This window comes from Orcinus orca, chromosome 7, assembly GCF_937001465.1.
Source record: "Orcinus orca chromosome 7, mOrcOrc1.1, whole genome shotgun sequence".
Lineage (NCBI taxonomy): Eukaryota > Metazoa > Chordata > Mammalia > Artiodactyla > Delphinidae > Orcinus > Orcinus orca.
This window is the reverse complement of record NC_064565.1, coordinates 10,655,971-10,725,895: the sequence shown is the minus strand read 5'-3', so window position 1 is coordinate 10,725,895 and position 69,925 is coordinate 10,655,971. Positions and strand designations below refer to the sequence as shown.

The 69,925-nt window shown below is 58.0% G+C and overlaps 1 protein-coding gene across 6 annotated transcripts; it reads right to left on the bottom strand.

Moving 5' to 3' along the window:
- Window positions 1-13,921: 13,921 nt before the first annotated feature.
- On the bottom strand, window positions 13,922-56,952 carry HS6ST1 (heparan sulfate 6-O-sulfotransferase 1). Of its 6 annotated transcripts, XR_004475221.2 has the most exons (4): window positions 56,109-56,952; window positions 16,554-17,281; window positions 14,841-14,924; window positions 13,922-14,514 (listed from the first exon to the last, which is right to left on the bottom strand). XR_004475221.2 is itself a non-coding variant. In XM_033400188.2 (3 exons), the coding sequence occupies exons 1-2, from the start codon at window positions 56,633-56,635 to the stop codon at window positions 16,573-16,575; spliced, it is 1,236 nt and encodes a 411-aa protein (XP_033256079.1). In that variant the 5' UTR covers window positions 56,636-56,952; the 3' UTR covers window positions 13,922-14,924; window positions 16,554-16,572. The 6 variants fall into 6 exon arrangements, 2 of the variants coding, with proteins under 2 accessions (XP_033256079.1, XP_004276922.1); XR_004475218.2 differs by having other exon boundaries at window positions 13,922-14,209; window positions 14,358-17,281; XR_004475219.2 differs by having other exon boundaries at window positions 13,922-13,963; window positions 14,358-17,281.
- Window positions 56,953-69,925: the final 12,973 nt, after the last annotated feature.

The window sequence follows — 69,925 nt, the reverse complement described above, 5'->3', positions numbered from 1 at the left end:
CAAGCAAAGAAGAAAAAGAAAAAGGATTAAAATAAAGGAAACCGGGCTTCCCTGGTGGCGCAGTGGTTGAGAGTCCGCCTGCCGATGCAGGGGACGCGGGTTCGTGCCCCGGTCTGGGAGGATCCCACATGCCGTGGAGCGGCTGGGCCCGTGAGCCATGGCCGCTGAGCCTGCGCGTCCGGAGCCTGTGCTCCGCAACGGGAGAGGCCACAGCAGTGAGAGGCCCCCGTACCGCAAAAAAAAGAAAAATAAAATAAAATAAAAGAAAGGAAACCCATTCTCACGCATTTGTATAAAGTGTTACACACACATAAATATATGTACACACATACACATACAGACAGACATTTTTATGTAATTAAAGGTGCTTACCATACGAACACGGCGGGATGGCAGAATGGGCCTATCAGCAGACCTGATGCAAGTGGTGTGAAACAACTGCATATAGTGCTCATAGAATCTGTGGGTCAGGCGCTTGGGAAAGGCTCAGCTGGGCAGTTTCCACTTGGTGTCAGAAGTCATAGGTCAGCGGGGGCCACAGTCATCTACAGGCTCACTGGGCTGGAGGATCCCCATCCCACGTGGTGTCCTCATATGGCTGGCAGCGCAGGCCTGGACGCTGGCTGGGGTCCTTGGTCTTTCTAAGTGGGCTGCTCCACGGGGCTACTTGGGTGTCTTCATGGCAACATCTAGGGCGGTTCCAGATGAGCCCTTGCAGCAGGAAAGCAGCCATAGATAATAGTGAATGAGTGTGAGTGATTGTGTTCCAATACACTGTATTTACTAATAGGCTGTGGGCCAGATTTGGCCTGTGGGCTATAGTTTGCTGACCCCTGACATGCGGCCTTGTAGGCCGTGCTTAATACTTGGGCTTTTCCCCAGAGGGAGCCACTAGAGGATCTTGAGCGGGGAAGTAAACGGGTATGGCTCAGTTTGCAGCTGTGTGGAGGACACGTGGAGGGTCCAGAGGGAAGCCAGTAGCCCAGGGAGGAGGTTCTTGCGGTGATCAAGGGGACCGGGGTGGTGGTGACGGGGATGAGAAGGGATTAGATATGCTTTGAGGGTAGACACAACTCGGTTGATTGACTAATCCACTTAGAAAAAAACACAAATCAAGAGCCCTCATTAGCACTTGGCCCTGTGTGGCCATCCTGAGCTCGGGGCTGCTGGCCAGGAAGCTTGTGGGCCAAGGTTGAGTTGGCCTCTCTGGGGTGTGACAGGGCAGCTGTGGCTGGAGATGCAGTGCGTCCCTCCTTCAGAAGTGGAGACATCTCTGCCCAAGAGGGAGGCCAAGTGTGCGTGTGGGGAGGGGCCCCAGGACACTTGAGTGCCGAGCACTGGCCTCCCAGGAAGCTGTCTGGCTGCCAGTTGAATGTATGGAAATACATAGAGCCCAGGAAGCTGGGTGGCCACTCCTGCAGGGACTGGCTCTCTGTGGCCCCCGGAGCACAGTGGCAGGGCTGTTCACAGCTGGCTGATTCCTAACCCTCGGGCACTGTGCTGTGAAAAGGAATATGTAAACACATAAATAAAAATGAAGTTGTGGGTTTTTTGATTCAAGCTAGTGATTCATGTTCTACAATTGTTGGTCAGTGTTATGCTGGGTTTTTTTTGTTTTTGTTTTTTTGCGGTACGCGGGCCTCTCACTGTTGTGGCCTCTCCCGTTGCGGAGCACAGGCTCCGGACGCGCAGGCTCAGCAGCCATGGCTCACGGGCCCAGCCCCTCCGCGGCATGTGGGATCTTCCCGGACCGGGGCACGAACCCGTGTCCCCTGCATCGGCAGGTGGACTCTCAACCACTGCGCCACCAGGGAAGCCCCTGTGTTATGTTTAAACAAAGCTGCTGATCCAACATTTTTTCCCAGCTTCTTCTTCCAAAAATGTTCTAACATGTATAAAAGTTGAGAAAATAATTAGATGAACACCCATACACCTACTGCCTAGATTCAACACTTAGCTTTTGCTCCACTCAGGGCACACCTGACTTGTCATTTTTTCCATAATAAATCTTTCTCACTCCTCCGTCTGCCTTTGAGTCTTTACGAAAACGCACCTGATGGTGACTAATTCCTCTGCTACCTCTGAATAAAGGAACTTCACCTGTTCTCATTTGAATGGTCTCTGTTTACCTCCACAATGGGATTATAATTTCTTTCTGGGTGAAATTTATTAGGTAAATCTACCTTTTAAAACCAGAGAAGAAATGGTTTTAAAAATTGGACCCAGGGGCCTGGAAGATGTACAGATATTGTGGTGGGAGGCTTGATTTGGGGCTGGCGGTGCTGGTGGGGCCCCACTGTGTCAGGCCAGCAGGCAGGAGGGGCAGCCCCACCGGGAGAAGCGTGAACGAGGCTGTGCCCTGGGGACACCTCACTCACCGACAGGCCAGCCACCACAGCTGTCCAGAGCTCAGGCTGCACAGGCACTGTCTCAGTCTGCTAGGGCTGCTAACAAAAATGCCACAGACTGGGCGTGGCTTAAGCAGCAGAAATTTCTTTCTCACAGTTCTGGAGGCTGGAAGTCCAAGATCAAGGGGTCTGGAGGTTTGGTTTCTCCTGAGGCCTCTCCCCTTGGCTTACAGACGGCCACCTTCTTGCTGTGTCCTCACTTGGCCTTTTCTCTGTGGGTGCACATCCCTGGCGTCTCTTCCTCTTCCTATAAGGACACGAGTCCTATTGGATTAGGCCCCTAACTGTATGACCTCATAACCTCCTTAAAGGCTGTTTTCCAAATACAGTCAGTTTGGGCGTTAGGGTTTCAACATATAAATTTGGGCAGGGTTGGGGGGGCAACACAATTTGTTCTATAACAGGTACCAAGGGTGGAGAGCTGCCTTCTGTTAGAGGTGAGGGTTGGAGACCCTTGCCCTGTTTGGAGTCTTGTCACTCACTGGTTTATTCTCTGCCACATCCTGTTAGCAGGCTATCCCACTGCCTGGAGTGCTTGCCTCCTCCCTCTGGTCCTGAGTGGAGGTGACATGCTGTACAACATGTATTCTTACTTTAAGTTCCTGGTGAGCTTCCTGGAGACAGCAAATCCCTGAGGTTTATGCACATTTTGTGTGTATGTGTGTCTGTGACTTTTGCGTTTTCCAGGGAGAAGATCAACTGCTTTCACTTGATTCCCGGGGGCTTCTGTGTCCAAAAGCTGATAAAGATTGTGGCTCCAGGCATTAGGGGGCCTGGGCCTTGATCTGGGCTCAGTGTGAAGCTCTGAGGGGCAAGGCTGTGCACGTGGTCTTCAGGACGCTGTGGGCTGCACAGAACCTCCGTGCTATGCTGCAGCAATGCCAGAAACTTGGCAGGATGTGACGGACAAGGTCCTTTGAAGTCCATGGTCTTGTTTGATTCTCACAACAATTTGGGGATCAGGCAGGTGTTATTTCTAAGAGACATATTTCTGAGGCTCTCAGAGGTTGTAACTGGTCCGGGGTCATTCCTCCAGGAGCCAAGATCCATGTCCCACACTCTATATCACTCTAAAGAACAAATCTGTTTTTCTGGCTGGCAGGTGTAGCCTAGATTTCAAGGCATGAGTTAGAACTCACGAGTGCAATTCTATTGTATCTCGTAAGTCTCTTTGCCTTGGTCCATTTCTCACCAGTGTCCAAAGCTCAGCCACCTAGACCATTATGCCCACACTTTCAAGCCAAGAAAAAAGCAACAATTCTCAACCTTGGCAGCCCTGGGGGGATTACATCGTTTTTTTTTCTTTAACATCTTTATTGGAGTATAATTGCTTTACAATGGTGTGTTAGTTTCTGCTTTATAACAAAGTGAACCAGCTATACATATACATATATCCCCATATCTCCTCCCTCTGGGATTACGTCTTATTTGAAGAACAGGGTGCTGGGGCCCAACTTAAACCCTGGGCACCCCTACTTTTATAAGGTCATTAGGTGACTCTGAAGGACAATGAGAATTAGACCTGATGATTTAGAGAAATTTTGAAACAGAATGAAAAACGTAAGGGTAATTAGTGAGTTTGCTAACTGATCTTTATATATCAGTTTGGATTCAGCCATGAAGGATGGAGGCTTATACAAGATGGAAGTTTATTTCTGTCTTATATAAAAGAAGTCTGGAAGTCGACAGTTTTAGGGCCAGTACGGTGCCCTCATGATGTTTCAGGCTCCTTCTCTCTGTGGCTTCCATTCCCAATATGACTTCATTGTCTGAGATGACTGTTAGGGCGCTGACCATCATGTCTGTGTTCTATGCACAACCCTTCTAGACGAAAGAAAGGTGAAGGGCATGCTCTGTCCTTTTGAAGGAGGCTTCCTGGAAGCCTTATATATAACATTTATTTGTCCAAAAGTCTCAAAAAAAAAAAGCAGTAACCACAAAACAAACAAAACATTAATAATTTAGACTTTATTAAAATTGAGAACTTGTCTTCATCAAAAGAGTAAAGAGTCAAGGCAAAGGCTGGAAGAAGATATCCAGGATACATACATGTGACGATGGATTCCTGTCAAGAAGACATAAATAATTTCTACAAATTAATAAGAAAGAGACAACCCAATTTTAAAAAATGAGCAAAAGAGACATTTTACAAAAGAAGATTTCCAAATGACCCATAAGCACATGAAAAGGTACACCACATCATTACTTATCTGGGTAATAAAAATTAAAATCACAGGAGATATCACTACTCAACTGCTAAAATGATGAAAATTGAAAAGATTGACATCAACAAAGGTTGGCAAGGAGGTGGAGCCTGTGGGGGAAATTAGTTCAAACACATTGAAAAACTGGAAGTTTGTTATAATGTTAAAATGCACTCTTACATGACTCAGAAATTCCACTCTTTGGTATTCACCCAAGAGAAATAAAAACATCTCCACGTAAGTAATTTAATAGCAAGTGTATTTATAAACAGTTAAAACTTAGAAACAACCCAATAACCCACAACAGGAGAATGGACAAAGGAATTACGTACATTCATCTGTCGCTGATCTAAAAGCACAGAAGTGCCTTGCCATAGGCCAGGCTCTCACCAAGCCCCGCTAGGAGCACAGGCTGCCTCTGTGGGTCTGACCTGGCATCTGGTGGCAGCACCCTGGCCGGCAGAGTTGGGAGTAAAGGGAGCTCAGAACTGGGGAGGATGCAGCCTGCAGCAGCCAGTGACCCCTCCTCCTGGGAGACTGGACTCAACTGCCAGTGTCTGTGAGGAGTTGCATGTCAACACACATGGTGTATAGTGGGTATAGCACGCAGCACACATAACGTGTCATACGCAGTGCAAAACATGCATAACAGCACATGCACATGTATGACATAACACCTAACATGCCACTACTATATATACCATAGATAATAAAGACCTACCATAAAGCAGAGGGAACTCTACTCAATACTCTGTAACCACCTACATGAGAAAAGAATCTGAAACAGAGTGGATAGATGTATATGTATAACTGAGTCATTTTGCTGTACACCTGAAACTAACATGACATTGTAAATCAACTATACTTCAATAAAAATTAAAGAAAACATAGCATGCAACATACTGTAAACATGCATAATGTGCAATACAGCTTGTGCATGTGTAGAGTACACACACGTAACATGTAACATAGGGAGTAGAACATATACCATGTAATATAGAGCATGTAACACAGTGAACAATACTACAGCATGAAACATACATAGCAATAATGTGTATATAACATGTAATATATATAACACACAATGCATAGCATATAACACATAATACAGTACCTGCTGCGCAGTACACACAGTGTATAACATGCCTAGTATGTAACAGATGCCACGCAACATACACCACACGTAGCATGCAACAAACACACCATGCACACACACTTAACATGTGATGCAGAGAGCATCTAATATGTATCTCCCATGACACATGCAGCATGTAACAATACAGCATGAAGCACACGGGGCAAGGCACCTCTCCCGGGGGTCTGGCCTTAGTGGGAATCACTTTGCTGGTGGGTAACTAGGCTCGTTTTGACCCGCCCCTCACCCTCTGCCCATTATTTCCTTCTGCCCTGGCCAGAACACTCTGGGATAAAGCAGAGGGCCTTTGTAACGTGGCTACAACCGGAGGACGCTCTTCCGTACTAGTCCCTGGAGCCACGTGAAGCGGTTACTCTCAGCAATGCCAGACCTCCAGCTGCCTTGCAGGCCCGACCCCCAGGCTGGCCCCCTTCCCTCCGTCCCCTTGTGGCTCCATGAAGGGAGAAGCAACGTGGAGAGAGACCTTCTGGTGACAGCCCTGGAAGCAGGGTCTCTGGGCTCGTGTTCCCCAGGCCTGGAGCAAGAGATCAGATGCGAGCAGCGTGGTCAGGAGGTGTTTGCAGGAAGCTCCAGTGTGTGAACGAGAATGTGGAGGGGACAGCAGATGGTGCTTATGGAGCAGGGCCCGCTGGGCAAGGTGGGTCCATCCCCGGGACGCCTGGAGACTTATCCTCTCTGTCCTGGAGCCATTTGTTGTCCAGCTGCAAACAGCATCTCACAGGGAGTTCCGGGCAGCCACTACCTACCTGCATCTCAGATCAAATCTGACCCCTCATCTTATAGTGGAAGCACATGCACGATGAGAAGCAGCGTTTTGCCCCAAAGCTGGCAAGCAGAGGATCTGGGGGTAGAAATTCCTCACTGGTTCCTAGGCTGGTGAGTTCAGGACCAGAGTGATGGTCAAGGGTGGGTATGGAAGGGAGCCTGTGAGGACTGGCTGGGGGCTGGGGGAGCACACCCACGGGGGCCCCTTCCCTCCCAACCCACTAGCATGTGAGCTGAGATGGAGCTGAGGGGTGAGCCCGTGGTGTCCACATCCTGTCTCAATGCCCCTCCTGTCACTTGACCCCCCAGGGCGAGGCCCCAGAGTGGGCCGGGGCCCACGCAGGGAAGCCAGCCGCGTGTAGCTCACACAGCCTGCCCAGGGACGGACGCCCAGCAAGATGAAAGCAGAACCAAAGAGGTGACTGCAGAGGAAAGGATGGTGCCGGTTCTGCCTCTGGCCTGGGCCCGCAGACGGGCGGAGCTGGCCTTGGGAGGGAGTCAGGTCTCTCTCGTGCTCGGGAAAGTCAGAAATACTCAGTTCGGGAGGGCCTGGGCCAAGCTTGCTGCGGGCGCCGTCCTGAGCTGGGGGCAGCGAGGACGCCGGATGGTCATTGTTCTGTCCTCACGTCCACTTTCTCAGTGACTGTGCCTGAGGTCTTTCTGTGTGGAGCCCCCCTGACGTTGACCAGAGGAAACACTGATGCCTGTTCTAAGAACAACCACACCCAAAGGCAGCTTGGTTACAACAGGAGTCCTTTAGACAGGAAGCTTCTGCTCCTGGGAACAGAGAGGAGACATGCTTTTTCCTCTTCCTCCTGCTGAGTTAAACCACCTCTCTCTCTACGTATCTATACAGGAGACTTACCTACATGGTATATATAACATATATTATCTATCTTCTATCTAGTATCTGTCATCCGTCTATCTATCTATCATCTATCTATGTATGTATCTATCACCTGTCTATCATCTATTATCTATCTATCTATCTAACATCTTTCTCTCTATCATCTATTATCTATCTATCATCTATCATTTAAATATCTAATCTATCATCCATCTATCTAATCTATCATCTATGTATCTATCATCTACCATCTACTCCATCTATCTAATCTATCATCTATCTACTCTATCATCTATCTACTATATCTATCTAATCTATGTAACTATGCATCATCTATCTATGTATCTATTATCTATCATCTATCTATAATCTATCTACTCTATCATCTATCCATCTATCATCTATCTACTCTATCATCTACCTAATCTATCATCTATCATCTATGTATCTATCCTTGTAACTATCTATCATCTATCAATCTACTCTATCATCTATCAACTTTATCTATCTACCTATCATCTATCTATCTAATCTATCATCTATCTATCTATCTATCATCTATCTATCATCTGTATCTACCTAGGCTCTAGAAGGCAAAGAAGAAACACACCAACTAGGGACTTTGAGACCAAAGGAATGACATGTTAGTAGTTCCTGAGTTTTCTTTTTGCCTCACGTATCCCAGAGATGGCGCAGAAGCAGCCCTGAACCCAGAGGCGCCAGTGGGCATAGGCAGCAGAGCCCCAGGGAAGCCTGCTGTCTTAGCCCAAAGACTAGCAAAGGGGCGGCCTAGCAGAGTGGAAAACGCTTAGGCAGTAACCACCCTGCTGCAGCCAGTCAGCACAGAAAAACCTGTGGCCCTGCTCCCGCCCCCAGTGGCAAAGGCCCAGTGGGGCTCCTAGACTATCCACGGGCCCAGTGTCCCTGCTGGGGTGCAGGTGTCAGGGAAGGCCTTTACCCCGTTGGCTGGTAATAAGGCCCCCACGAGGGTCAGTAGTGAGGAGCCCCGCTTCAGGTGATGAGAGAGGCCAGTGGGGAACCTGATTTCTACCTCCACTTGGGCTCCAGTGAAGGGGACAAACAGACGTGTGGGAAGGCTGGGTCCACACTGGGGACCGTCACGACTGCTCCATGTTCATTCAGCAAAATGACACGAAGCAAAACTCCAAGCCCCGCATCCCTCAGTCCCACGTCTCCGCCAGGAGCTCTTCTTGGGCCTGGCTGTCTCCCTGGGCCCCTCCCTGCATCAGGACCCTGAAGCCAGCCCGAGTTCCCGAGCTTCTGTGCCTGCCTTGCATGCGGGCTTTTCACAATGACGATTTTGTTTTGAGAGACAGAAAACCATACAGAAAGTACAGAAAATAACACGACAACCTCCGCCCCCGTACCCACCACCCAGAAGTGACAGTTGTTACTCTTTGATGTGCCTTGTTTTCTAACTATAGCACGTAGAGTGTTACAGATAAAGTCGAAATTCCCTTATTCCTTTAGCCAAAGTCCCAGCCGCTCCCTGCTCTGCCAACTCTGAGAAAAATCGCTGTTGTGAATTGAACATTTATCTTCCATTTCACTTTTGTTTTTATCTTCAGCCATCTATGTTTTAAAAAGGTAATTCATTCACATGTTTCAAAATTCAGAAGGTACAAAAGGGGGAATTCCCTGGTGGTCTAGTGGTTAAGACTCTGTCAGCCAGAGTTTCGTGGTGTAGCCATGTGTCGTTGTGAGGGGCTGGGAAGTGTGGTCTAGACCCTGGCTGGCTGTGCGGCCACTGATCCGTGGAGGCTCTCTTGCTAAGGAAGGAGTGGGGGACGAGTATCAGGGGACAACCGGCAGGTTCTGCTGCAATGCCAGAGGTTTAAAATCCTTTGATGGGGACAAATCACTTCCTGTGTGGAGTGCCGGCTGGAAATGGGCAGAGAGTCCGGGCCAGGTCCCGTGCAGGACCTCAATGCGCTCTGGAAGCACGAGGGCAGACTGTGCGTTAAACACCTTTCCTAGAGAACAATGTGTGAACTGTACAACACGGCCTCTGCTGCACAGGAAGCCCTCTGGCCAGAGTCCCTCAGAGCACCCTGTGTGAGGCGTCCCCCTCCTCGATGGCACTGTGAAAACACCAGGCTGACCTGTTCAGCGCACAGTATTGTCCGGAGCCCCCAGGGCCTGAATACCGGCCTTGCGGCTTCTGCGGCAGGGTGACACGGGACAGAACAGCCCGTGGAGCCCCAGCTGCAAGGCTCCAGGCGGCTCTCTTGAGTCTTGGAGAGGCTGTGTCTTGAATGCTTGGCTTTTTGTTTGCGAAAGAAGTGTTTTCCACCGTCCCTAAGCTTCCTTTTACGGAGAAATCCCAGGGTTTCGATGAGCCACAGAGTGGGGTGGGAGGATGGGGTCAGCGAGAACAGGCCCTTCAGAGGGAGAAGCTGCTGGGGGCCGGGGTTAGGGGGCCCCGCAGGCAGAGATGAAGGGGAGGTCTCAGTGCTCCTTGTCAGTGGCCTTGGCCAGGGTCAGACACTGGAAACAGCGTGGCTGGGCTGAGAGGGAAGCAGAAGGAAAGGGGACCGTGTGTGCCCTGTTTGGGGCCTTGGAGCTGTTTGTTTGCAGGACGGGTCAGCTGCAGCGGAGTGGCAGGCTAACCGAGGCAGAGAGCTGGCCTCCTATGGCTGGTGGGCTGGGGGGCACCTGTCTGGGGGGAGGTTAAGAACCTGCCGGTGTGTGGGGGGTTCCCCGTGGCGGTGAGACAGGCTGGGACCTGGGATCTGGGACCCTTTGCTGTAGTGCTTGTACCTAGACAAATGCCTCCCAGCAACAAAATACAAAGAAACTATAAGGGACTAAAAATAACTGCATGCCCTGTGCAGTTGGGGCAAATTCTGGACAATAAGATACAAAAAGACCAAAAACCTCCCAGCTGCCACTTCTAAAGAGACAGGAGCAAAAGCAGCGTACTGAGCATGCCCCCTGCACTCAACACCACCAAACGGGTGGGCAGACCACCTCAGCTACCCCTCCGGCCTGACCCCTGGACCCACCCCTACCCTCACGCCATATAAGGAACTAGCTCGCCCCTCACTCGGGGAGCAAGTGAGCAAGGGAAACTTTTGTGTGTTCTCGGGGTCCCCTGCTGCAGCAGGGGCCCCAGTAAGGCCTTGCCTGAATTTCTTGGCTGGTCTCTTAACAATTTCTATCGATTGAGGCGGCCAAGAACCCTGGTGAGTAACAGCGGGGTTGCAGGGCCAGCCCCCCGGGGAGACCTCCGTGCCTCATCCAGGCCAAGAGGACGATCCCAAGTCCCGACTGTCCTGGACACCCTGCAGTGGAGACGGTGAGGACAGAGGCTGGGAGTCCTGGCCGGGGGCCCGACGGCCTTCTTGACTAGGTGGCAGGGGGACAAGGCGGGGGGGCGGCGTGTGAGTGCCCTGCCACCCATCACTGGGGGATAGGAATGTCCCGTGTGCCCAGATGCCGCCCAGAGGGGAGGGGAATCAGAGGAGGACTCCTAACACACTGGTTCTAACCGGGAGAGACTGTTAACTTGAAGGGACATATTTTAAAAATTCAATCACACTTCAGAGGGAATGGAAATTTAAAGTCAGGATATGAGCAATTTCTCTAAAAAGGGCATGTTTGGGGGCAAGTCCGGGCAGTGCTGTGTATTCAGACCCCTCCTCTGGGCCCGCCAGGAACCGGGGTCCCACCTGAAGCCTGGGCCAGGGGAGACGCCCTGGGACCGGTGGGCTGGGCTGGGGGGTGCAGGGAAGTGGGAGGCCCAGCAGGCGTTGGGGCCAGGAGGGTCTTTAGCAGAGAGAGAGAAGGCAGCTGGGTGACCCAGCCGACTCCTAGGGGCGGGAAACCAGATGGCGCTGACCGGGGCCGGGGCGATGGACGGGGCTGGCAGGCGGGGGACCTGGAAATTTGTCACGATCCTTTGAGGGGAAGAAAGGAACAGGACAGTCCGTAGCTGTTTCCGCAGGGGAGGCTGAGGCCCACGTGGCTTGGCTCGTCGGGGGGCAGTGCGGTGGGTGAGGCTGAGCGGGTCGTGGGGAGCGTCAGGCCTCCCCAGCGATGGCTCGATGGTCGGGGCTGGAGACGAGATGAGGGCGTGGCTCGCTGTGGCCCCGCCCACACCCGGCTCCTTGTCCTCCAGAAGCAGGTGACCCCTTACAGCAGCCTTCCCGTTTCACAGAGAAGGGCCGACCCGGGACCGTGGGCCAGCTGGATTCCGAACCTGGCCTGACAACAGGCTGTACTCCCAGAGGCTCTGCCCGCTGCTGCACGTGGAGGGGAGCCCAGGCCAGCCCCCACGCCAAGGGCGAAGCCCTCCGCCCATCCCCACCCACCAGGGCAGGAGTCTGTGGGCAGGGGGCCTGGTCAGCCGGGGGTGCTGGGCCAAGGCTCCCAGGACCTGCACCCCGAATCCTCCCCAGGGCCTCCGGGGAGGAGGTCTCTGGGACGAGGTGCGTGTTCTGGAAGGAGAGTCTTGGGTTGGTGATGGCCCCCAGGGATCTCCCGTGCTCTGGGCTGGGAGCAGGCTCGTCTCTGTGTCCCTGCCAAGGGCACCTGCCTGGGTGGGTGGGCAAGTCGGGACTGCCTTCCCTAGGAGGGACCTGGTGTGGAGCACGGAGGGGTCCCCAGCTCGCCTGAAGGTTGGGGCTGAGGATCCAGGGAAAGCACACAGGTGGCAGGCCCGCCGCTTGGGGCACAGCTGGCGTGAAGAGGAAACAGCAAGGGATGCAGGCGTGGGAGGCTGGGCTGCGGGGCAGCTGGTTGGGGGAGAGGAGGTGGTGTGGCAGGGAGAGACCAAGGAGGAGCAAGGTGAGGTGGGAGGGGCAGGGGATCAGAAAGGGTGGCCGGGCTGACAGGCTGGGCCGACGCAGGGGAGGCCACAGCCAGTGCAGAAGACTCAGAAGTGACCTTCAACTTTAAACAGGAGAAGGCAGGCAAAAACCCCCATTTTGCGGGGAGGTGTTTTCAGGAATCACTCGGCCTTTGTCTTTTCACACACTGGCTCTGCGGGGCTGAATGGAGCCACTGCAGTGGGAGGACACGTTCCCCCTGGGTTTGCCGAGCGGGTAGCAGGCTGAGGCCCCACGTGTGATGTCCAGGAGGGGCTGAGGCTGGGTCTGCATGGGGCGTCCGCTCCCCGTTCCTGCACGGCTCCGCTCCGGTAAGAGAGAGGACGCCTCCTCACAGACCCGGAGGGTCAAGCACTCGCTGGGCGGGGAAGCTCTGGTGACTAGGAAGCGGCCCCCTCCGCCCCCTGGCACGGCTGTGACTGCCCTTCCTCCTTTCTGCAGGCAGGGGATGGGGACGGATGGGGAGTTGGGCTGGATGCCTGAGCCTCCAGGTCGAGACTGTGGGAAGAGGAAGAAGAGACCCTCAGACCTTAGGGTCTGAACACAGCCTTTCCAGAGTCCTGTGTGCGACAGTGCCCACTGGAGGAAGTGCAGGGGCCGGTTCCTGAGGCCCCCGGCCCTCCACTGTCCAGCAACGGCCAGCCCTACAAGCGAGCACAACGGATCGGTTTCCATGAAGAAAAAGCAGTGAGACCCGTGATCACGTCAGGACCCAGACATCAACTGGGACAGAGAACGACAATTCATCGGCGCTGGCGGGCAGAGAACCACGTCACCTGCGCAGCATTTATGCCCCGGCCTTTAACTGAATCTGACCTTGAGAAAACAGACGCACGCGGACCTTAAGAGAGGCAACCGGCCTATACTAAAATGCCAACGCTAAGACAGATGAAGGAAAGCAGTGGGTGGGGCTCTGTCTAGCTAAAGGACACAGTAGAGGCGTGACAGCTGAGCACTGCAAGGGTCACAGAAACATTCTGAGGACACTGCACGGACCACCGGAAAATCTGGATGCGGGCTGTGCATCAGCTAATATTATGTTAAAGTTTAGGAATATGATAATGGTTTTGTGTGTGTGTGTGTGATGCGTGCGCACAGAGACAGAAAACGAGTGGGAGTGCAGGATAACAAAATGTGACACGTGTTAATCCAGGGGAATCTCAGCTAAGGGTTTATGGTGTCCACGACCTACTCTTTCAACCTGTCATTGGCAATGTTTCAAGATCAAAGTTGAGGGGAAGGAGGCTCAGAAGGTAAGCACACGATGCCTGTGCTGCTCTGTCTGTCTTCCCTTGAGCGGGCCTCGTCTTTTCAAGTCTTATAATTAATGACTGATAAGTTATTCTTTCTTTGGCCACGCCGCGCGGCTTGTGGGATCTTGGTTCCCTGACCAGGGATGGATTCTGGGCCCTCGGCAGTGAAAGTGCAGAGTCCTAACCACTGGACCGCCAGGGAAGTCCCTAAGTTATTCTTTGCGGTGATGACAGTCACATTTCTTACTTTCACAAAACAAGGCTTAGTGACACAGTGTGTTAACTCCTCTCTTACTGGGCCGCCACCTGCTCCTGAGGGAAGCCCGTCTGCTCCTGTGTGATTCCTGTGAGCTCACAGATGCTCATTTCGAAAATCAAACCAGGACGGCGCCACGCCAGGCGCGTTGCTATGTGACCACAGACCACACACACCAGCGCTCCTTTTCAGGGTTTATTTCATCTGCTAACATTCATCTTGACCTAGACAAAAACAATTAGATGATTATGACTTGCGTTTCCATCATCAACTCATTTTTTTGTATGAGTCACCAAAAGGTTTCTTCTCAACACTTTTTTTTTTTTTTTAATAAGAAGCTATAAATAAATAAAGCTTTAAACGCTCCTGGGTTCAAGTTAAACTCTTCCAGTTCCCAAAACGTTCACAGACTCATTGCTTGGACAGTTCTCTCGTCCCTCACGCCTCCTCCGAGAGAGGACATCGAAGGCCTGGGGTGGTGGGAGCAGGGAGCTGCTCGCTCACTGCATGTTTGCTTCTGTCCCTCAGCCCTGGGAAGAGCCCTGGGGAGGCCATCCCTTCCCTGGAGCCCCAGCCCGTGGTGTTGGAGGAGATGCTGCAGGCACAAGAAGCCTTTACCTCAAAGCAGGCGTCCTGAGCCGGCAGTGCTGGACGGGAGACCCAAGTGGCCGAGGGGCACTGCCAGCTGGTGCTGTCACTGGCACCCCTGCCTGGATGCTGGCCGGAGCCAGGACCTCCTTCCAGATGCAGTGAAGAAACCGAGGAGACCGTGTGACTTGGGACAACGGGCCATGAGTTAAAACACTCCATTATGTACAAAACACATCCTGCACTCGGGCCACACCCTCAGGAGCGCACCTTGGGGAGGGCTGCTTGAGCCAGGCCGCTGGCCGGGTGCCCGGGGGGCTCACGCACCACAGCGCTCCTCCCGGTGGGAGGCCACAGCAAGCCCCTAGCGTCGCGGGTGCTTGTGCAGGACCCCAGAGCTCTCGTGAACGTGTCCCGCCCTCCTCCCTGGAGCGCGCCCGCCCCAGATGAGTACTGGCGCAGACCCCCATGCTGACCTTCACACCCCTTTAAAGGAGCTGCCTGAGCACTCACCTCCTCAGCATGATGTGTCCGCTCTCGGGGGCCTGTTGACTGCGCTGTCCTTGGACTGCAAGATGAAGTGGCCAGCGCAGGAAGCTGGCGGGCGGGGGGCGGGGGGGGGGGCGGCTCAGGCCAGACAGGCAAAGACTAAAGCACCCTTGCGGTGCTCACGGCTCCCTCATTCCACAGGAGGGCAGCTAGGGTGGCCAAGGGGAACCTGGGGCAGGGAACCCTGGCAGGATCTGCCCATGAGGCTGTCGGGGGCCCGGGGCCCTCACCACCCTCGAGTCTGGCCTGCAGCTGCCGGGCACGTGTGCTTCCTCTCCTGGGGAGATGGGGTGCCCATCCACCGTGGGCGTGGGGCTCACACTCAGCTCCCCAGAACCAGGTCTCGGGCCTCATGTCGTGGGGGGCGGGGCGCACGTCCAGAGGCGACGCTGGCCTGGCCTCCCCGAGCACAGGAGGGATGGGCATGGGGCAAGTGTCTACAGTGGACTGAACATGGCTTCTCCAATCTGCAGGGCTGCGGGGAACAGGCCTGACCAGCTGGTAGGGGCAAGGGCGCAGGAAAATGCGGGGAGAGCCCGGGGTCGGGGGGCTGTGTATCTGGGTATTAGGGGAGCCACCCAGAGCTGTTTCTTCCAATCCTGGAGGAGAATCTGAAAGCCCGAGTACCCTTTCCTGGCTGTCCTGAACCACCGTGGCCCCAAAGTATGGCTCGTGGGCAGTGGCTGTGGTCTGCAGAGTTCCAGCCAACGGAGGCTTGACTGAACTTTATACACGGGGCTGTGGGGGGAATGGGTCTAAGTCCCACATAAATGTCCAAGTCATGGGCTTGGGGCTGGGGGCAGCCCACTGACAAAGCCCAGAGGGTCAGAAAGGACAATGCAGGGGGAGAGCTCTTGATTTCTGTCCCCCTTCCTGTCTGAGCTGGTCTGGCTGGGAGGTCTGCCTGGACACAGGTGGAAGCATCCTCACCTATGGCCTTCCTACTCCTGGGATGCCCTCCGCCCCTGCAAGGGGGCAGTGCAGCATGGGGACCATCTCCCCACAGCGCCCCTTGCTCTGGGGACTGAGGAAAACGGGGTGGGGGACCCCAGGTGATGTGCTTTGATCTCTTGACCCGAAGCATGAAGCCACACTGTGGGTTTTGACCTTGGGCTAGAGAGGGGAGTGGGCTTCCCAGGGGCTGGACTAGAGTCTTCTTGGCTTTAGATGGGGTGGGCCCTGACCCTGAAGATGGGTGAGCTGGGAACTCCATTCCTGAGGCTACCTCAGAGGGCTGCCGTGTCTCCACGCAGGCCTTGGGGCCAGGGGTTCCCTGGAGGCTGAGCTACCTGCAGGGGGGAGTGGGGGGGGAGCGGGCGTGTGCCTGGTGGGCGTGACCACACACCTGGCCTGGCAGGTCCGCCTTCCACTGCATTGGATTTTTCTAGTCTTCAAACCTGTGGCCGTTGTGACCAGGAGGACAGGAGAACGGGGATGTACCTGCTCCCAGTCCTGCAGGCCTGGCTGGGGGGTCCTCCAAGCACCCTTCCCTCTGACCCAGTGGGTTCCCACGTTGATTTCTCAGAGCCCCAGCCTGGGAGGGTGGGAAGAACCGACCCACCAGGCCCACCCCTTCCCCTCCCTCAGCCGTCCATCCGTCTTCTGGCAAGCGGACGGGGGTCCTCTTCCCACGGAGCTCTGGGGGCCGAGTGTGTTGGTCAGTCTGCCTGGTCCCACCTGCCCCCGCCGGCCGCCACTACCACTTCTCGATGATGTGGCTCATGTAGTCCTCGGTGGGCACGCGGCCGGGCTCCTCGGCGTCCCCCCGCGGCGGCGCCTCCTTGGCCCGGTGCAGCAGGCGCTCCTCGCGGCTCCGGAGGCGCTGCTGCCGGCGCTCCAGCTGCCGCCTGTACTGGTAGCGCTGCTGGAAGAGGTCCCTGGCGTAGTCGTAGAGCTGCACGTCCAGGTCGTTGAGCTCCTCGATGCGCCGGATGGTGTCCTCGCCCACCTCCACGCCGCCCGCCCGCGTGCTGTTGTACTGCATGAAGGGACGGATGAACTTGAGGTTGAACGTCCGCTCGAACAGGTACTGCGTCTTGCGCTGGAACTCGGTCAGGCCAAAGAAGGCCATGCCCCGCAGGTTCTTCTTGGCGCTGTCCAGCAGCAGCTGGGCCCGCTTGCCCTCGGGGATGAAGGACAGGTTGTAGCAGCCCACCAGGCTCAGGTCGGCCAGCATGCGCACCTGGCGGTTGCTGGCCAGGTTGTAGGGGCAGTCCATGAACTCCTGCAGCGTGCAGCCCGACCAGTCCGTGCCCTCGTAGCAGGGCGGCAGCTCCTCGGGCGTGGGCGTGCGCCCGTCGCACATGTGCAGCGATGTCTTCCACGTGGCCCCCCGCTGCACGTGCCGCCACTCGCTCAGGTAGCGGGACACGGGGTCTCGCAGCAGGGTGATGTAGTAGAACTTCCTGCAACGAGACGGGGAGCGGGGGGGAGGTGAGGCCGGGGCGTAAGGCAGGGATGGGGCATGTAGGGACCACTGGGTGGTGAAGGAGCGGGGAGGCTGCAGCCCTGAGTCGGATGGCTCTGCTCAGCGCCTATGCTATGCGACCCCCGGGGAGTGGCTTCACCTCTGAGATTAGCCATCACATCTCAGGTCTCCAAAGGCCCACTGCTGAATGAGAAACCCAGGTGTGAGATGTGATGTAACCTGCAAAGGTCTCAGGCCACCACCACAATAACGAGCGTGACCGCTGCAGTGTCCTGCAGGGCCCAGCCCTGGTGCCCTCCTGAACCCTGGCCCAGGGTCTCCTCTGGGGCCTTCCCCCGAGCCCCAGGCGTGCCCTCCTGCCTGCTCGCACCTTGGGAGGGACAACCTGACTTTGCCCTGCAGGGCGTGGAGGAGAGTGGCCCCAGGGTCCACACTACCTGGTACCAGACGTTTAGAGAGCTGTCACAGTGGCAGGCTTGGTGCAGCCCAAGGGGTCACTGAAAAGTCACTCACAGTCCCAGGCTGCATGGCAGGTCTGGGCCAGGGCCTCCCACTGGGCCCACTCCACCCCAGGCTCCTGCAGAGCTCCAGTGGGGGAGGGGCACCAGGAGACCACCCAGCCCCCGGGGTGCGCCGTAACTCATAATTTTTATCGTCTCCCAGGAACTGTTCCAACCCCCAAGGAGTTGGGCACCGATGCCACCTCCCCACGCTGTGGGTAAGGGGCATCCGTCCGTACCATGGGAGAGCTGACTCAAGGAGGGCTGTGCCCCCTTCTCCTCGCTCCCTCGGGGTGAGAGGCAGCGGGATGATTCAGGTCCCTGCAGGGTGTGCTGTGATGATCGGCCCCAGTGCCAGGAACTGTGATGGGCCTGGTGGGTGTGGGTCGCCCCAGGGGGGGTTTGCGGCTCTTCTCGGAGCCCCACCTCCAGGGCTGGCAGAGCAGCTGCCTGTGCAGGTGGGGCAGGTCCCAGGGGGAACCAGGGCCTGGGGCGAGCAGCCTAGAGTGTCCTCGGAAGTGGGCAGCAGGGGCCCACTGGGTCCCACACACCACTCCTGGGGGGGTCCATCCCCCCTCCCCCGGCCCCTGCCTGATGGCAGCATGGAAGCTGCCCCCACACTGCCCCCTCCTCACTGAGGCCCAACAAGAGCAGCCCTCGCACTGCCCTCTGGGAAGCCACGGGGGCACAAGACACGTCGCAGGGTCTGGCAGTGCCCTGATCTGACCGCATCTCCCAGGGGGCAAGGGGGCCCTGGGGTGCGGGCATGATAACTAGCAAGGGCGAAGGTGACGGGGTACCACCGGGGGTCACCCCAGCCTTAGGGGGGCACATTCAGAAAACCACAGGAATGGCAGACAGTGGGAGAAGGCCTGGGCAGAGGGCACCCAGGGGGCTGGGGGAGGGAGTCCGCAGGGAGGAGACGGCAGGATGGGCATCCTGACTCCTGAGCCCTCCGCGAAGCCTGGGCTCTCCCGTCTGTGCCTCGGGCCCCCGTCAGCTCTCATGCGCCCCGCCCCAGCCCAGGTGCTGACAGCGCGCTCCTGGCCTCTGCAGGCGGTCATGTCCCAGCCCCTGGGGTGGGGTGGGGGTGGCTGGCAGCCCCGATGTGACCCCCTCCCCCAGCTCCTGTGGAATGTGCCCTGGTGGCTCTGGCTGCCCCTGGGAGAAGAACAAAGGCCCACCTGTGCCCTCTCAGCTCCTCTCTGACCACTGGGACCGCCCCACCCCCTGCTTGCTGGCTCCCAAGAAGACACCCCAGGGCCTTTGCACGAACTCTGTCCTCCCTCTATTTCATCAGCTGACTCTGACTCATACCCTAGACCTCAGCCAGAACCACTTCCCAGAGAAGCCTCGTCCTGCAGACACGGCTCCCTCTTGGGCTTCTGTCACAGTGGTAACTTTCCACTGACCTCTCAGCTCACCCTGCGGTAGGGAGGGGGCGGCGGGGAGCTGGTTCCTGTGTGTGCGCCGAGCAGGGCCGTGGTGCCTCTCTGGGGACAAGACTGGGATGGGCCAGATGGTCCAAGACAGAAGGTGCCTCGGGGCAGGCCCCTCACACAGCACCTTCAGCCCCCGGTGGAGGAAATCAAGCCTTGAGAGGTTAGGCAGCTACCTGGAGGCCTCCAGTGGCTTCAGCACTGGGGTAGGGCGGGAGGCCAGGCCCCTCTCTGCAGACCCTGGTTAGGTGGACTGGCACGGGTGACAGAGACCTTCAACACAGCCAGGACGAGGAGGTCAGTTCATCCCAGGGCCAGCCTTCTAGAGACCTAGTATGTGACATTTATAAATCCTGACCACGACAACTGCTTCTAAAGAGGCCACGACAGACAGGCAGACACAGAGATACACCTAGAAACGCACGTGGACAAACACAGTGCTGCGTGCAGGCTGCTGGCACACACCATGTCCACTGCTGAGCCCGGCTGGTCCCTTGTCCCGTCCTCGGCCCTCCCCACCCCGTGTGCACACGGGCAGGCCAGCGTGGTAGATTCTCCTGGACACAGAAAACCAGAGTATGACGTGTCAGCGGACAAAGATTTGTCTACGTGGCCCCACCGAAGCCACGCGGGGTTCAACCTGGTTGCAAGGTGACCTCTGATGGCAAGAACTCACGGTGCACAGCGGGGCACCAGCGCCCGCCCCAGCGTCTGTGTCCCCACAGGCCTCTGCAGTCGCGTAGGCCTGGAGCCCTGCGTCAGCACTTGTCACCGCCCACCACGAGGGCAGGCTTGGAGAAGCCCAGCTGCCCCCCAGACCCTCATGGATCTCAATGTACCCTTGAGAGGGGGACGGGGCCGCTAGCCCTCCTGCGGCGTGCTGGAGCCAGAGCCGACTGAGCCCCCTGGGCCCCTGGGCTCACGCTGGCCCCCGCGGCTCCCCTGTGCACCACATGGGTGCTGAGTGGGACGGCCTTGCTCATCGCTGCGTCCCTGGGTGCTGGCCTGGCTGGACAGGAGCAGGGGCTCGCCCGTGGTGACCGGGGCGGTGGTGTTCGGATGGGCCGTGCTGAGCCTTCTCTGTTCAGGACATTCAGGCCCTGGGCCCCCGATTCTGTCCTCCCAACACGGCCTGTGGAGACTAAGGGTCCAGGCAGACCCTAGACCCTGTGTGAGGGGCCAGCGGCCCCTGGTCACTGCCCAGCCCCAGCCCCGCTCCTGCCTGGACGGCACGGGAGCCCCTGTGGGTGTGCACCCCTGACCTTGGGCGGCCTCCTCAGGAGCGCATGCGCCTGACCCCCAGCTCCGCTTGCTGGTCCACCCCGGCCCTTGCCTGCTCCGCTGTCCTGACACAGCAGGCACCCGTGGCCACAGGCCTGTGCCCCGGCCACCCTCTGTTCAGCACGCCTGCTCCCGTCTCACTCGCTCTGCGCCCCCCTTGCCCGTTAGGCACATCAGCAGACAGGGCAGCTTTCCTGGCCACTGAAGGGGGAGCGAGGGCACTGATCGAAAGTGAGCAGATGGCAGGTGTGGTGGGGGCAGAAGACCCCCCAGACGACCGACTGTCCACGTCCAGGCAGCTCCCTGCCCAGGACGAAACCAGATGTGTGTTCTCTGGAGGCGCTCACGGCTCAGAGACACGAAGAACTGGGCAGGGGGCCAAACGACGGCCGGCACGCTCATGGGGGACCCAGCTTCTGCCCCAGCCTCACCCCAGAGGAAACTGCAGGGTTTCTGCCCCAGAGCAAAGTTCCCCCTGCACTCACATCTGGGGTCCCCCACAAACAGGGGGCCTTCTGCCTCTCACCCTCCAGCAGGATCTGCCCATCCAGGCCGTCCAACTGCTAACCAACAAGGGTTCCAGAAGGACAGAGAGGACATGGCGGAGGAGATGATGAAAGAAACAATGAGAAGTCAAGCACTTAATTCATTTCGAGCGAAATGGCTCGCCCACTGCCCAGCAAATGAACGTGGAGACCAGACCCAAGATTACAGAGATGACCCATGAAGCACGTGGACAGAAAACCAGAACACGTAACGAGTGGGACTCAACTTCTCTATGGAACACCATATGCTAAGAATCAATGGAGAGATGGCTTCAAAATGCTGACGGGAAATAGACCAACTGTATCTCATACCCAGCCAAGCTTCACACCCGTGAAGGCTTGGGAAATTTATTTTCTGTGAATCCTGCTCTAGGAAGATACTGGAGTATGTATCTCATATAGTAGATGAGAAAAAAAAAAAAAAAAAGTGTGGGACACAGAAGCTTGAACCCAGGAGAGATCCCAGATGTCCACTGGGCATCCCGCTGGGTCTGTCAGGAGAAGAGGGATGGGGCTTCCAGAAAGAGGGGCCCAGACAGATGACCTGACAAAACACATCACTGGTGGAAAAAAAAAATCGATCTTTGGAATCACCTGGAAAAAAAGGAGTCTATGAAGATGGAGGACAAAGCAAGTAAAAAGTAGGGCTGGGCTTCCCTGGTGGCGCAGTGGTTGAGAGTCCGCCTGCCGATGCAGGGGACGCGGGTTCGTGCCCCTGTCCGGGAAGATCCCACATGCCGCGGAGCGGCTGGGCCCGTGAGCCATGGCCGCTGAGCCTGCGCGTCCGGAGCCTGCGCTCCGCAACGGGAGAGGCCACAGCAGTGAGAGGTCTGCGTACCGCAAAAAACAAAAAAAGAAAAAAAAAGAAAAAAAAAAGGAGGGCAATCGTTAATTCTAGGAAAAACGAAAAGTTACATTAAAAAAAAAACGAAGTATGTTACTAGGCTCAGAAGAAAACAATGGTTTTAGAGACATCATGATATAAACAGTGGTAAGTGATTGAATAAAAACTTGAGCTTTAACTCTCCTTGGAGAATGGGTGGGGTGTGGAGAAGGATAAGGGCAAAAGAACACTTCATCTATCAAAACAGAAAGTACACAGATAACATTTAAATCAATGAAACAAGAAATATCACTATACATGACTCAGAAACATGGAAGTCAATACATGAAGACTACCAAAAAGAGGGGCAAGAGGTCCTTTGGGGAAGCTGGAAAGGAAAAGTAGATCTGTTGGTTTTTATCATAAACCGCTTGGAGCTATTTGTCTTTAAGCATGTGTGAATTCTTGTAACTAAAAACACTAAAACAATGTGGAAACAGGCTTAAAAAGAAACATATGGAGAGACGCTCCCCTTCATTAGTCATCGAGGGAACAGCACACTCCGCCACAATGTGATACCCACTGGAGCAGCAAAACAAAGTGGGGCAAGGCCAACTTCTGACAAATGCTTACCGGGACAGCTGTTGTGGAGCGACTTCACGGGTAGGCGGAGGGCGCACACACGCTCACCCCGTGACCCTCACACTCACCACGCCCCCACGAGTCCTCTCCTAGGCACACGTCATGGGGAGGCCTCGCCCATGCGCCCTGGGAGATGTGGACAAGACAGTCCACAGCGCTCTGCTGGTGAGAGCCCCAAACATCCACCGCAGAGGCATGCGTACACCAATGGGGTACATTCTTCCAACAGAACACTGCCCAGCAACAGACAGGAACAAACGACAGCGACTCACGGCAGCTCGGGTGAATGTGATGAATAAGATGTTGCAGAAAGAATGCAGATAAGAATATGTAACAGAGTGCAACGATATGGTTGATCAAGTTTCTAAAAATAAAACCCAAGAAAATGCTATTTAGTGATACGTACATACGTACTGAAAACAGTGGAAAGAAAAGGCGATGAGGGGATACGCAGGAGCCCTCCAGTCAGAGCTTAGCCTTGGTGTCTCGGGGGGCGGTGGCGGGGGAGGCAGGGAACGCGCTAGCCCGTGGTGGCGTCCGTGGCACTGATCACGCCCTCGTGCTTAAGGCAGGAGCGAGGGTGCAGGCGTGCATCCTTGGGCTTTATTCCCTATGTACATTCACGCAACTTCTTTTGTATTTCCCAAACACCGTGTGATAAGGAAAGCAGTTTTAAAACCAAGGTTTTCCAGGGCGGCCTGCGAGGCCCCTGCTGGCCTTGCAGGTGGACCAGCGTTCTTGCCAAACCTGGAGCCTCAGTTCCTCAAAGCGTCTGGTGTCCCCTCCCACCTCTGTGCCAGCCAATTCCAGGTGTCTGCAGCCCTTTCCCTACCCCTGACCCCTTCCTACATGCTAGTGTGAGTGTGAGTGGCTCCACGGGGGAGGGGAGGACCCCTTGGGGGCATCACCTCTGGGGACTGTGAGGGTGGCCAGTCTTCTGGGTCAGTCGGGGCCGCCCTGTGGCTTGTGAACTAACCACGTGATGCTAAGCCAGCTGCTCCTGCCTCCGGGAAGGAACCACAGCTCCTCCGGAGCTGGAGCTCCCAGCTGATGGCCGGCTTCCCATCCAGGAGGGCCTTGGGGTGCAAACAGTGCGTCCCACCCCCTGGGGCTCCCCTTTCCTGCTGCCAATCCAAAGGCGGGAGACCAGGGACCCTGTTTAGTGACTTGGCGGGCAAATTATGCTCTGTCAGGGTGGGAGGCTTCTGGCATCTTCTGCAAGCACAGCCCTAACCCACATCTTGGCCTAAGTGGGAGCCCACTGTACCCCAGCTTCCAGGGCAGGTCTCCGTGGAGCGGGGCTGCCTGCTACATCCCAGGACAGACCCAGGGAGCGGCGCAGAGCACGCCCCAGCCCAGACCGTCCTGCCTGTGAGTCGGGGGCAGGATTCACAGCGCTGTCACCCTAGCGGGGCACACACTGGGACCGCAGGGATGACAAGGAAGCCCTGCTCACACCTCTTCCTCTGAAGCTTCCACCACTGGCTGCTCGCCACCATCTAGCCAGCCAGCCGGCACCCCACACGGTCCACTGCTGGCGGCAGGACGTGGCATGAGGTCGTCCCTCTGCAGCTGTGTGCAAGGTCATTCGGGCCGCCACCACGCGCCATCCCTCTCCCCAGGGTCTTCACCCCACCCTCTCACCCCAATGAGGGCAAGCTCTTGGAAGGCAGGCCTATGTACTGGGGACACCGCAGTGCCCTGCTCAGCGCGGAGACAGCCCATGGCATCCAGGGCCCACTGCCCCGCGGTGGGCTGGGTGATGGCCACGGGAGTGTGTTCAGTGCCCAGGCTCGGCCGAGGGTGCACGTGCGGCCTGTGCACAGGGAGGGGGCCTCACGCTCAGTACCTCTGCCTTCAGCACCCAAGCTGCCCACGGAACCCATTGGATTGGGGGCTGTCCCCCGGGAAGTGGGCGGAGCCACAGTGGGAACAGCTGCAGCTGGGTGGGCGGAAACGGGGTGAGGAAGGAGTTGGAAGCCTGTGGCCCTGCCCTGGCACTCCATGGACGCACAGCAAAGGACATAAACCAGCAATGCCCCCAGGGCCCTGACAACGGCACCAGTGCCCACTGCCAACAGGCTTGTGACGTACCAGGCAGAGCCCGGGACCCAGGCACTGCTCCCCTTTCACAGAGGATAAGCCCAGGCTCAGAGGCGGGCAGGGCTCTTAGAGCGCTCTGGGCTGCGTGGGGCGGAACCAACAAGGGCAGCAGGAGGTGATGAATGGCACCGCTCACCAATGGGGCAGGTCAGGAAGGCTTCTCAGAGACGGTGGGGACACAGCCCTTCGTGACCTGAGAAGGGGGCAGTGCAGGCTTGAGGTGCAGGCGGGGCCGGACAGAGAAGGGTCTTGTTCATTTATAGGAAAACAAGCTCGGATGGGAAGTGGAACAGAGTGCAAATTCACGTGGATTCAAAGACAGAACATAGGACTTCAAAGAAACTTCGTGTCGTGGAACAATTCTAGCCTGCCCGGTCTACCACCACTCCCAAGAGCCCACACGAACCGACCGCGTCACGCTTCCTTGCATTTAATTACGCCCTGTTTAATGCTGTCTGCGACCTGGGCTGTTCTGACGTTTTTGTGTGCCCTGGTTCGGTGCATCCCACCATCATGTACATCCTAGTGAACAAGGAATGTGTTTTGTTCTAGGGTGCAAACACTGCTGTCAGGGAGCGGCCAGCTCTGAAGTTTTAAGAGTCTGAGTTCTCACGGGACCAGCAGCCAGGAAGCCCTGCTTTATTGATGACAAACACTCAGACGGCCTCTGGGAAGATTCTGCAAGGTGCAGCTTTGCACTCCTTCCTTGGAAGGTGACAGCTGCGAGGTGGCTGAGTGGCAGGGGCTGGGGGGCCTGCCCTGCCGCAGGGCTGGGATCAGGGAGAGGGCCCTTCTCGCTGGCCTCAGAAGCCCCTCCCCCTCCTGCCCGCTGTTGTGGGCATCGGGCAAGTCGGAGCCCACAGTCCCGACTGGGAGGCCCGCTCTGTATCCTGCATACTTTATCAATGATGAGGAAACCTGGTTCGCAGAGATGGGTGGCTGATGCAAGGCTCGGAAGCAGAAACGGCCCCTCCCCTCCCTCGGGTCACACCCATGGCTGGAGGAGCTTCCCTCTTCTGCCCCAAACCCCACTCCTGGCCCTCCTCCTGGGAGCCGGGAGAGCCGGGGTGGGTGCACAATTCTGTGGCTGGGAGAGGGGCTGGATCAGCAATTACGCTTCCAGAAGGAGTCTGCTCTAAAGAGAAGGGCTGAGATGTGGCAAGTCTGCTGCAGGATGCTGGTGGCACGCCGGCCATTACAGGAGACACGGACGCAGAAGTCAGTGGCAGACACACACAGCAGACGGTCCTGCAGCCAAGGGCGCAGGTGCTCACAAGGCTGCTGGTGCACAGAAGGGCCTGTGCCTACCTGTGCGGAGACAGAAGGCGTTATTAAGTGGCTCTCCGGAGATCGAAACCATGGATTTCCCCCAACATTTTATTATGAGAAACTCAAACTTAAAGAAAAGTTGAAAGTTCAGTGAACACTCATATGCCCAGATGGGTGACACTAACATTTTTGGGGATTTCCCGGGTGGTCCAGTGGTTAAGAATCCAACTTCCAATGCAGGGGACGTGGGTTTGATCCCTGGTCAGGGAACTAAGATCCCACATGCTGCGGGGCAACTAAGCCCATGCACCACAACCACTGAGCCCATACGCCACAACTAGGGAACCTGTGTGCCGCAACTTCTGAGCCTGTGCGCCACAACCAGAGAGCCCACATGCCGCAACTACTGAGCCCACGTGCCACAACTAGAGAAGCCTGTGCACCGCAACAAAGACCCAGTGCGGCCAAAAAAGAACACAACAGAAAAACAAAAAACTCCATTTCCTTCTTTACATACTCTATTGCCTGCAGTGAGCACACGTCATTTACGTAACTGAAATCAAGTAATAAAGGTTATAAAACATCCCTGTTGCTTGGGGTGCAAAGAGGCCATCAGAAACAGCCAGCTTTGCAAGCTCTGTGCTCACGTGTCCTCTGTGATAGGATGCCAGCTGCCCGCTCCGCTCTGGGCTGGGGGCTCCAAGGGCAGGGCTTTTGTGAACAAGGCTCTAACTCAAGGAACAAACTCAGACCCTGAAACGAAGGTGGATTTTTCTACCAGTGCTAGCAGAGCTGCAGCTCCCTAATTGCGGGTGAGGACACTGTTATTTAGCATTAGAATTACAACTTTTTTTTTTTTTTTTAAAGAAATACTGTTGTATTACTTCCAGATATACAGTCACTGAAAAAAAATTAATGCCATAGGGGGATTGGCTTCACTGCCACTTTCTCCCCCAGGACGAGCTTTGGGGTCCCAGAGCAGCAAGGGAAACTCTGTGAGGGGTACCTGAGGCCCCCTCTACCCCAACTCTGTACTGTGGTCTCCCAGGGACCAGGAGTCCCTTCATGAGGACAGAGGCCACACTGTGAAGCCAGTATCCAGACGGTTAATTTTCAAAAAAAACCATACTCTGAGAGGTCTCTGGAACTTCAGAGGGAGGACCCCGGGGAGAACTTGCCATGGGGCCTGCTCAGGGGTGCAGGAACCTCCCAAAGCTTTGCTCTGATGAGCGTCCCACCCCAGGGCCTGGGGAGCATCCCGGGGTGGGGGTGCCGGCTTGCTTTCCAAGGTCTGGGTCCCCCTCCCAGCAGGAAGATGACACCCTTCGGGAGGTCATGGCGTGTACCACCTTGGTCATTAGGTCACTGAGTTGGGCCCTCATCAGCACTGCGTGCTGCTCACCTAGGCCAGGTGCCCCCCAGAGCCCACGGCTGAGTGAGCAGCGTGGGCCCATGTGAGAGGGGTCCGCTGGGAGGAGAGGCGGGCCCTGCTCTGAGCGGCATGGCTGGGGAGCTGGACCATCCCCGGCAGCACAAGAGTGAACCAGCTGATGGAACGGACAGTCTCTACTGGCTCTGGCCAGCACTCACCTCCCTGCACCAAAGCACGGCGCCCCTCCCGGGTACCTGCAGGAGAAACCCAGCTCAGCAAGCGCTGAGCTGGCAGTGTGGGCTGGGGAGCCCCTCTCCAGATGCAGGTAGGAGACGCTGGCCTCAGGCCTTTCTTCCTGGGCAACGTGTCCGCAGAGCGGCTATGAACTCATAGCTGTTATTTTTGTCGATTAACTGACTCTGTTTCCCAAAATACCTGGCTTGGGAGAGCAGCCCCGCGGCATCAGTGGTCAGGTGCTGTGCGCACACAGGCGGGCCAGTCCTCCCAGAGCCCCTGCGCCCCAGACAGGCAGAGCCTAAAGCGGACACGGTCCTTGGCAGGACCAGAATGGAAGCTCTGGGGCTGGCGCAGGCCCCTCGCTGGTCATCCCAGCTGGACGGGTGGCGAGGAGAATGCCGGCCCAAGGCCACCTGGGCACGGGAGCCCTGTCGTCCTTCCCCAGCAGGCTGGGGCCCAGCTGGCCTCACAGCTCTGCTCCCTGCCCTGCCCACCTCCAACAAGGTGGGAAGGCCCTCCTTGGCTCACCCAGGGAGCTGAATTCTTACGGACAGCGGGGAGAGAGTCCGGCTACTGGGAGTGGCGCTCACGTGGGCCCCCAGGTGGCTCCACAGGTTTAGGAAACAGCATGGAAATCCCTGAGGAGAAAGAAGCCCAGGAAGTGTCTCATAGCCCGGTGTGGCTGTGTGACTAAGCTTGGCCATCAGGATGTCCTTAGAGACAGCTCCCCCCGCACACCGTTCTCCTGTTGGCTGCAGCACGCATGTGACTGCAGAGGGCCAGCAGTCGTCTTGGACCGTGAAGCAGAAGCCTTGCTTTCTGGGGGTGGTAGGGCCAGAGAAAGAGCCTGGGTTCCTGGTGCTTCCTGCTGCTGCACCACCTGCCTGGCCTGCCTACGCTGGGCTCCTTTTCAAAGAGAGAGGAATCAACTGCTACCCTACTCCATCTACTCCGGACCAATGCACGAGGACCCAGGCACGATCAGCGGTGAGTCCAGCCAGGTCTGGGGCGAGGCATTCATTCAGTGAACCCTCAAGGCTTTACCCTGGTCATCCTGGATGCTGCCAGACACCCTACAGGAAGAAAATATTCCCATTTTGCACATAAGGAAACTGAGGTCCAGAAAGGTTCAACAGCAAACCTGGCCACAGAGCTGGCTGGTGGCAGTGCTGGGATTGGAGCTCAGGCCCCCGGAGCCTGTAACCGCCTGGGGAGAACCGGTCACCTGCTGAGCCACAGGCCCCAGAAGGCACATGAACACATCACCTGGCAACGCTGGCCCTGGCCACCTGCTGACCACTTGCCAAACAGCAGTCAGGAGAGCTGGTATTTTTAACTAAACTATGGACTCAATTTACGATCCATTTCCTTTGAAGTACAGTGAGTTAATTAAAAGTCAGAGCGGTCTGAATAAAGAAAAAACACATCCAGACCTGCAGGGAGGACGGACCAGCCCCGAGGAGAACCACTTTACCCAGAAGCTGTGACTGTCTTCCTGATGGCCGCCCCGGGAGGGGAAGAGCCAAAGTCCTGGGCTTTGCCCGGCCCTGGACTTGGGCACCTTGGCTGTGGGATGCGGGGCGGGCCTCCCAGACAGGTTCTCCTCTGGTTCCAGCCCCGCTCCAGCCCTGCCTCCTGCTGGCTGATGACACTAATGCAGACGCAGAGCTTGGGGGAGGGCTTGACTCTCACGGGGCCCCGTGTCCCTGCCAGGGCAGGAGCGGCAGGGCTGAGAGCCGGGCTGCCGTGAGCCCGCACTGAGCCCAATGCCTCCACGGCCCTGCCCCTATGCCCTTGCCCCCCACCCCAGGGGGAAGCCCATGTCCCCAGAAGCTCCCACCTGAAGGAGGAAGGCCCGGCTGGAGGCCCAAGCCTGCTGGGGGCGTACGGGCCATGTGGGCCCCCAGCTCCAGATGCAGGCCTTTCTGACCACCTGCTTCCAGGGCCTCTGGGATTCTGCGCCTGGAGGGATGGACACGGCTCGCAGGGGAGTGCTGGCCTGGCCCTCGCACGCAGTGCGCCCACTGCCCCCAGGGCCGGTCTGTACAAGCCATGGGGAGGGGGCCGTCAGAGTTGCGTGGAGGTGCCAGGACCCAAAAAGGGAGTGGGTGAGGGTGAGGGGGCTGTCTGACCCCGGGCTGCGGGGCCTGGGGATGGGACCTTCACGGCAAGGCCCCTCCCCAGGCATCCTCCACGCGCACATCTCCTGCCAGGCTAAATCCTGCCTGGAGGCTCACACGCTGTCTCTCTACCCACGTGGGTGCCCTGGCTGCCAATTACTGCCTAGTGCTGGCTCAGAGGGGCACTGCTGGGAGCTGAGAGCCCGCCTCCCTTCCCTGGGCCAGCAGGGACACACGGGCGCTCTGTCCCAGTAAGGAGACAGTAGGGCGAGAGCTGTCCCTGTGATATGAGGCATCCTCGCAGAGGGGGCGGGTCAAGCATCAGACTCTGCCGCACCCCCCCACCCCGTCCCCACCTCCATGCCGGCCCCTCGGAGCCCGTTACTGCCTCCTGTGCCTCCCAGGCTCCTGCAAGGATCGGGTGAAAGGGAATGTGTCAAGCAGCCTTGCGGCCTAGGCGATCCACAAAGGTGAGGAACTCGCAGCCCGGGGAGGTACAGAGGCGGGGAGCTGGGGGACCACATCCCTCTGCGTCCGGGATCGGCACCCTGCCTGGGACCCCATGGCCCCCTCCCGTGGGACTTATCCTTTCCTCCGTCACAGGAGCGCGTGCTGTGTGTGGGACCGGTGCAGCCCTGCCCTCCTGCAGCATCTGAAGGACTGGGCCTGTGACCGTGAGACACCCAGATGAACAAGTGCCAAGAGATCGGGTGCCGGATGCAGGGTCAGGGTCAGGCAGGGCCTCTAAGGTGTGACCTTTAACCTCAGCTCCGAAGGAGGAGGCCTGGCAGAGGGCAGGGGTGGGGGTGGGGCAGCACTCCTGCAGAGGAGAGGCCCAGGGCAGGCCGGGGGCAGGCACACCACGGCACAGACCAGCTCATCTAAGTGCACAGGTTGGTGAGAAGCAGAAAGGAGGTCTTGGGTTCAACGAGGAAAGAACGTTATCAAACCGTGGGAAAAAGGAAATTCCCGTCCTTGTTTCAAAATTCCAAGTGGCTGAAAAAATCCCTATGAAGGAAGCCGAGCGTTCTGAGTTCAGGCTTCGGAAGCACCTCTGCGGTCGGCTTCCCCCTCCCCGACAGCACTTAGAGCTCCGCGGGCGGGTGAAAAGCTTCCCTTGATTTCTACACAACGTTAGCACAATGTCAGGGCAGCAGAGCAGGCTACCTCAGCCCCTGGCTCCACGGCCCAGAGAATCCGAGGCACTGCCGATCGGGTGGGGGACGGCAAGGGGGTCCCCAAGGCAGGAGGGCCCCCCGAGTGCATTCCAGGGGCTGCAGCCCCTGCCTCCCCCTCAAGGCAAGGACCCCACGTCTGCAGGAAGCTTGAGCTTGTCCTCCCCAGCCCCCGACCTCTGTGATCCCACTGGACCCTCACAAGGCCCCCCAGGACAGCCACGGTGTGACTTAACCACCAGGCCAACACACACTGGGGGGAGCTGTGCGCACCGAAGGGAGGAAAGGCCCAAAGCCAGAGCTGGGTACCACGAGGGGCAGAGCTGGTGGCCGCAGGTGTGGCCGCAGGCTGGTCCCGCCTGGGCCTCCAGCCAGGCCCCAGCACGTCTGCCCTCCTGGCTCCAGCCTGTGTGCCGGTCACTCTCCATTCCTGACCAGGGGTGATCGCCCTGCAAGAACCTCAGTGGACACGTCCAGCAGTGGGGGCTCGGGTGCCCCACCCACGAAGGTGCAGGTGAGGTCTCCTTCCCAGATGCACACAGGGACAGACCGTACTGTGCCTGGCAACGGCGCACAGACCTACAACAGACCTCCCACAGCACTGATGCCGGGCCCCTGACCACCCCTCCTGGCAGGTGACCAGAAAGGCTGCGGCTGCGGGGGGTTCTGGGAGCCCTGCCCAGGGTCGGGGCCACAGGAGGATATACTGGCAATGTCCTCCCAGCTGACGTAAGGCTTACGCCCCACCTACCCAAGCATGGGCCTTTCCAGAGACGTCCCCTCCAATGAGCAAAGAATGGCTTTCTGGGAGCTTGTCTGCTGTTCCCAAACCCTGAGGTGTGGCCTCAGCCTTGGACTGTCGACCGAGTGTCACAAGCGGTGCTCCTCCGGGCTGTCCGAAGGCCGTGGGGAGCCTCCCTCCACCCCCCAACTCCACCAGGCTCCCGCCTGGGCTCCCAGGCGGTGCTCCAGCTAAGGGAGCCCGGGACCCAGCCCGGCACTTGCGGGGCCCCGCGGGGCTGCCGTTCATATCTCGTGCCTGCCCCCCTGGTGCTTTCTGGCTTTCCACACCGGCGGGGAGGCTTCCCTTCCATCTGAACACGCACGCCCCCGCCCCGGGGAGGAGGGAAGGTGACCGAGGAGGGAAGGTGACCGAGCCCTGCTCCGTCCCCGGGTGCAGACGTGCGCTCGCCGACTGGGCCCGAGACCTGCCTCCAGAGCCTTCATCTCACTTGTCCTGCCCGCAGGCCTCTGCTGGCGCTTGTCCCCCTCGTCCTCCCAGCCTGTAACCGCCGAGTGTGGCCCCGGGCACACAGCACGCACGCCCGGCTCCCCCTGCCCCGGCCGTAGCCTCTGGGTCTCTGTGCCAGGGACGCATCCTACGGCAGTCAAGACCCAGCACAGAAGGCCCACGCGGCGGGGCACAGCTCAGTGGACACGGCCCCCGCCAGGTGACAAACAGTCCAGGGCCTAAAACGAGCTCAGGGAACTCGAAACCTACGCCCAGTGACTCCACGGCGACAGGGACAGCCCTTCTGGGGACTCTGCATGACACAGGAACACACGTACGTACGCGTGATGAGCAAACGCACCACATCAAAGCTCACGTTACAGCTTGACGCCAGCTCTGGAAAACACAGAAACTGGGCCCAGGGGAAAGACGGGGCAGAAACACAACACACGCCAAACGTGGAGGGGGCTCGTCCCCGGGCCTGGAGCTCTGGGCAACTTTTTCTTCCGCTTTCAGTTTTTTGTATTTTTCCAATTTCATACAATCAAGCCTGAAATTACAAAACAAACAGATTAAAGGCCTTCTGTGTACCTGATCTAACCTGATTTTCTCACTAGAGGTTCGGAGTCAGAGGCCTGGGAGGCCCTGGGCCTCCCCCGTGGCTGTGCAGACGTCTCCAAAGCCACGAGACCACCAGTCATCTGCCTGTTTGGGGGTCAGGAGGGCCGGAGCTGGTCTGGGGACCACTGGGGGCATCCGTGGCACCCCCTCCAGGCTCAGCCTGCTGACCCCACGGCTGGGGGCTGGCTTCACGCCCCACAACACGCCTGCTCCCACGAGCGAACCCCTGCGAATCCTTCCCTCTCGCGCGGCCGCACGGAGCCTGTGAACGGAGCGGAGGGGGCTGGCACGTGCCCCCCGCTCCGCGCACACACATCCTCCCACACAGGCAGAGTCGGCCAGGGGATGATGGCCTCACAAGCTCTTTGAACAGGAACTGTTTTTCCCCAGACACAGAAATCCAGGGCCGAAAGGGCACACCCCAGACAGGAGCCGCGTCATGCCCAGGTGGACTGCTTTCTCCTGGCCTGTGGGCCCTGCGCTCCCGGAGGGGCAACCATCCCGTGAGCTGGGAGCGCAGTCACCTCAGCAGTGACCCTTGGTCCTGGGGGCCAGAGAAAGGACCTTTCCAGAACCAGGAACCGCCAGGCCGCCTCAGGGGCCCCTCCACCATGTGCTTCTGTGGCTGGCGGTGGGGCGTAGCTGGCACACACTTGCTTTACTCCTGCGACCTCTGGGGCGGGCACCGCTGTCAGATGCCCTCTGCAGACGGGCAAACGTCCGCCGCTGAAGTTCCGCGGTTATCAGGGGCGTCCACCCCCGGTGCGTGTGTCTGCCGCTGACTGACCCCAGACACAGGGTCTCCAGGAGCTGGGGCAGGACGCACCGGGAACGGGGCCCCCTACCTGCCACGAGCTCGGCCACTTAGCTGCTGTGTGGCCCTGACGGGTAACCCAAGGAATGTCTCTGCATCTGTTTCCTCACCACATGATACAGACACCATGCCCCCCACATGAGGGAGGCCATCCGGGGACCTCCAGCCCAGCCAGAGGGAAGGAGAGGAGGGCCGCGAGGGAAGGAAACAGCCAGAACGAACTCATCTGCTCTCGCCAAGCGTGGGTAGGGGTACTGGGAGAACGTGCGAGAGAGAGAGAGAGAGAGAGAGACAGAGAGAGAGAGAGAGAGGGAGGGAGGGAGAGGGAGAGGGAGGGAGGGAGGGAGGGAGGGAGGGAGGGAGAGAGGGAGGGAGGGAGAGAGGGAGGGAGGGAGAGAGGGAGGGAGGGAGACGGAAGCCGTCAGTCAAATATAAAAACCACAAGTAGCCCCATAGGCTTAAAAACAAAACAAAACAAAAAAACAAAGCAGTCGTTCAAAATCTTCCTACATGTTAGAACAAGAGACAGCACATACCTACCGGCACGTATGCCAAGATGACAGATGTTAACAAGCAGTGTGTCTAAGTGAAAGCACTAAAGTTTTACTACTATTTCAACTGCTTTGCAGGTTTGACATTTTTTCAAAATAAAAAGTGGGGGGGATAATTCCTACAAAAAAAATGTCTACCCAATTTTAAAAGAACAGATTATCAAACTCTCCTAGATAACAGCAAAGAAATGCATGTGCTCACCCCCAGCTCATTCTATGAGGCCAACGAAATCACACACACGAGAAGAAAGGAAAATTACAGCTCTTTTCATTCTCAATATAGACGTAAAAAACTGCAAACAGAAATCTTATCGAATCAAATCCAGTAGAGCCTATAAAAGATAAGACACCATGACCACGTCAGGTGATCCCAGGTACGCAAGGATGGTTTAATACGAGAAAATCCATGTATCTGATTCATCGCATCCACGGATTACAGACGTCCACAGATGTGTAAGGAGTGCTTGCTAAAATTAAATATTATTCATGACTGCAAGAGGATTCCCTTAACCTGATAAAGTATCCAAAAGAACCCAGAAGCAACATGGTCCTCACGGGGAGGAGTCAGCTGCATTTCCTCGAAGACAAGGAGTGGGGCAAAGATGCCCACTCCCTGGGCCGCGACTCTCCGCTCCTGCGATAAAATGACAGCAAGGACCCTGTCTGCCCACCTCGTCTCTGCTGAGCACCTGTGTGCAGGCACCGGGCTGGGGCTTCACCCTCAGAGCCTGGGCACGGGAGGGGGCTGCTTCGCACGCCTTGTGCTCTCTGCCGGGTCCCGGAGCGCCTGGCGTTAGGGTCTGGGCGGCTCTCGGAGGGCTGAGGGTTCTGGGGGTTTGGGGCAGCCACGCAACCGGAGCAGCGGTAGCCTTACTGGCCTGCATCCTCCCTGTGCGGAGCCTCCTGGGGCCTGGGCCTTGGGCAGGGAGGGCCCCCGGCCCCAGGTGAGCTCCGCGGGTGCGTCCGCCAGAGTGCCCGCTTCTGAGTGAGCTCAGTGGGCTAGCTTCTGGTCCCCCGAGGGAGAGGCCCTGGCTGCATGACCTGGGGTCTCCAGAGGCCGGTGCCCCGTCTGGAGCAAGGGGATTGGCGGTGCTCACACGGTGGCAGGATGGGGGCCACGCCTCTCCAAGCCTGCTTCCTGCTTCCTTGATCAGCGGGCCCCTTCTCTGTCTGTGGGAGATGTGGGTGTGCTCAGGGAACAGAGCAGGCCCCTGGACAGACCCGGAGGGGAACAGCCCCTGCAAGGATGAGTTCTAACAGCTCTGCCCCGAGCGCAAAAGGCCCTGGGCCCAGACAGAGCCTGCTCACGCTTCATCGACCTCCTTGACCCCAGGGTGGCCACAGGGAGAGGGTCTGGCCCAGGAGAAGGCCTCTGCATGCCCGGCAGAGGAGCCCGGGCCTGTCTGGGGGTGGAGGGAGCCAGCTGGGGGAGGCTGAGCTGGGCAGCGGTGAGCAGAAAGGCCTGGACAGCAAGAGCTGGTGCAGGAGGCCAGTGGCCGGGGCTGAGGAAGCACCAGGTCCTCCCACTGTCACGGGGACCAACTTGGGTGAAAGGGGTGTGACCTGAGAGGGGCCACGCCCAGCTACCCACGCCCGTCCTTTCCCGGAGCCCAAGTCTGGCAGGACAGTGGCTTGGACGGGATCCCGGCCCATCGTGCACTACACACTCAGGCCTGGCATTTGAGGTAGGGACACCCACGCCACATGCAGACGAGGAAGCAGCGGGCCCAGGCCTATACCAGCCTGGACACAGAAACACTCAGGGCTCGAGCCTTGTGCTCAAGGGGAAAGTGTGCTCGGTGCCCAGGAGCTCAGGGACCTGCTTGCCAGGAGAAGCCGGCTCTCCAGGCCTGGCTGATGGGAGACGACGGGGAAGGATGCCAGCGTCCAGGCGAGCACCCTATCCCTGGGGGAACGCTGACAGTCTAACTGGGAAGCCCGGGCATGACGCCAATGTGAACGGGCAGCGCCAGCACATGAGGCCAGAGCTCTCCTGGCTGTAGGCGCTGAGCAGAAGCCCGGGCTGTCCTGCAAGGGGTGTCCCGGCGCTCAGGTGGGGACAGCGGTGCCCTGAAGCAGGGGAGCGGTGATGGGGAAGTGAGTAGGGCCCTACGCTCGGGGCGCTCTGCGGGCTGCAGGCCAGGGCACGAGGTGTGACTCACTGGGAGCACGGGGGCGGAGTGGGGGGGCCCGGCAGGGTACAGTCAGCTGGCAGGCTCCATCTTGAAAAGACGGCCTGATTCACATGGGAGGATGCCCGAGACGCAGGAGATCCCGAGAAAGGCCACGCAAGGAGCTGCGGCTGGGCCTCTGCCTGGTCACTAGGCTCCTCTCCTGGGGCAGCAGACAGGCCCCAGCCCCGACAGGCTGCTGCGCCTCCCACTGCGGCAGCAGGCAGAACCTGCGGGGCCCCCCTCCCGGCTCAGAGGCGGGGCGTGGCCAGTGTGCAGGAACCTGGGGGAGGGAGGGGCAGTAGCCCAGGCTTTGTACCTCGGGACCCTGACTGTGGGGCGTCACCCCCCTCAGGGCATCTCTAGGCAAGTCCAAGGGGCTGCAGCACAGGGTTATCCCCCCACTGGAGGGCAGGCCCCCAGACACACAGGGTCATGCCAACGTTCCCACCTGGACACATCTGTCTCCCCAAGGTTCAGGGAGGGCAAAACCCATGGCCAGGGCCTGTCTGTGGGGTTCCTGGTGGGCCTGGCCCGCTGGGAGCTCAGGGCGGGTCTATGGAGAGCCACCCCGCTGCTGCGGACCCCTGCCCCTGGCACAGCTGAACCTGGGCCCACCCCAGCCCGGGTCCTCCCAGCACGTCCGAGGGACTCTGGAGGCCCTTCGAGTTATTTGGAGACACAGGCCCTTTTCGGGACCGAGGTCCCCGTGCCATTGGAGCCCACTTAGCCCCTCAGCACCACCTTGGGAGCAAGGGCTGACAGGTCAAGGGAGGACCGCATTCCTGCCACGACCAGGTGTGGCCCATGGCTGCCCGCTGCGTGCCAGGTCCCCGGGGGAGGGGGCTCCCTTAGGGGTCTGAGTCCAGGCTGGCCTCCCTCCTGTCTGGCCCCACGTGCTTCACCCACTGTGACAGCGCCTGCCCCTCCCTCCCACTCCTGCTCTGACCCGCTCCTGCTGCAAAGGGGTCCTGGAGGCCACCCTGGGGGTACCCAGGCCCACGTCTGGGGTCCTGTGTGTGGCTACAGGCCCCTCAGCTGGGCAGGACCTGAAAGCTTCTGTCTCAGGGACGCCGGTGGAGCTGCTCCCCTGCTCAGCAACCCTCCAGGCTGTGCTCTCCTGTCCCAACAGCCAAGCCCTCGGCGTGGGCAGGGGCCCCCAGGCGGACCAGGCACTCCCGTGCCCAACTGCGCGCCCGCTCCCTTGCCGAGGAGTGCTGCTACCCAGTCCTGCTCCGGGGAACCTCCTCCTCTCCTTTTTCCCCTTGGACCCTCTCCACCCTGGCCCACCTCTCAACCATGGCGTGGCACACAACATGGGGCTCTTCTCCTCTCCTGGCCTGTCTCCCACTAGCCTGGCCCGTCTGCCCAGGTGCCCAGGGCCGGCACAGGGCCTGAGTGAGGACTCAGAACAACTCGGGCTCTGAGGCTGGGAACGAAACTGACCAGGGAGCGTGACGCTCACCCCGAGACGTCCAGCAAAAGCAGTCCGTGGTGGTAACCTCGGCCACCATCGCCCATCCACCGGGCAACTTTCTGGCACAGAGTGGGGAGGTCAGGAGAGCAGCTTCCGGACTTCCCAGAAACCGCGGCTCCGCGACCCCTAGACAGGAAGGGGCCCTCCAGGTTGAAGGAGCGGCTGCAGTTGCAAACCACGGGCCCCAAGAGACCTGGGGATGGACTCCCTGCTGTCTGAGGCCACCCCTCAGGGTGTGTGTGGCCCGCATGGAGAAGCAGGGAGGGCCTGGGCGTGGATGGTACCCCCAGGACCCAGAAGAGGAAGGCGCTGCAAGATGGGGTTTGAGTGCGTCCTGGAGGGCGGGACCAAGCCCCACCCCTTCTGTACCCCAGGGCCGATCCTGCCCGGGACTCTGGGCTGAGGCGTGAGGGTACACGAGGAGGGGGCCTCACTGCCAGGCCCCAGGAGGACTCAGAAGTCGGGACACACGCATCTAAAACTTCTCACAAGGAAGAAGAAAAACATGGCCCGAACTGTGTCTGGAGAGTGAGCCGAAGGGCCGTGGCCTCCAGCCCTCCAGGGCGCTGCCGCGGCCCTTCCTGCCGGATGAGAAGGCTTCCCACTGCGCGTCCAGGGCCCTGGCTGCTGAGGGATGGCTTCAGAGGCAAAGGCCCCTGCACCGTCCCTGACGTGACACCAATCTTGGTGGGAATCAGGAAACAGGAACGTGAAGGCGACAAGCCTGCAAGTGGCGCCAGCTGGGCCGTAAATATCCTGCCTGTCGCCCAGAGCCCTGCGCCCGGGAGAGGAGCGGTAAGTCTACAACAGCCTGAGACCCGGGAGCCTCCAGACGACCCCGTGCAGGGATCCTTCATAAACTCCGGGTGCCCGAGGCCACGGGAGCTCGGCACATGCTCCCAGCACCCCCCGGCCCGGCCAGCGTGGGGCCCCGGGGGCGGCCTGGCACATAGAGCCCACGCGTGTGCGGCGGCCTCAGGCGGCACAGACGTGGCTGCCTCCTGGCTGCCCACGGGGGGCTGAGGAATTAAAAACCAACCTGGGAAGTGCGAAGGGATTTGCGTGCCCCATAGGGCAGGAGTCTGTGACCACGACGAGACCCAGTCGGTCTCCCAGCTGGCCTCGGACCACGAAAGGGCCACACTGAACGAGGCAGAAGTTGAACTGACCGTGCTGGGATTCCCAGGCTGTGGGCCTGGCCCCGGTCGTGGGTCCACGCTGAGACCACCGCAGGGCCAAGCACACCATGCAGCTGCAGCTCTTCAGCTCAGCTCTGGAGCCAGTGCGGGGAGGGGGGAACTGCCCTCTCCTCTCTGCACCTATCCAGACCCTCTGCTGGACCCCTGCCCCAAACTCCACATAGCGCTGTCCCACACCCCAGCCTGCCCCATCTGCTGGGCCCACGGAGTCTGAACTTGGCCTTGCCAGACTCCTCCCGAGACCCCAAGCAACTCCCGCCCCAGCGCTTCTGCACAACATTCCGGACCGCCCTGCCCTAGGCCGTGACAAGTCACCAACCAGAAAAGACGACGTGCTGGTACGGACGCGGAGAAACCGGAACCCTTATGTGCATTCTTGATGGGAACGTGAAGTAGTCTAATTTTTTCAGGCGGTGTCCTGAAGAAATTAGAACGTATAATTACCACGTGATTCAGCAATTCCACTTCTAGATAGATATCGAAAGAATGGAAAGCAGGGACGGGAACAGCTATTTGCATGCCCATTCACAGCAATGTTATTCAAAGGAACAAGAGGTGGAAGTAACCCGAGTGTCCACTGAAGGATAAATGGAAAAGCAAAATGAGGTATATGCGTACAATGGCGTGCTGTTCAGCCTGAAGCAGGAAAGGAATTCTCTCACATGCCACAGCATGGCTGAACCTTGAGGACATAACGCTCAGGGAAACAAGCCAGTCACAGAAGGACAAATTCCGCATGAGTCCCCTTATACGAGGTCCCTAGAGGAGCCAACTTCATAGAAGCAGAGAGTAAAAGGGTGGCTGTAATGCGCTGGGTGGGAAGGCGTTCAATGGGTGGAGTTTCAGCTGTGGGAGACGGAGAAGTTCTGGAGACGGGTGGTGGTGACGGTGGCACAGCAATGTGAACGCACCTCATGCTACTGAGCTGTACGCTTAAAAATGGTTAAAACGGTAAATGTTATGTTACGTACACGTTAGCACAGTCAAAAAACAAACAAACAAAAAGTCTCTCCTACAGTGGAGTGTCTGCAGCCAGCCCTGGGCAGAGCAAGTCTTGGGCAAAACCACAGCAGGCTTCTCAGGAAAGAAGGAGGCCCTCCTCTGGGTATAGCTGCTCCAGGGGACCCGCAGGGATGGGGTGACAAACGGAGCCTGCCCAGTCTAAACCGGCCCCCACCCCTCCCTCAGCTCTCTCGGGGGGTGGGGGTGGGGCGGTGACAGGACCAAAGACGAGACCAGGGCACCAGCCTCAGGCGTGACCCGGCCGAGAACCCTGCTTCTGTTCTTTGGCCAGACAGCAGGGGCGCAGCAAGCACCTGCCTCGCCTGGTGGGGACAGGGGCACACAGCCACCCCCTACACTCCACGCCGATGCTGGGGACCCTAGCCCCAACCGCCCGTGAGGTGGGGCTCCAGAGGCTCACAGCACCCAGGCCTCCGCCCCGCCGGCCCCCCCAGCGCTCTCAACAAACACACGACGTCAAGGCGACAAAGACGGTGAGCCCAGGCAACAGGGAAAACACTGGTGGTCTTTTTTAGGATTCCGATCTCAAACCTGGGACACGAGGGTGGACAGAAGGGACAGCGGGCAGTGCCCTCTCCTCCGGGGCCCTCTCTGGGCGCCAGGCACCCCAGCAGGCCGCGCTTCCCACCCCCAGGGGAATCGGAGAGAGCAGCACGGGCCCATTTTACAGATGGGGAAACCGAGGTATAGACTGGTCACACTTGCCCGGCCACAACACAGGGGGCCTGAGCTAGGCTGTCTCTGAAGGTCACGACCTACTCTGTACCAGGTCCTCTCAGCAAAGAGTCACGGTGGCCCAAGCCTGTCTTGAGGGACCCCGGTTGTCGGTGGGACGGAGTCCAACAGGGCGGGGGGGGGCTATGGTGGACAGAAGCTCATGGCCTCTCACCCGCCCCCGGCCCTGCAAACACTGCCCATCTGCCAGGTAGAGGCTGGGGTGGGGGGCTCGGCCAGGGGTCCTGCTGGCCTCTTCCTATCCATACCCGACACCCAGGTTTCCCTTTCGGGGCCCAGGCCGGGGCAGCACAGGATGTCAGACCCCAGCCAGGTGAGCTCTGCCCGGCTCTGCCTGGCAAACGGACTCCAGGACCCCCTCCTTTTACACCTTCCACAAAATCGGGGGACTTCTCCAGGGACCCCCTCAAGGAAGATTTTGACCCAGAGTTCCCGCGGCTAATTCCAAGGCCTGCCCCTACCTCGTGTCCCGTGCTGTCACGCTTGTCCGAGAAACCAGGACTGCTGTCACTGTCATCAGCCAGGGTCCCCCCTCCTGGGAGGCCAGGAGGAAGAAGCCGGGGAGCCAAGGTCCAGCTGTCCAGGGAGTCTGGTCTTCCAGCCCATGACAGCCTCCTGCAAAGCCCAGGGCCCGGCCCTCCCGGCTCTCTGCGGGCAGGGGGCTGAGCGCTCAGCTCCAGGCTGCCCCCTGCCTGCACTTCTGCAACAGCAGCAAATTTCCCGTGAACATATGTCTCCTTGATGTCCTGGCCTGTTCGGAGGTGGCAGGGATGAAGGGGTGGCCCAGCCACAGGGTGGAAAAACCACTCGGCTCTTAAAGGGGGCTAGCGGGAAGGAATTTCACAGGGGGGGAAATGTCTCAAAGTGCCAACCACTTGTAAGGAAGAAAGGATTTTTGTTCCAGGACGTTTCTGGGTCACCACTGCCCTACAGCGCAAGCTGCTGCCGGGAGAGTGCGCGGGCGTGTGCCTGGGAACAGGTGGGGTGGCTGTGTGGCAGTGTGGGTGCCTCGTGCGACCTGGGGTCAGCCCCGGGAGAGGCCCCCGGCCCCTCACCCCGCCCTCTCCCTGGGGAGGGGACCCCGTGTCCCTGAGGAAGTCCAGCCCCAGCCCGAGGCCGCCGCTCTGGGCGGTGGAGGATGGCCTGTGGCTGGCCTGACATGGAGCAGACAGCTCAGAAAAGGCCTCCAAACTAGAGCTGGGGCCAAGGCACGCTCCCCATGGCGGCGGCCTGTCAGCTTTACCCTGGTGGTGTGCACGGCAGGCGTCGGGGCAGGAGGGGCTGGGAGCCGGCTGGAGACTCAGCGGGCATCGCACCAGGAGCTGCCAGTCGTGGGCACCGTCTGTGCACAGGACCGAGGTGGAGGTGCTCGTTCCCACCTCGGGGACACGTGTGCAGGTTCAAGGCTGTGGCCCTGCCCGCCAGAGCCTGGCCCCCATGGCATCCTCCGACACCAGTGGAAACCATGGCTGAGTGTGTCCTCGGGGCTCAGCTAGCCCCGGCCTCCCCAGACAGAACCACTCAGAGGTCCCAGCTGGGCCTGAGGGCGGGGTGGGGCAGGGGGCAGAGTGCCAGCCCCTCCACGTGCCCACCATCCTCTCCCTGGATAAAGTCGAGCCCCAGTCGATCGGAAAACACTCCCGCCTGACCCACGGAGGCAATCCTGTCTCTCAGGAACGCTCACCCAGCACCCGGGAACCCGGAGGGCTGCCAGACCGCACGGACCCTCGCTGCGCACAGTGGGGCCGCAGCACGGAGACTTCCAGCCGGGCCCGCACTCTAAGCTGGCGCTGCTGCTTCCGAGCGAGGCCTCCCCAGAGAGGCGCAAGAGGCCCCGTCTGGGCCCCATGACTCCCGGGCCAGCTCCCGAGCTACGGTATGTGCTTCTGTTGCAGGAAGAACGAACGGAAGGCAAATATTTAAAAAATAGTTTTCAGCTCTGGCACTAAATTTTCCACAACCCTGAGCTTCCTTTTTGCTGCACGTGGGACCGACCGGGCTGCCTCTGGGCGCCCTCTGACTCTGCCAGGATGCTAGTTGCATTCCTGGGATGGCCCTCCCTCAGTAAGTCGCTGCTCCCTGGGGCAGGACTGGCGCCCCACCAGAGCACCGCCCCCCCCGAGGACTGGCTCCAGAATGATAACTGCCAAGCAGCTGTAGCCAGGGGTGTGCGTGGTACAGACGGGGCTCCAGGACACTCGGGTCTGCTGCCTGAGCCACGGGACCTCTGGCAAGTCGCCTGACCTCTCCGTACCTCTGCTTCCCCACCGGTAACAGGAGAGGAGTGGAGCCACCTCTCGGCACACCTGGGACAGTACCTGTGCCCCCTGGTCCCCGCAAGCCAGGGCCAAGTACCCAGAGGCCGGCAGAGTGACTGGGGGTCCAGGGTGCACCGAGACTGGGGCAGAGCAGGGTGTGTGTGAAGGGACCCCGACCTGATGTCGCTTGGAGAAAACCAGAGTGAGTCCTGGCCGACGGATGGCAGAGTCGCCACCCGAGGGGCCAAGGCCCTTACACTGCCCCGGGAACTCGACGGGGGCTGCAAGTACAACCCAAGGGAGACGCCGGATGCCGCGACCCCCCGGCCTTCCCACACCTGGCTGCCCGTCAGATACAGCTGGGCACCCGTTGCAGACACGGCTGGGCGGCCCTGGAAGGGAGGGCTGGGGGCCAGGATTGAGGGCTCCATCAAAACCCACTAAAGGAATTTAAAAAGACACAGAGGGGTCCACGCACAGAGCCCCGGGTGGGCAAGGCTGGGGTTTTCTGTGCTAGCTCAGCAGGGAGGAGCTGCGGGCCCCCCAGGCTCAGGCTCGTGTGCCAGCTCTGTGGCCAGCGCCAGTGGGGACCTCTGAGTGGTTCTGGCTGGGGAGGCCGGGGCCAGCTGAGCCCCGAGGACATACTCTGCCACGGCCCTGAACCTGGGGGAGGCCAGCGACCAAGCGCCACACACGGCGCAGGCCACCGCCCCCAGCTCCGCGCTGACACACCGACCCTCCGAAGGGCACTTCCTCTGGCAGAAACAGCTCACGTGATGCGCTGCACGGCTCTGCAGGAGGCCGCCACCCCCGCCCGCCAGCCCGTCTCCGGCCCACACTGGGGCCAGTCAGCGCTCCCAGCAGCTCCGGGACGGCCCCACCACGGCCGGCACCACCTCAGGCCTCCGCTGGCCTGATCAGCAGAGGGACAGGTGACCAAAGACAGCAGGGCTCAGGCTGGGGCTCCCTCAGCCTTGCCGGGTGAGCATGGCCCCCGCCCTGCTGCCTGGGGGGTCCCTCGGCCCGTGGGGAGCTGGTCAACTCCCCTGCGCCCAGAGAGGGTCTCGTGGGAAGCGCTGGCCCTGAGGACGGCTACTGCGGGGTGAGGGGCCCAAGGCGCCGGCTGTCAGCCTCGGCTGCTCGAGTGTTCTGTGGCTCGGGTGGGCCGAGGGGGCGAGGGGCCTCATCCGCGCGTGTCCTGGGCCTCTGCGGGCCCGGCGGGCATTCCGTGCCCCGTGGCGAGTCCCGCCTGACGCCTGCCGGGCCCCCATTCGAGCCAATGCTTGAGGACAGGGGCCTGCTCCTGCCCAGGGGAGGCCGCCACCAATCCCGCTGCCTGCCTTTGACCCACTTGGCTGAAACGTGACTGCCTCCGATTTGATAAAAACGATGTTTCCCGCTGGGCGCTCTGCCAGCCAAGCTTCCAGGAAGCAGAGGAACAGAGCTCTCCTCCCAGGCCTGGGCTTTCTGACTGCGGGATGCTGGTTTGAAAGCAGGGCTCGGGAGGCCCTCAACTTCTGCAGGGTCCGCGCCGTGGGCCACCAAGCAGCCTCCCGTCTGGACCTGCCTGAGCAAAACACCGTGCCCGGACCTGCTCGCCTGCCGACCCGCTCGCTGAGGGGACGGAGGGTGCTGGCATGTGCCCGAGCTGCGGCCTCTCCTGCGGGACACAGGTGCAGTGGCTAGGGGAAGAGCACCGTGGCAAGGCTGTGAGGCTGGGCAGGCGAGGCTGTGGCGCCCCGGGCAGGCGGGAAGTGTGCTCTCACGCCACGGCCCACCTGCCTCCCAGCTCCGCGCCTGCCCAGCGGGGCCCCTCCTCACAGGTGACATCAGAAACCTCCAAACTCCTGGGAGACCAACTGCTCCGCCTGCCCTAGTTCCACCTGCCTCGATCCCCTCCCCCCAGGGGAGTGACACGTCAGGCCTAATGGCTCGGCTGTTTCCGGCGGGCGGCCACTCACGCAGCAGGGCCCCAAGGAGGAGGGGGGTGGTGGTCACTCGGGGCCTCCCGCGGGACCCTGTACCACCTCGGGCTGCTGGGAAAGCCCACCCTCCAGGCAGCCACGACCCCCTCCCGCGCAGGCAGGCAGCGTGGCGAGCTTGAGCCCTACGCCCGGGTGACACCTGGCTCTGCCCTCCTGGGGGACCCTGCACGCTCCCTGTCATGGGGAGGGCTTAACAGGAAGCCCTGGGACCACAGGCCAAGTATGAATCCCAGCTCTGCCACGTGTGACCGTGGCGACAAGTCACTTAGGCTCTCGGAGCCTCGGTTTCCTCCTCTGCCCAGCGGGGCCCTGACAGTGAGGTGGGAGTGAGGAAGGCCTGGCACCCGGTGTGGCTGTCGGCCACGGCCACTCATTGTTCCCAGACTGTGTCCTCCGGGCAAGGACACCTGCTCACCCCGCCCCTAGCCCGGTGCACAGCACCCTGTAAGTGGGGCGCACAGAGATCGGAGCTTTCCCCAGCCCCTCCCTCCCCGGCCGTGGTCAGGTTCCCTAACAGGGAACGTGACCCAGGACTTACAGAAAACCCTCGCTGCTCTGGGACGACACCCGACCCCGCTTCCTGTCGCACTGATGCAAACACAGAACCTCTGTGTTTGCAGGTCCTCGTTTTCCAAGGACACCAGCACTCCAGGGAAGTAAATATTTACACGTGAGCCTTGAAAGCTCGTAAGGCAGAGGGGCGACGCTCACCCACTGCTCAAGGGCCACAAACGCGTGCTGTGTTTGTCCCTGGGGACCTGGGAAGCCTGGCAGGAGCTAACTCTCAGAGGGCCGGTGATTCACGGGTCACCCCTCCCAGGCCGGGTCGGGGAGGTGGTCTAGGGGCAAACGCTGCAAATATGGGGCCAAGTGGGGCCTGGCGGGGGGGGGGGTTTGCTGCATTCCAAGGGTGCCCTGCCCCCACGTGCCTTTCCAGGAGGATGCAGGAAGCTGTGTTCCAGAGGAGGGCCGTGCAGGGGTAAGCCCTGGGGGGTGACTGCTGCAGGTGGGGGACCAGGCACCTGGCTGGGGCGTGACACACACAGGCAGGCCTCACTCTGGGAAAGCCCTGCCCAGATTTCCATCAGGAGGGGAAGGGAGGGCCCGTGACTTTACGGCAGTGGGCTGCAGGCTCCGGTTTTCGCTGCAGGATCCTTTCTTCCAACTCAACAAGCCAGGGCTGATGGGAGTGCGATGCAGCAGGGGGCCTGCCTACTTGTCTGGCTTTCTGGGCTTGTGCGGTTGCTGCCCTGGGCACTGCTCAGGGCTTCTGAGGAAGGCCCTGGGGGCGCTCCTGCTGCAGGGAGGATGGCCGGGCAGCTGGCCACCTGTCCGCTCATCCAACCTTCCGGGCCTCTGGCTGATCCCCCAGCACAAGGGCGTCCAGAGGGGTTCAGAAGTCAGCAGGCACGCTCCCGTTCCCCCCGCATGTGCACTTGGCTGAAGGGCAAGGGCATGCCTGGCCCACCCAGCCCGTCCCAGTACAGGCGCCGGTAAACCAAACGTCCAGACCCACAGGCAGGGGAAGGACAGTCAAGAGGAGTTGCCTGCCAAGCACACCGCGCACAGAACTTCATAGCAGGATACACGGAGAGGACAAGCCACCTCTCGGGGATAAGCTGCCCAAAGACGTGAGCAGGTAAGTAAGCAGCTGGAGGAAACTTCGGCAGCCAGTAACCACACGACAGGATGCCCGTCTCACCCAGTCAGGGGAAAAGAAGCATGTGCTAAGACCACAGCGGACCAGCTCATGGCTGCTGGCTCGGCAGAAACGGCAGCACCTGACAGGCCAAATGGTGGGGACCTCAGGCATGGCTGGGGCGGGTGTGTGTGTGTGTCTGTCTGTCTGTGTGTGTCTGTGCCAGTGGAGCCTGTCTGGAGAGCTCTGGCAGAGCTGAGGATGGGCAAGCCCGGTCACTATCACCTGGTCTGTGAAACATGCCTCCCCGTCTGCTCTCAGAACAAAGCCCAGGAAGAAAGATGTGTCTAGACAAACCCAGCAGTCAATGAATTAAACATGTGTGTCACGGACCAACACAGATAAATCTCAACAGCAAGGCCTAGCGAAGGAAGCGAGGAGTAGAAGGTCAAGTACAGTGTGTAACACCCAACAGTGCTGGGTGCTGTTCAAGGGATACATGTGTTGGCAGTGAGTGAAAGTATAAAAGAGGACGCAAGGAACGCAGTGGTGGGGAGGGGGAGGGGCGAGGTGCCGGGGGCTCAGCTCACGGCGAGCACCACGTGAGCACACGAGCCTGCCTGCCGCTCCCCTCCCGTCGATGCCCGTGGGTGGGTGACCGCAGCCCAGGGCCAGGGCAGACGGGGGCCCAGGGAGGGGAGAGGAGTAAGGCCGTGGGACCCACCTGGCCTTGCTGCCCTTCCCTTCCTCACCACTGACTTCTTCTTGGTTGGGTCTCCAGGTCCTCAGAGGGGGAGGCGGACAAGCTGCCCGCACAGCAGGACCAACCTGCACTGTCCCCACGGGCCCTGATTACAGGAAGGCAGGGGCCCTCTGCAGATCCAGGGAGCGAACGAGCCCGGCAGGGGCCTTCTGCAGATCCAGGGAGCGAACGAGCCCTTCTGTCAAGTGGGCACAGGCGGGAAGGAACGGGGGTCCCCAGTGCCACAGCCTGGGGTGAGCAGAAGACCCCCATGGCCGCAACACAGTACACCCCAGGCCAGCATGTTGGAAGGCCAGTGACGCTTGTGGACGTCCCTGGCCTCCCAGCTAAGTGCCTAGACTTCAGCTGCTGCCACGGAAGTGCCCTGCTGACCCCTGAGCTGACCAACTCAGAGTGGGGACAGAAGCCGAGCTCCCAGCTGGCTCTGAAGGGCTCTGCCCTGTCCCCGGAGAGAGGGGAGGCACTGTAGCCTCTTGTAAAAAAAAAAAAAGAGTGCCCAGCAACAAGGCATAATTGCAAGCTCCCACCTATGAGACAGGCGCTGTCCCTACGCCCACTTCACAAATGGGAAAACCGAGGCCCACGAGTCACAGAGCTCGCAGGTGGCAGAAGCGGGATTCAACCCAGCTGGTGCGGCTCCACATCTGGGCCCCCGCCCCTGCTCTGCCGCCACCCCTGGTACAGAGACAGCAGGGCCTGGCCGCCCACCGCTTCTGCTCCCTCACTGCTGGCTGGCCCAGAGATGACCTCTGTCCTCCCTTGTCATCGAGGGTGGAGAGAACCTTACCAAGCTGACCACCTGCCGGGGTCTGGCACGTCCCCCGAGTCCTCCCACGGCTCTACAAGGCAGGTCGAGAAAATGTGGCTCAGGGTATCACGTGTATACAGGTGGGGTGCATCAGGGAACAGGGAACCCAGACGGGGCTGGCTCAGGAGCTCAGGTGTCCACCCTGGTGCATCAGGCCTGCAGAGAGGCTGGGGTCCCAGCTCCTACCTGTGACCAAGGTGGGGGTGTCCCCCGCACCACTGACTTCCTTCAACTCTACAGCTTTGTAAACAATTAACTCCAGAGTTTTCATTTCTCTAGTTCCTACCGTTCCAGATGATTACTGATTTGCTCTGATGCCCCACCCCCTACCCCGACCCCGGGGCCTTTTACCCATGTAACAGAGGCTCATGGGCGGCCGGGAGGTCAGACTCTCTCACAGTGCTCCAGGCCACCCCCCCCCCACTCTGCGCTGAGGGAAGCTGCTGACAGCTGCTCCCATACAGGTGAGGACCGGGCCCCACCCCTGGGCAGTGAGGCCGGCGCTCACCCCTGGACTGCAGAATTCTACGGGGTTACGACGAGTGGCCACGGCTCCAACAGGACACGGACACAAACTGGGGCCAGAGGGCCCAGGAAGTCACAGGAGGTCATGGGTAACAGGACACTGGGCTCCTCCACAGAACCAAATGACAAGCTCCATACGCCCATTTTAGAGATGGGGAAACTGAGGCTCAGAGGGCTGTTTCTCTGTGCCCACGAGACCCACTGGCTCCAGACACGAGGTGAGAGAGGCTGCCGGGGCTCCTCTCTCCTCCTCTGGTTCCCAGTCGGGCCTGCTGGGGCCCAGAGCTGCTGCCTGGGCTTCTCGGAAGGAACCCAAGAGGGCAAGTCCCCACGCGCCTCCGCCCTGCCCCGGAGCCTGAGCCCCGGGCGCCCAGAGAGGGCCCAGGAGCTCCCGTGGAGGCATTGCAGAACTCGGGGTATGTCAGTCCCTGCAGGCAGCCCCTGGTAAGCCAAGGCCCCAGAGCCTGGGTGCTCGGCTGAGCGAGTGGACAGACCAACAGCTAGGGCGGGGCGGGGCCTCCAAACAGTCCAGCTGTCCCGGAGGAGCCTCGAGAGACACGGACGCAGACAGCGCTGCAGGGAAAGGCCGCCGGCCAGCCGCGGGGCTGCGTGTCCTCGGCAAAGCTGCCAGCACCCACAGAGCCGGCTGGGGGCCTGGCCGGGGGCCTCGCTGGCAGTGGGATAGCAGGGCTGCCCTGGCTGGTTTCTGCTCCCCCGTCAAGGAAGAGAGACCCCAGGTCTAAACCAAGGCTGGGGTAGGATGTGTGCGGTCTCCAGTGGCTGGACGCCTCCTCCATGGCCGCCCCCCCCCCTCCGCTGACCCTGATGCCCTCCAACAGTGCCCACCCGGGTCAGGCAGCCTGGGAGCAGCTTGTTAGCTCTCCGGTGTGTGGATGTGGCCACGCAATGCTTTTCCAAAATAACAGGGCCTGGAAGCTGGGGACTTGGGACAACACCACACCAGGAAGGGGACATTTTACCAGGAAGGGGAGGAACAGAGAGATAAGGCCACAAGTCCCACAGCCAGAAAGTGACAGGCCTGCCTTCGGGGACAGACTGGACATCCTGGCCTCCGGGAGGGCCCTTGTCCACGCACACTGCCCCCCTGTCCCCACTGCCCTCTTGTTACCATTTGTCCCTGTGACTGGCCGCGGGTCTCAGACGACGCGAGTCACCATGGTTCCAGAGCGCTGCTTCCCGTCTCTACTCCTACGGATCCTGCAAAACCCCACGCGGAGGTGCCTCTTCCAAATCCCTCTGATGCCACAGGTCACACCTCCTGCCGTCACCACTCGCGTGCCTGCCTGTTTTTGTGCTTAGGACCTTTTTTCTGCATAACATCCTCCCCCCCCCCTAAAAAAAAACAACCCAAACCAAACTGACAGCAAAAATGTAACAGGAAGAGAAACAGCCGCTGAGTTCTGGAAAAGGCAGGAGTAAGAGTGTTGAGAGATGGAGACCCTGCAAATGCGCCTGCCTACCTGTGAGTGCCGGCCACCGAGGCCAAAGGACGGGCCCGAGAAGACGAGAGCGGGTCGGCCACGAGACGCATCCACACGGCTGTAAGTGCCCACCAGGGAGACCCCCTGTCAGACGTGCCCCCTTCCCTTCCTGTCCTCCCCGCAGACCAGCTGAATCACGTCCTGGCCTGAATTCCACAGCCCTTCCGGCAGGGCTGGGGGTGGGGCTGGCAGCTGCAGGACCAGGACCACCTGAGAAGGACCCGGTCACCCAGGAGAGGCGGCAGGAGGCGCCGGCCCCGCTGTGCCGGCAGCCCCCGAGCCTCGCCTGCTCTGGGCTGTCAGCAGCGCCGACGCCCCCCGCAGCCCCTCCTGCGCTGCCCTGCCAGAGCCAGGAGGGTGTGGCCCGAGTCTCGTCTTGCTACCGCAGGGGCGAAGACTGCCAGATGTTCTCCAATACACCGACTACCCAGATCTGCACGTGAAACCACCTGTGTCCGCCCAAGGTCTCGGGAGCCCTTCTGCCCCAGGCGGGACAGACGCGACGGCTGGTGGCTGGTGGCGGTTCTCACCAAGGTTGGTCTTCCCAGCTGGGGGCACCAAGGGGGAGGGCACACGGGCCATAGGACAGACAGACGTCGGGATATCAGCTTCCTAACTTTTCTGGGCCTTGACCTCCTTGCGGGGAAAATGGGGACAACTGTCACACGTGCTTTGTGGAAGTAGGGAGGCGGAAATGAGATAGCCCATTCCAAGTACCCGCGGAGCGCTCAGGGGACAAGAGCCAACCTCCCGTCTGCACCCTTCCCTTTGTGACCCTGGCTCTCCCAACTCAGGCCCCCATGGCCACTCACCCCTCCCCTTTCGCCCCAGATGGCAGAGAACTGCACCTCCGCTCTGGGCAGGGGTGAAATGCACACATCTGTGACCAGACGGGCCGGCATTCAGGGTGGCTGGGTACAGCCCTGTCCACCCCCTCCAAAGTGACGGGCCACCCTCCAGGGTGCACTTGTCAGGCGGGACTTTTCAATAAAAACCAGATACAGACAGTTTGCTCACTGAAGAAAGTAAACTCTTTAAACCCAGAACAATATTGAATACCAACGAGGTGAGTACTCAAATGCCATACTTGGTTACAAAATAAGGTGTAAAGTAATTTAATATTTACATTGAGAGCATTTAAACATTCAAACCATTCCACTCAGAAATTCCACACCTAGGAATTTCCAAAGGAAGACACGGGTATGCAAAAATACTTTATGTACAAGGATGTCCACTGTACCGTTACTTACAGGAACCAGGAATGGGAAATCTGCACATTCAACACCAGAGGAGAACCAACTATGGTGCACCCAGAGGTGAGTCACCTGTAGCCACTAAATTATTGTTTTTAATGCCACAGAATAACATCTGTAGACAGTTTACGTTATAGCGCCAATTATAATAAAAAGAAAAGGTTCGCACAGAGAATACAGTAACTTTCCTTTTTTATACTTTACTGCCGATTATCTACTACAGTCATTACTTCATAACAAAAACGGAAAGAATATGAAACGAAAAGACTCAGGGTCCCTTAAGGATGACAAAGCCAGGTCCCCGCTGATGGCCTGCCACTCTCCCAGGGCAGCAGCCAAACCTCTCAGTCCTGCCACTGAGAAAGAGACCCTGACTGACTCCACGAAGACCAGGGGCTTCACCAGCCCCCGGGCCCCAGGGCTGGGAGCTGCACCCGCTGGGAAGGCTCTCTGACCCGGGGGCACACAAGCCCCTGCACTGTGTCCAGCCCACTCTGCAGTGCCCCGGGTTTTACAAGGGAAGCGCCTAGGAGGACAGGAAGCCCTGGTCTTGTAAGTTCTGTGGTGCTTTGAGGAGAACGTGCGCTGTACAGCCTGATGATTTCACAAACCAGGGCATCATTTAAACTGATCGCCGGTAAGTCATTTGAAAGTTTGTCTTCTCACGCGTTTGCTTAAAAAGAAGAGGTTTTTTGGTTGTTTGTTCATGCTTAAAGAAAATCTAACTCTGAGTTTCTTGACCTTAGATTCCTTCCGTCTCAACCCAAGACCTCTCCGGGTGATTCCTTCAGGTGGCCGGGCCCTGTTCACTGGTTCCTGTCATGAGCTCTGGGTAACATCTGCCCCACTGCAGGCAAATGCAGGTTTTGTCCCTTAGTTGCATGTAAGGATGCGACTGTGAAGCCAAGTTGTCCGGTGCCATAGGGATGTTCCAAGCTAACCTGGGCCCACTGGCTGGGCCCACTGAGAAGCCCCTGAGGTTCTCTGGGACCAGCACTGCACTCAAGACTGTGTCCCTGAACCTGACTCACCATAGGACACATGGGGGAAGGGCACGCTGACTGCAGCTCCCGGAGAGGCTGCAGGACCAAGAGGTGAACGTTCTTGTTGGTGCCACATGTAGGCAGCACCTGTTCGGGCTCTGGCCAGTGCCAACATGCCATGGACATGCCAGGATGCAGATGGAGAGTGGCCAAGGGCACCTAAGGCAACAGGGAGCTATCTGGGAAGGCTTCCTGAAGGAAGGGGCAGCAAAACTGGGGCTGAAGGGACAGGAGCAGCTGGCTGCACCAGCGGATTTCTGAAACCAGACGGGACTCGGGATGGTGGAGGGAGGGTGTGCGACCAGAGTGAGGCTGCGCGACCAGAGTGAGGCTGCAGGACTGACACTAAGACTCCTTCCTCCTACAAGGAAGCACAGCCTCTGCCAGCTAAGATCAAGGATGCTGGGAGCCCACCTGCAGAGAGGACCCCATGAAGGTGGCCCGGGAGCCATACTCGGGTCCCAAATTCCCTCTGCGGCTTCAGATGAAGCCTACACGATTTTAGGGACGTTTCCAGGGCAACCGAGGCAAGACCCTAACCGTGTCTCCTCTTCCATCTCTTTCAGGCCGACGGGAAGAGGAAGGAGGGACGTTTTGGACCTTAGGAGCACCATCCCGACCCTACGAGGTGAATGGCAGCGTGGGGCACTGGCACACTCTAACCAAAGTGGTCCTTGGCAACGGTCGGCCACCTGCCTGAGGCCAGGCCTCCCTGGGGGCCTTACAAGCATTCCTAGCAGATGCCAGCAGGTGTGGCAGCTCCCTTGCTGGACACAGGACGAAACAGGGACCTGCCAGTGCTTTGCTCACACACCTGCTCCTCTGTTCCACACCAGGAAGCACTCACAGATGCTGCAAGTTCCAAACCATATTCCAGCAAAAGGTTGGAAACCTGTCCATCTCCATTTGTCTCCTCGATGCGTGCCTATCTCAGAACTACCCCGGCTGACGTGGCTGGGCGGGGAAGCACGGGAGCCGTGAAAACCCTCACTTCCCCGCACCGCAGGCCCCAAAGCCCTGTGGACGCCAGCACCAAGAGCTGGGAGAGGCTCGGTGGAGAGATTCTAGAAGCATACCTCACAGCGGGAAGACATTCGCCCCCCACCCCGACCCCCCAAGGTGGCTGGCCCTGGGGACCGGAGAGGAGGAAAAAAGGGCTCTCGCCCAGGCCCAGCCCCCAAAGTACCATGTCACTCCTCAGTTCACCAGCCAGGCGGCCGCTCCGACACCACAGGACCATGGGGAGGGCGGGAAGGAGGGCAAGGGCGACACCCGAGTCTCCTGAAACCAGGCACCACCCGACAGCAGGCATCCCATGGGGGCTGGGCACTGCCACCGTCCCTCTGGGTGCCGGGTCCCTGGGCAGATGGGGGAGCTGCCTCCTGAACCCCCAGCGCTCTGGCCCAGCCCGACTAGGGGAGCACACAGGCTTGTAAACACACAAAGCCAAGACTACCCTGGCCCCTCCAGGAAGCTCATTAAAAACGCCATCAACCTGGCGCCTGGACCAGAACTGAAGGGAGAGGCAGGGAGAGTGACACGGAAGGCCGGCAAGGCTCTGTCACCTGCCTGGTGGCACAGCCCACTCCTCGAGCGGACGGCAGAGGGCGGGCCTCCCGAGAACCCTGGAAACCCCTCCTCCACAGCCGGCAGCTGCTGAGCTCAGCAACTTCCCCATCGCAGCAGGACGGAGCCACGGCTGACCACGCATGCGGACCACGCGGACCACGCACGGAGTCTTCCACCCCTGCCACAGGCACCCGCCCTCGCGCAGCACCCGGAGGCCCTGGCTGCTTCCCCGTTTCCTCCGTGCCTGTCTGTAGGGGCAGCGGGCCTTCTGCTCTGGTGGACAGACTCTGGAGAAGGGACGCCAGGGGCCCTTCACCCTGGTGACCCAAAGAGAAAATCAGCCTCAGGAGGTGGGGCTGTAGACGAGTGTCCTGGTGGCACACGAGGGTCAAGGCCACGTCTGCTGGCAAGCCTGACTCAGGCCCCTCGGCAGTGCCTAGAGCGAGGTCTGCACCCTCTCCCCTCCGGGCTCTCGCTACCTAATTGCCTTTGGCAGACAGGACCGTTTCGCCCTCCACACCCCGACTCCTGCAGGCAGAGAGGTGCCCACGTGGGCTTATGTGGGTTGCTTAGTGCCCAGTTCCGGGGGCTTGCAGCCCTGGTGGGCAGAGGATAGATGGGCAAGTGGCTGCAAGCCCCCAGGCCCAGCCCAGTCTAGCACAGAGTGGCAGGACCCCGGGGAGTGAGGGGTGAGGGGATGGTACAAGGCCAGCAAAGTGCATCTATGCAGATCAGGCCAAGTGCTGGGCAGGAAGCAATGCTTCAAGGGCCCCTGGACAGGCCGACTGGTGGCCATGTAGCCTTAAGGCACCCAGCACATCACGTCTCAGGCTGGGAGCTGCTGTTGGTGGGGGGACAGCCAAGGGAAAGTGGGAAGACACTCCCCCCCGCCCCCGCAGCTCCATGGCCCCAATTTCCTAACCACCTGGGAAAGACAACAGTAGAAGGACTGAAAGGCCGAGCAGGGAGAGCTCCGAGCTGGCCAGATATCAAAGCTTCATCACCCAAACACACTGAGACCTTGCACCTTCGACCCAGGAGTGCTGATGAACTCAGCTACATGGGTCACACAGCTCCCCAACGCCCATCTTGCCCGTGAACGCACTCTTGAGGCAAACGAGGAAGATAAACAAAAGGCTGGCAAGAAGACCTCCTTTCTGGACCTTCCCAGCCCAGGCATCTCAGGGAGAAGGCCCCGCAGGGCACCCACGTGAACAGGAGAAAAAGGTTCCCAACTTTAACCCTTGGAAACCCAGCACCGTGGGGAGAGAGAGAGTGTTTCTGGCTACAAAGCGCTTCCCTGGAGAGCTGTCCCCCAACACAGGTCAGCCCTGTGCTCCCAGCCTCCACAGTAATGGGGGCCCCCAGGGAAAGCACCTGGCTGCATAGGGGCCCCCAGCCAGCTCAGCTCCCCCCAACCTGCCCTAGGCCTCCGTCTGCTCTTCTTTCAGAGCGAGCCTGCGCCTGGTTCCGGCCCAACTCGCAGGGGCAGGCAGCACTGCCTTCTCCCTGCCCCCAGTCCCAGGGGACACTCGGGCCTTTGTTCTACCTGCACACTTGGGCACGGCAGAGCCAGCCCCCTTCCCTGGCAGCTCCTCCCCAGCCCTCTCGAGGCAGGCCGGCGGGCCGGGGGCCCCGCAGGTGCAGGGCGAGAGGCACCTCACTTCTCTCACTTCCGATTTGGGCGTGAGAGCGGCGCAGGAAAGCAAGCACTCCAGGTGGGTTACACTCGCACAGGAACCCGTCTTCCCGCCCGACGACACAGGCTAGCCTGGACCCAGAGCTGGGTCACGACAGGTGACGGGCCGCGGGCAGGGGACGGTGACCCCGGGAAGCCCAGGCTCCGCGCAGCCCGCCGGGTGGTGGGGAAAAGTAAAGAGGCACAGAGGAGGAGGTGAGAGCGGGATTCGAGCGGCGGACCGCGGCGGACCAACTGGGGGCTCGGACGCCCTGAGATCAGGAGGGGGTCCAGAAGAGCCGCGGCGAGTGGGGTCCCCAAGAGGGCAGGAGAAGAGGGCAGGGAGCGAGGGTGGGCGCAGGTCCGCCCGGCGAGGGCCGGGCCCGGGGGAGCGGCCACGAGCAGGCGCCCCGCCGTCCCGGGCCGACGGCGCGGCCGGCTGCGGGCGCTCACCTGGGCGTGCGCAGCGCGGCGGGGTCGCGGCGGTCCAGCACGCCGGGCACGCAGTTGGTGAGCTCGGTCCAGTCGGCGTGCAGCCCGCAGCTCCAGCCCGTGGAGAAGCGGGAGAAGAGCCAGGTCTCGCGGCGGTTGGGCCGGTAACAGGTGCACTTTTTCTGGCCGGGCCGGCAGTCGCAGGGCACCTCGAGGCGCACGTTCTGCACGAGGTGGCGGCCGAAGGTGGTGCCGCCCGTTTTCTGGATGTGCAGGAAGACGATCACGTCGTCGCCCTTCATGTCGAAGTGCAGCGAGCGCTCCAGCTCGCGCACCGGGAAGTAGTACTTCTTCTCGTAGTGCGGGTCGGGCGTGGGGAAGAGATCCAGGTCGTCGGGCGGCGCGCGGCCGCCGGGCGCGCCCAGGCTCAGTCCCGGGCCCGCGTACTGGTAGAGGATGAGCATAAAGCACGCCGAGCCCGCCACCACCAGCACGAACTTGCTGGCGCGCTCAACCATGGTCCTGCCGCCGGCGCGCCGCCGCCGCATGTGTCACCATCGCCGGCGGCCCGGGCGCGGGGCGCGGGGCCTGGAGAGCGGGGGGCACGGGCGCAGCTGCCTCCGCCGCCGCCGCCGCCGCCCGCGCTCCGGCCCGGCTACTCGGCACCCAGGCCGCCAGCAGCGGCGCGGGCCCCGGCCCTGCGCGGCGCCATGGCTGCTCCTCGCCCGGGCCCCGCTCCGCGGCCCGATCCCGGCTCAGCTCCGGATCGGCTCCGGCCCGCTCCGCTCCCCCTGCGGCCCCTCGCCCGCCGGTCAGCTCCGCTCCGCGCCGCGCCGAGAACGCTCTGCGCCGCCCCGCGCGCCGCCGCGTCTCCGCAGTCTGCCGCCGCCCCGCCCCGGCCCGCCCCCGGCCCGCCCCCGCCGCGCCTCTTGCCGTCGCCGCCCGCGTCGATCCGCGGCCCCGCCCCCAGAGCCCCGGGGCTGCAGGCCGGTACCTGGCTCCCGGACGCAGGTCTCCGGCCTTGAGGAGGCCGCTCCGAGGCGGGCAGCGAGGACTGGGAACTGACCTCTGTCCTCAGAAGCGTGGGCAGAGACTGGAGAAACGTGTAGTGGGGCGCGGACGGCCCTTCTGTGATGGAGGGGCTCGCGGCGGCGGGTGCCTTGGGGTCTGGGTTCCCTTCCCTGCTTCACGGGAGGGAAAGCCTTGGCTTTGCACGCTGGGCACTCTGAAGATCCGAACGCGAGGGGGCCCGGGCTGGATGGACTTGGTGGGATCTGGGGGCGGTGGGGCGGGGCGCGGGTCGGGAAGGAACGAGGGAGGGTTGGGGGTGGGGAGCCTGGGACCCACGGCAGTGGTGGGACCTTCCTCCCCCTCCCCCTCGTCCCCCTCCTCTCCCCCCTCCACTCCTCCCCCCTTCCCCCCTCCTCCCCCTCCCCCCTCGTAGAGAGATGCAGAAGTGGCCGCAGGGGCCGGCTTTATGCAGTCCTTCGTTATTTAAAAGGAATTTCAGTCAATGGGCGCTTTTATCTCCAAGTTTATTATGATCCCAATGAAAAAGTTATAAAATGTTGAACCAATATTTAAAATTTTGATGGTCCACAAAAACATTAACTTCTGGCTTTGGTAGATGGGTCAGAGGGTGTAGCAGCCCTGGGCCTCTCCTATCCGCGGTGGTGCCCATGGGCCCTGCGGGCCTCCCTCCCCGTTAGCCCAGCCTGCCCCCCGCCTGCCAGCTTGGGCCCTGAGGCAGACTCCCTGCACTAGCCCTGGAACCCACACCGCCTGGCCCTGACTGGGCTCAGAAGCTGTGGCACCTCCGTGCAACGGGGTGGGCCAGGGTGAGAAATGACCTGCTGAGAATCTCAGTGTGCCGCCTCGCTGGGTTGGGTCCAAGTTTTTGGATTCAGGCGGCTGCCAGGCCTGGGTTCAAATGCCCATGTCATCCCATGTCAGGAGCTCCCCTGGTTTCTGTTCTGTCGTGGGTCCTGAAAGCATGGGGGCGGGGGGAGGGTTTGTGAGGAATTATACTTCAACTAAACTGTTGAAAATATATAAAATCATGCCAGAAATCCTTTCTGGTAAGCAAACCCGGAGAACTGGAAAACCAACCACCGACACCCCAAAATCCAACTAAGAGGGGAGCATGCAATTTTCAGAAGGGCTGAAGACACATCCACTCTGATGCAGCACGCTGAGCACTGTGCAGGGTGACCTAAGGCCCGCTGGGGGTGGGGTAGGGTGGCCAGTCCCCAGGGGGACCCAGGGCCCCAAAGCCCCCGCCCATCCTCTAGCTGCCTGAAAGCTGGACCTGGCCCAGGAGGCCTGCGGGTACCTTGCTCAGACTTATCCAGCAATGATTCATTCTTGCCAGGAGTGGAGGCTGGCACAGTGGGGAGCCTGGAGCCACCTGCCTGTCTGCAGTCACTTGACCCCGTTTTGGGCTGAGGCTTGGGGAGGCTTCCTTTATGGCCCTGGAGGCAGCAGCTCAGACCTGGAGGGCAGAGCTGTCCAGGGTCAACCCAATGGGCATCCTTCCCCAGATGACAGTCCTCTGTCAAGTGGTGAGTTGTAATGAAGGCTGCTCTTTTCCCAGAACTACCGGGTACCAATCACTGTAGATGTCTCATATCTGAGCCCATCAGCAAATCTGCGGAGGAGACTATAATACCCATCTTACAGAAGAGAAAACTGAGAGCAGGGTGAACAAAGCCTGAGCAGAAGCCTCCCCTGCGGGCACCCCATCCCCTCAGCTCTGGGTGTCTGGGCCCAGCGTGGAGACCCCAGGTGGCCCCCAGGCCTGGCAGAGCTCCTCTTACTCTTGTGAAGTCAGCAGAGCTGGGATTCTGATCCTGGCCCATCTGGTCCTTACTCACCCCTGCACTCCACTCGGTTCCCCCAGGCCAGGGGCCAAGGCTGGAGCAGGGCACAGCAAGAGGGTCCAGAGGGACCATTCCTCAGCTCCTGGCGATGCCAGATGGGACCATTCCTCAGCTCTCTGCTGTCAGATGGGAATGTGGTCCAGAACGTCCAGGAGAAACCTGCAGTGTTACCGAAAGGCCACCAAAATCACCTGTGCTTGGCCTGCGGCCCCATCTTGTGAAAATCTGACTGTCCCAATGGGGAAACTAAGGCCCGGAGAGGATAGAGGGTCTAGTACAGGGTCTGCAGTGGGTGGCTGCCCCTCCCAGGAGCCGTAATGGGAGCCAGAGCTTCCTGACCATCGGATTAGCAGCTCTGCCAGGGAAGCTGTTTAATCCAGCTTTGTACCTGCCAGAATGGCTCATAGGGAACCTCCTATTTAGCTCAGAAGTCTTTTCTTCCTAGAATTCCTTTAGGGGGAAGAAGATCTTTCTAGATGGCTGTAGGATTTACTCAGTTATCCCCTTTGGTTTAAGTGCTGCACACACACTGTGAGACCCCAAGGCCATAGGTGAGTCTATCGCCAAGTCAAGTCAGAGGAGCCACGGATGGACTCAAGTTGCTTCAGTCAATCAGTGGACCTTTGGGAGCCGGATGGAATACAGACTCTCCCCTTCCCCTACTGGCAGCCTCATCAACCTACTCCCTGCTGAGCCTCCACTGTCCTCCTGACAACCGGCAGAAACACACACATCAAAGGGCGGTGTGGATCTCAAGTGAGGTCACAGCGTTGCCAAGCGCCTGGCACTCAGTTGGGTCCTCCTCACGCGCTGTTTCCTTCCTTTCCCTACCTGATCGGCCTGGTAGCCAAGGTTCCCCACGGTCCTAAGACCGTGTATGAATGCATATACGGAGGGCTAATAGTTTGCTGGATGCAGCGCCCAGCTTTGAGTGTTTTCAAAGTTCAGGAAAAAGCAATCGCCGCTCTTCTGCTTCGTGACTATCTTTGTCCTCTGACTATTCACTTCATAAAGTCTTTAATGTATGATCTCTGGCTTAAATATCGAAGAAAGAGAAAAAAACACGGCTAGTTGTAGGATGTGATCATCAAATAAAAACAAGTCGTTGTACTTCTGCTTCGGGAAAGTGCAAGCAGTGAGAAGATTTCGGCTTCAGGAATGAAATGCAATTTCCTTTGAGCCTAAAATAGCCATAAGAACCCAAACGCAAGCTTTCCCTCCCTACCTGCCCTGCGTCCTCAGAGTCTGAGAACCAGGAGATCAACCCGTAGCACCCCTCCCTCCCGGGCTGCAGTCCCGTGGAAGGGCGCGTGGAGGCAGCACCGCGGCCGCCCGCCCGCCGCGCGCCCAGCATTGACATTGCAGGATTGGGGGATTTTCCACGCTTGATTCCCTCGTTCTCTTTCGGTCGGTCGCCTATTGTTGTTTGCGAGGGGGTGGAGGAGGGCACCCCCTTCTGTCTTCAGAGCCTCCTCCGGGGATGGTCCTGCTTCCCACGGCGCGGCAGAGAGAGAGAGGGGTTTCTTTGGGGACAAACTTTTAAGGTGGACTCAGGATCGCGGCGGAATCGGCGTCGCTGCGATTGGACCCGCTTGGGGGGCCGCGAGCGGCCTGCCGTGACCCCAGGGGCTGGCCCAGTGGGACCTGGGAGGGTGGGGTCGCCAGGGCCCCGAGCCGGGAGACTCAGGGTCACTCTGGTTTAACCAGCGCGTCCTCCCCTCTATAGAGGCCTCTCTCTCCAGGGGTCCCCACGCTTCCCTCTTCTGCCTCCTGCCTTTGCCCCCGTCTCCTGGGGAGTCCTACCCGCCTATTTAAGGCCTCCTCCTCCAGGGAGCCGTCTCACCCGCTCCTCCCGCCGCAGAGCTGTCCCTGTGTCCAGGGCTGGCTTGCACCGCAGGCTATGCGCGGTACCCAGTTCCTTCCGCCTCGGCCCAGCACAGAGGCCTGCGCAGTGTCTTCCCAGGGCGCGGTCTTGTGGGTCGAAGGGCTGTCCCCACCTCCACCTGAACTTTGGAAGGGCCCGGGCCGTCCCGGCCTGGAGGAGGGGTGCCCCAGAGCAGCGGTCTCTAACTCTCTCTGCCTGCCCTGACCACCGAGTGGCCTGTGGCCAGTGGCTGGTTTTTGTGTTCTCTTCTGCTGGATTTTAAGGCAACCTTAAATCCTTTCGGGGCGGGGGGCGGGGGGTGGGGTGGAGGTGGGAGTATAAACGGCTTAATGAGAATCTGAGCAATTCAGATGGAAATAACATAGTCCACATCTAATACGCGCCCCCAAAAGCTGAGGTTTGTGACCCAGTTGTGGCCCAGAGGGGAAACCCGTGTGAGTGGCTCTTGCCCGGCTGGACCCGGGTGACCGCGCACCTTGACCAGCCGATCACACCTGGGAGCTTGGCCCTGTCCCCCTCTACCCGGTGCCTGCTGTGTAGAGGGCACTGAGGGGTGGGCGAGGCAGGGGCCCACCTGGCCTGCTGCCTGGTGGGGATTCCCCGCCCAGTACTGGAGGCCATGTTCTGGGTCTCCCTCCCCTCCTGGACCACAGAGAGGGCAGTGAGGCCCGCCTTCCTCCCAGGTGCTTCCCTGCTGACCGGGTTGTTGACAGGGCAGTGCCTGAACTAGGCAGGGCCAGGTTCTGCCAGCTCGGTGAGGCCTGGACGGGCATAATGTTATCCCGAGGGCATTGTCCACATTCTTATACGTGGAAACTTCTCATAAAGGGACACGCCTTTGGAAATTCCAGGGCTAACGAAGGGTGAGGTGAGAGGCGACAGGTGTCTCGTTGGTGTGTCCAGCTCCCAGCAGGACCTCATCCCACATTTATATCATTGCTTTTTCTGCCAAGAAGGGGTCCCAACCTAGCTGGGGTTGGGGGAGCCATCTGGGAGGCCAGTGGGGGCACAGTGGAAAGATACACTGGTAGGACTATTCCCTGGGGTGTTAGCACCTTTTAGAGGGCTGAATGGAATAGATGGAGATGAGCCACCAGGACGGTGGTGCCTGCTGCCACTGCCCCCACCAGGGCCAGGGCACGGGGTGGCGGGGGAGGGTCTTCCGGGGACCCGACGCCTTGCAGAGCTGGCGAGGGGAGAGGGTGTGTGAGGTCAGTGCCCTCCACTCCATGTGCGGCTTGTGACCGTCTCGTGTCTCTCTATCTCTGGGCTTAGCTGGTCGCCTCTCACTGAGTGTCTGGCCCCTCCACAGACTTCTCTGTGGATCTCACTAGGGTGCATTTCCCCCTTTTGTGACAGCTGCCCTTCCTGCAAGATAACGGCCTGCCCCTCCCTTCTCTTCCTTGGCTCTTTTTAACGGATTCCTCTGTCATTTTAGGCTGTAATTTAAGATTCACCCTCCTGCTAGATTCGAGTTGGTGTGACACCTGGTTGACTTTTCTGATGGAAGCTTCTCTCCCAGGTGGGGTCATACGGCCTTTAGTGGGCTCCAGTTGGGGGCACAAAGGTGGGGATACGGGCGGCTTATGGAGAGGGCTGGGTGTCAAAGAGGGTCCCTGGGCTGCTGCCTGTGTGGCCTGCCTGCCCCAGCAGTCCTGTGGGGAAGGGGCTTATCTGTCCTGGAGACCAGGCCCCAGGAGGCACTGCCCCTGTGTCCCCCAGCTGTGACCTGACTGGCCATGTCACTTTCTCCCAGCTCTGCAGTGCCCACCTGTCTCTCCAAATGGGAATGTTCTTGCCGTTCATTTTTCTCCCTTCCCCTTTTAACCCCCCTCCTTCACAGAGGAGCCTTTTGTGACACAGTCGGCCCAGGGGTTCTGAGCAGCTAATGGGAGGAGGGCGGCACCCCCGTCTGGGTACCACAAGAGGGATAGGGAGGGCTAGCCCCCTGCTATAGCATCTACTTCAGTTCTGCAGCTTCAGGGGCCAGGGTTCACACCGTGGGCACGGTGAACCAGGACACCTGCCTGGCTGAGGTCTGGGCTGGGCCCAATTCCCTGCAGTGGCTGCACGTGGCTGGTGGTCAGGAAGGGGTCTGCTTCTGGCTCAGGTGGGCAGCAGGGCCGGTGAGCACAGCTCAGACCCCCTTGCCCGCTTCTGTGCTGGTAACCAGCCTTACCAGCCTCTCAGGCATCATCTCATTTAATCTGCACACACAGCAACTTTTCAGGCAAGTCAGGTTGTCGCCCTTTCTTTACAGATGAGGAAGCTGAGGCTCAGGGAGGCCAGGCCAAGGCCACAGGGCCAGCAGAGGAGGAAGCAGGCAGGGAATGGAGGCCTCTGCTTCATGGCTGCCTGCCTGCCATGCACATCCCGGCCTGCACATCCCGGCCACCCTGGGGCTGGAAGAGAGCCTCACTGTGGGACTTTGGCTTTTGGGTGACGGAGGCTTGGGACACCCCTTCCCTCCTCAGGCTGGTCCCTTGAGGCCATGTGGGGCAGGGGCCCAAGGAGGAGGATCTCGGCCTCAGCCATATAAGAACAAAGTCAAGTGGGGCTGTTAGGAATCAGGGTGCTGTGTTCACTTCCCAGCTCTGTCCAACCAGCTGTGTAACCCAGAGCAGGTTACTTGAGCTCCCTGGGCCTCCGTTTTCTCATCTGTGAAATGAGGATAGACTCCTTCATAGGGTCATTGTAAGGAATAAGTGAACCAACGTACATTGCACACTAAAGATCTGTAGGAAGCACTCTGCTGAATACAGACGACCAGCTCCTCCCATGTGCCAGCCCTCGGACGGGCCTCCTCTGGGCATTATTTTTTTCAGTTCTCTCAGCTGCCCTACGGGCATCATTCCCCTGTTTCACAGATGGGGACGTTAAGGCTGAACAAGTGGAAGTGTCTTGGCCAAGGTGACACTATCCCATGCCTGGTGAGAGCCAGGGCTGAGGGTCCCCTCACCTTCACACTTCTGGGCAGCTGAGCCCTGGGGGAATCCAAGAACCAGGTTCTGGGTGGGGTCCAGCCTCCACCCCCCACCCCCCCCCCACGCTGGCCCAACTCTTCTTGGCTTGGCATTTCCCACCCTGGGACCCTACCGAGTGTGCCTTGGGGCCCTTGTTTCCCTCACACAGCCTTCATCACTTTTTCATGGGAATAATATGTTTTGCATATGTTAATACACCCATCTCATTTGCATCCCCTGGTCCTGAAGTCTCCCTCTTTCCCTGGAGGCATCCTCGTGCCTCGGGCAGTTTGGGCACGCAGGAGCAATCTTCAGCTTCAGAACTCCAAAATGAGACCTTCTGAGTTTGCACCTGGCCGGTAGGCTTGAAAGGCAGACTTTGTTGCGAGATAAACTTTTTCGAAAACTTTCGTCTCTTAACAGTTCAAGATGAAAGTAGGTGTCCGTGAATACAGAGGTGTCTGTGGGGGGGCCTAGTCCCTTCAGAGCTGCTCGGTGGTGTCATCCGCTCTGCAGGGCAGCCCGTGCCAACAGGGGGGAGCCCCGATGGGCTACGCGTGGCGGGCAGGCTGGATTTGTTCTCCCAAGCAGGCTTTGGTTTCTTTGTGGCTGAGGTGGGGCCTGGAGGCTTCTGATGCCCCAGCTAGGGATTCGGAACTTGACTGCGTCCCAGGGCAGGGTGGCTTCCCGTGGGCCATTGGGCCAGGTCTGGGGTTGTAGTAAAGCCCGTGCCCATGCATGCGGGCGGCTCCACCAGCCTCCCCTCGTGGGACAGTGGCTACGTCAGTCCCAGCAGCGAGCCCGCTTCCCGTGAATCTCACCTGCCGTCTTGCCCTGGGCATGCTTGGACTCCTAAGAATTCAGAGTTCTGAAAGAATTTACTTGAGCCGTGCAAGTGGAGACCAGGCTGTCCAAAGGGAGGATTTGAGGATCACAATCTGATGAGAGACACAATCTGAAGCACTTACGGAATTTGCTTTTTTTTTTTTTTTTTTTTTTTGTGGTACGCGGGCCTCTCACTGTTGTGGCCTCTCCCATTGCGGAGCACAGGCTCCGGACGCGCAGGCTCAGAGACCATGGCTCACGGGCCCAGCCGCTCCACAGCATGTGGGATCTTCCCGGACCGGGGCACAAACCCGTGTCCCCTGCATCGGCAGGCGGACTCTCAACCACTGCGCCACCAGGGAAGCCCCGGAATTTGCTTTAAAATGCTCCCGTGGGGAGGGGTGCCTATGAAATGTGATGGGTGTCGGTGGGTTCATTATGCTGTGCTCTCTACTTCTGTGTGGATTCCAACTTTTCATAAACAAAAGCTAAGAAAGCAAATTAAAAAAGAAAGAAGATAAAGCCTTAACAATGATTGGATCTGTCTGGAATGACTGGATGGGGCTAAATCAGGTGTTCTCTGTTGTAACCCTGGGACGGGGCTGTCAAGCAGATCGAGCAGGTGGAGAAATAAAAAGCAATGTTCTGGGAATTCCCTGCTGGTCCAGTGGTTGAGAATCTGCCTTCCAATGCAAGGGACGCGGGTTCTATCCCTGGTCTGGGAAATGAGATCCCACATGCCGCGGAGCAGCTAAGACCACACACCGCAACTACTGAGCCTGTGCGCTCTGGAGCCCGTGCACCACAACGAAGAGCCTGTGTGCCGCAACAAAGACCCGACGCAGCCAAATAAATAAATAAATATTAAAAAAAAAAACAACCCAGGGCTTTCTGCCAACAGTGTATGAGAAAACTAGTTTCCAGAAACTCAAGGTCTCTGACTCCATCATTCATGCTCCCCTTCATTTCCAGACAGGATGGCTTTCCTACTGTTATCCTGAGTGTTCCTAGCATGTCCTGCCCTCAGGGGCTGATCCCTGACTTGACCTGCTGATCCCTCTGCCTGAAATAGTTTTTCTCGGACATCCAAACAGCCCTCACTTTCTTCAGGTCTCTGCTCAGATACTATTTGATTAGAATTGCCTTCCCCATTCATCTTATGTAAAAGAGCCATCCCCTTTCCCCATTATTTCATAGCCCCCTTTCTTTCCCTTATCTTTCTCCCTTACGCTTATCACCTTGTCTTGCCCACACTAGGCCCTAAGTGCAGAGACTGTCAGTTCACTTCTGGATTCCAGCTCCCAGGGATACATACAGATGGTGCATGTAGAAGATGCTGAACTGATATTTACTGGATGAAGGACTCTTACTATTTTCAAACTGTTGTAGGTTGACAGGTGAAAGATGGTATCTCACTGTTTTAATTTGCATTTATTCAATTACTGGTAACGGTGAGCTGTTTTCATTCTTTTCGACCATTTATTTTCTTCTTTTGCAAATTACCCACTCATTTTCTTAGTTTGTTTTTCTATTGGGGTGTTTATTTTTTATTTTTATTAGTTTCTAAAATATTAATAGTGTTAATCCCATGTCTATTACAGATTTTAGAAATAATTTCTCAAAGACTTTCATTTATCTTTTAATTCATATTTTTTTGTCATATAGAAGTTCTAATTTTCTGTTTAGTTAAATACACCAGGGCTTCCCTGGTACTGCAGTGGTTAAGAATCCACCTGCCAATGCAGGGGACATGGATTCGAGCCCTGGTCCAGGAAGATCCCACAAGACGTGGAACAACTAAGCCCGTGTGCCACAACTACTGAGCCTGCACTCTAGAGCCCATGAGCCACAACTACTGAAGACTGCGTGCACAGAGCCCATGCTCCGCAACAAGAGAAGCTACCGCAATGAGAAACGAAGAGTAGCCCCCGCTTACTGCAACTAGAGAAAGCCCACGTGCAGCAATGAAGACCCAATGCAGCCAAAAATAAGTAAATAAAATAAATTAATTAAAAGAAAGTCTTTAAAAGAAAAAAAAGAACAAACTGGAAATTCTATAAATGAAAAATACTTTATTGAAAACACAAAATTTATTTGCTAATGAACAACAGAAAAAACATCAGTGAACTGGAAGATAGGTCAAGAGAAAATCTCCAAACTGAAATACAAAATAAAAGAATATTAAAAAAAGAAGAGATTATCCGAGATCTGTGGGAAAATGCCACAGGGTCCAATAAATGTGTAAGTGGAGCATCAGAAGGGGAGGCTAGAGAGATTGGGGCAAAAGAAATATTTAACAGAGATGATACAGAATTTAACAAGATTGATGAAAGGCAATAACCCCACTGATGCACGAAGCTCAGTGACCCTCAAGCAGAGTAAAAACAAATAAAACCACACCTTGGCACGTCATAGTCAAATTACTGAAGCCCAAAGACAAAGATAAAATCTTAAAAGCAGCCGGAGGAAAAAAGGAATTATATACAGAGGAACAGTAGAAAGAATTACGCTGACTTTTCATCAGCGTGAATGGGGGGCAGGGGACTTCCTTCATAGTCCAGTGGTTGGGAATCTGCCTTCCAATGCAGGGGATGTGGGTTCAATCCCTGGTCAGGGAACTAAGATCCCACATGTCATGGGGCAACTAAGCCCATGTACTCTAGAGCCCACACAGCACAGCTAGAGAGAAGCCCACATGCTGCAACGAAGAACCCATGTGCCACAACAAAAGATCCCACGTGCTGCAAGGAAGATCTCATTTGCTGCAACTAAGACCCGATGCAGCCAAAATAAATAAATAAATATTTTAAAAAAAAGAGAATAAATGGTGGGCAGATGACAGTGGAACAACATTAAATGCTGGGGGAAAAAAAAAGAAAATCAACCAAAAACAAAAATAAAAAACCTTTCCACCCCAGATCAGACAGATGTTAAAGTGGTAATGAGACACTATTGTGAACAACGCTATGCCAGGAAATTCAACAACTTAGATGAAGCTGACAAATTCCTTGAAAACTGCAAATTACTAAAAGTCACACAAGAATAGAAAGTCTCAATAGCCTTATGTCTATCACAGATATTAAACTTATAATTAAAAACTTTCCTACCATGAAAACTCCAGGCCCAATGGCTCTTTCAGGAAATTCTATCAAATATTTATGGACAAACTAATGTCAATCTGACATAAGCCTTTGGAGAAAATAAAGGAGGAGGGAATACTTCTCAACTGATTTTATGAGGCCAGCATAGCCCTGTTACCAACATTTGACAAGAAAATTATAATTAGATTAATATCCCTTATAAACATATATGAAAAAATTCTTAACAAAATGTTAACAAATCAAATTCAGCAAACATAGAAAGAAAGAAAAATATATAATGATCAAGTGGGATTTATGCCAAGGATAAAAAAGTTTATCTAATATTCAAAAATAAATCAATGTAATTAACCACCATAAAGTGGTGACTAAAGGAAACTAAATGACTAAAGGAGAAAAAAAAGTATCATTATTTTTAAAAATGCAGAAAAGAATTCGATAAAATTCAACACATATTCACTATAAAAAATCTCAGCTAACTAAAAATAGAAGAGAATATCTTCAATCTTATGAAGGAGGCATACAAAACCCTACAAAAGTGAAATTAAAAATACTTAAAAATAGGGCTTCCCTGGTGGCGCAGTGGTTGAGAGTCCGCCTGCCGATGCAGGGGACACGGGTTTGTGCCCCGGTCTGGGGAGATCCCACGTGCCACGGAGCGGCTGGGCCTGTGAGCCACAGCCGCTGAGCCTGCCCGTCCAGAGCCTGTGCTGTGCAACAGGAGAGGCCACAACAGTGAGAGGCCCGCGTACCGCAAAAAAAAAACAAAAACAAAAAACTTAAAAATAACATTGAAATACCTATGAACCAATCTGATGAAAGATGAGCAAGACTTTCATACTGAAAATTGCACAAACATTTTTGAGAGAAATTAAATAAGGGCCAACTTAATGGAGAGATATACCATGTTCATGGATTGGAGTCCATAATATTAAGACGATGCCCATTTTCTTCAAATTGGCTTATGGACTCAACACAGTGCCAAACAAACTTCCACACAGCCTTTTTGAAGAAAGCTGATTCTAAAATTTATATGAAAAAGTAAATGATATAAAAGAGCCAAAATACCTTGTAAAAGAATAAAATGAATGAGGTGCATTACCTGATTTTAAGACTTACAACCAAGCTACATTAACCAAGGTGGTAAAGGATGCCATAAGGATAGACATTGGATATGTGGAACAGAAATATGCCTACATAATATGGTCAATTGATTTTTTTTTTTAAAACATCTACTCCTTTCCCCCATGCCCCAGACCTTGGTAATCACTATTCCATTCTCTGTTACTATGAGTTTGGCTTTTTAAAAGAATATGCCACATATAAGTGAGATCATACAGTATTTGTATTTATGTGTCTGGTTCATTTCACTTAGCATAATGTCCTCCAGTTTCATACATGTTGTCACAATTGAAAGGATTTCCTTCTTTTTAAAGGTTGAATAATATTCCATTTAAAATGTGTACCACATTTTCCTTATCCTTTCATCTGTGAACAGATATTTAGGTTGTTTCCATATCTTAGTTGTTGTGAATGATACTGCAGTGAACTTCGGAGGGCAGATGCCTCTTCCTTTCAACTGATTTTTGATCAAGGAATCAAGTTAATTCAAAGGGGAAAGGAAAAGTTGTTAAACAAATGATGCTGAAACAAACTGGATATCTGCATAAAAAATAAACAATACCACACAGGAAATAATCCAAAAATTCATCTAAATGTGGACCTAGAACCATCGATCTTTTTGACAAAAACATAGGAGAATATTTACAATTTTGAGGAAGACAAAGACACTGAACAAATTTGCACAAAAACCATGAACCATAAATCAAAAAATAATAACTGGACATCATCAAGAGCATCAAATGATGCCATTAAGAGAAAACATGCAGGCAAGCCACAGATGAGGAAAACATTCATAATATGGATAAAGGATTCATATTTATAATACGTACTGAAGAATTCCTAAAAATCATTAATATTCAGACAACCCAACTTAAAACGGGCAAAGACTTGTCATCAATTCACAAAAGAAGATGTATACATGGCTAAGAAGTGCATGAAAAGATGCTCAACATTAACAGTCATCAAGTAAAAGCCAATTAAAACTGCAAGGAGTTACCACTATATACCTACTAGACTAGCAAAAATTAAGACAACTGACAATATCAAACATGGAGCAACTGAAACT

Coding starts and splice junctions, on each gene's coding strand:
- HS6ST1 (XM_004276874.3), bottom strand. CDS start 56,635: ATGCGGCGGCGGCGCGCCGGCGGCAGGACCATGGTTGAGCGCGCCAGC. Junction 17,282..56,108: donor GCCGCGCTGCGCACGCCCAG/GTGAGCGCCCGC, acceptor GTCTCGTTGCAG/GAAGTTCTACTACATCACCC.